The sequence below is a fragment of the Lampetra planeri genome, chromosome 6, assembly GCF_965212315.1.
Source record: "Lampetra planeri chromosome 6, kcLamPlan1.2.h2, whole genome shotgun sequence".
NCBI lineage: Eukaryota > Metazoa > Chordata > Hyperoartia > Petromyzontiformes > Petromyzontidae > Lampetra > Lampetra planeri.
In genome coordinates, this window is record NC_136112.1 from 17558488 (window position 1) to 17630576 (window position 72089).

General features: G+C 49.6%; 2 protein-coding genes across 6 annotated transcripts in view; both read left to right on the forward strand.

Moving 5' to 3' along the window:
• Positions 1–5793: 5793 nt before the first annotated feature.
• LOC144719631 (beta-1,4-galactosyltransferase galt-1-like) lies at positions 5794–57006 on the forward strand. Of its 5 annotated transcripts, none has more exons than XM_078595750.1 (2): positions 5794–5876; positions 55009–57006. In XM_078595750.1, exon 2 carries the CDS (start codon positions 55080–55082, stop codon positions 56430–56432), a length of 1353 nt encoding a protein of 450 aa, XP_078451876.1. In that variant the 5' UTR covers positions 5794–5876; positions 55009–55079; the 3' UTR covers positions 56433–57006. The 5 variants fall into 5 exon arrangements, with proteins under 5 accessions (XP_078451876.1, XP_078451872.1, XP_078451875.1 ...); XM_078595746.1 differs by having other exon boundaries at positions 5807–5908; XM_078595749.1 differs by having other exon boundaries at positions 5837–5896.
• Positions 57007–70054: 13048 nt separating this feature from the next.
• Positions 70055–72089, forward strand: part of LOC144719632 (beta-1,4-galactosyltransferase galt-1-like) — a 6081-nt gene continuing 4046 nt past the window's right edge. Inside the window, exons 1-2 of the mRNA XM_078595752.1 lie at positions 70055–70430; positions 71369–72089. The exon at positions 71369–72089 is cut by the window's right edge and continues 4046 nt beyond it. Of these exons, the coding sequence (XP_078451878.1) occupies positions 71440–72089 (650 nt within the window). The 5' untranslated portion in view covers positions 70055–70430; positions 71369–71439. The remainder of the gene's footprint in view (positions 70431–71368) is intronic.

The following is a 72089-nucleotide window of genomic DNA, read 5'->3' on the forward strand; positions in this document are numbered from 1 at the left end:
ATATTTCTAATTTCAGGCCACAGAATAGCAGTGGCAGCTATGGTTGTACGACTCCTCGAGAGCATTTTTGAGTTACCGTCTTGTTGGTAACAATCAAAGCTGGAGTTTATTTGCGATAGCATTCCAGACCCTGGGGGCATCTATAGCAAAAGCCCTGTCTCCAGTATTTGTACGGCAAATAGGAATGCGAAGCTGGTAAATGAGCGAAGATCTTAGCTCAGATTTATTTTCCGAAATAATAAGGAGATCCATGAGGTAATCTGCGGATTTTTCTGTAAGTACATCGTAAATAAATAATATCTGATGCATAAGACGTCGATCATTAAGAGATGGGAAGTTTGACCCAATGTAGAGATCGCAGTGGTGGGTCCTATATGGGCAGTTCAATGCAAATCTTAAGGCCGAGTAATAAATTGAGTCAAGCTTCTTCAGAACAGTACTGGGTGCTGAATTATAAACGATGTCATAGTAATCAAGTAGAGGCATTATTGGTAGCTTTTATCAATCGCCATGGGCGGTGCAGTTTTTGCGATGTACACAGCAGCACCTGTGGGCAATGCAGCCATACCTTATCCCCAATTGTCCAAGGAAGCACGTTTGCACAACGCCATATTTTCCTCTCGTTAGCGGCCTGCGCCCTGGTGACATTTACCTTTTCCGCCACACGTGCTTGCCTCACCCGCTTGAGCGTAACCTGCAGTGGCACGGGTACGTCCCGTCGTTTTTCGGGGGCTTTCCTCAGTTGAGCTTCTATGGGGGGCTCTTGCTCCCACCCGTACATCAGAAAAAAGGGGAGAACCCCATAAGCCGCCACAACCCCTGGGACATGTTGATCCCAATCCGTTTGCGCCTCATTTACTGCTTGATAGAGCATGGATGATATCATTCTGTTCAATCGTTCCACCATTCCACATGTCTGGTCAGTGAGGAGCTGTTCTGGCGCACACTTGTACATAATGTAACCATGAAGGAACCCATCTGTGATGGACGCAGCTGATTGGTCAGGCAACGGCCAAGCCATTGGCCATCTGGTGGAATATTCGACGCCCACGAGGAGAAACCTGTTCTCCCTTTGCAAACATGGAAAGGGACCCAGAATATACAGCGTTAACAATTAATTTATCTTGGGCACTGTGATGGACTGTAATGGGGGGTGTGACACTTTTCAACGGAGGTTTCCGGCGTGCACACTCCGTGCAACCCGCGATTAAGTGATGTACATCAGCCGACATTCCTGGCCAGCAGAAATCGCGTTGCAAAGTCCACATCGTCTTACAACGACCCATGTGCAGCAGCTTCGTCTCATGCACCGCACGCGGTGGCTACCCCTCAGGGGTGTGGGAACGACCAGGCATCGTCGCTGAGTGATCCCATCCCACCGCTTCAAAAGTCCCCCATGGTTAACAAATGGAGAGACTCCCAAGGATCAGGGGTATCCCGGTTCGCTTGTGCGCAATGTCGCAGGGTTAACAGACTGGTATCATTCATTTGCAACTGGCCCCATTCTCTACATGTGTAAGCCCCAGTGTGCTGTCTTTGCGCACTTCTGCCATGGTGGGTTCTTCACTTTGAAGTGAAGCCATGATTGCTGCCGACATGGATGCAGCCGGTGTACACTGGCCAGCGCCTGACGCGCACGCGCATGGTTACTCGCGAGGCAACCGAGACAGCGCTTCCGCGTTACTGTGCCTTGCACCCTTCCTATATACAACTTGGAAGGAGTACTCCTGCTGTATTTACATCCAGCGTGACAGCTGGCCGGAAGGTGGGTCTATGCGCAGAAGTACTGCAGGGCTGCATGGTCAGTACGAACCACGAATTCCCTGTCATAAAGGTAGGGCTGTACTGCTGCATGAAGTAAACCATTGCTCGCAGCTCCTGCTGGGTAACACAATAGTACTGCTCTGCCGGTGACAAGACGCGACTACCATAGGCAATAACTACGTCGACACTGTTCTTCACCTGAGACAGGACAGCCCCTATACTCAGGTCACTGGTGTCCGTATCTAAGATGAAGGACAAGGAGAAGTCAGGGTAAGCCAAAGGGGGCGCGTTTGAGAGTCGGTCACGTAGTATGACAAAAACGACCTTCTCCTCACCCCATTAGAATTTCTGAGTGGCTTCCACCTCTGGGACCTCCACCGCGCTCTCCGCTGCTCCTGCTCTCGCCACAACCATAGCGAGATGCACGGTGAGCTGCAAGACGTCCCTCCACTTTCTCCTATTTTTCTGCTTCATGCTGCTGCTGGCTGGCCTCCGCCATATATATAGCAACCAGAGCAGTCGATCACGCTTGTACCAGGCTGAGTGCATCTTGAGGCCACGTGAAACGTCGAAGGTTCGCTGGCAGGAAACTAAGCCAGTTGCTGATTACTTATACGTATATACATGCATAGAGGTACACACATAAAAGCGACGGTCGCACGGGCCCTTCCTACTCAACGAAACAGGGTGGAATACTCCTGTGTGAGCTCGCGAGGTGCAGTGGTTTCCCAGTGGTGGTGTGGAATAATGAGCCTGCGACGGACACCGGCGCTCTCGGAAGGGGAGGAGGAGTACCCCTCAAGAGGGCTGGGCTCGGGGCAAGTGTCGCTTGGGGCTGCCTCTCCGCCCCCAGTCCATCTCTCCCCATGCTTTGCTCCAGGACTCGGATGTGGAGTAGACCGAGCCATCCGGTGCGGAGAGCCAGCTCGCGGAAGGCCGGAGGCGAGGGAGGGGGCGGGGAGGGGGAACTACCCCACCTGGGCGAGGGCGAGCAGCTGCTAGTTGGCCCACGGCCACCAAGCTAGAGGCCCCTGCGTGCTCGGGGTAAGGGCTCTCCCTACCTATGAGTGGAGGATGACAGCGAGGAAGAGAGCAAAACTTGCCAGAGCAGGGCAACCACCAAGCCCCCAGCCCGGCTCGGCGGCATGGTAGAGGGCTGCGAAACACACCCCGTCCGAGTTGCTAGCAGAGAGTAGTGATGATGGCGCACGTGGGCCTGAAGGAGATGGGGAGCTAACCCAGGCTGGCACTCGCCGTGCCGCAAAGCCTCGGGTGGCACCTCCGCCCCCCCTCAATTCCCACACACTGCTTGCATAGACTTTGCATCGCGGGACAGCTCCGAACAGAATAATCTTTTCATCCATATTACAGGTTTTTTGGGTTAGATCGAGTAAATATATAAATGTGTCATTAAACCCGCCACCACCCGACACAGCCAACTTGTAAGGGTTGTCACGTAAACAGAACGTGCCAATTCGTCACTAGTACAGCACACCAGTGTATTGGAGAGCCAAGCCAAAACATGTACAATCTGAGTACGACGTTTCGCCAGTAATTTCAACCAGATTCATCAGGCGACAGCCAGATTTGTGGAGGTCTACCTGTTTCACGACGTTTCGATCGCAACACGAGCAATCGTATTCAGGTGAAAAAATACAGCAGGCGAGCTGCTAAGGCAGGAGAAATATAGCGGGAGAGCTGTATAACCTCCTGCTGCAGCAGCTCTCCCGCTATAGTTCTCCTGCCTCAGCAGCTCGCCTGCTGTATTTTTAAATCCTTTATATTAAGTTCGCTTGCTTGCGTGCTTGCTTGCTTACGACCGTGTAAATCTTTCGGTCGTTTTTTAACCCACTTCCCATGATCCAATCGAGTTGACATTTTCCACACAGACTCGTTGTGCGTGACAATTAATGTTCGTGAAAAAAAATTCCCAAAAATTTACACTTTTTAGGCAAAAAAAATTTATTTTACATATATTCAAATATGACTCATTCTTGGCTTTGGCTGAACGTCACAGTATAAGAGCCCAGAGCGTAACCCCTCCACAGGCCGTGGCGGAGTAGCGCAGTTGGTAGCGCCCTCGCTTCCCATGCCAAAGGTCGCGGGATCGATCCCCGCGTCCTCCACAGGCAAATATATTTTAAATCCTTTATATTAAGTTCACTTGCTTGCTTAGGACCGTGCAAATCTTTCGCTCGTTTTTTAACCCACTTCCCTTGATCCAATCGAGCTGACATTTTCCACACAGACTCGTTGTGCGAGACAATTAATGTTCGTGAAAAGATTTTTCCAAAATTTTACACTGTTTAGGGAAAACAAATTAAATATTTAATTACCAATTGCTTAATGGTGGCAGACAATCATCTGACCCATAGGTGGCAGCCATCTCAAGCCAGAGGACGAGAGGACTCTAGCCGCCACGCATATAAAGGATTTATAGTGAAAAACTTTGTTTTTACGGGTTATACTTATTAAATCCTTTATATTAAGTTCGCTTGCGTGCTTGCTTGCTTACGACCGTGCAAATCTTTCGGTCGTGTTTTAACCCACTTCCCGTGATCCAATCGAGCTGACATTTTGCACACAGACTCGTTGTGCGAGACAATGAATGTTCGTGAAAATATTTTTCCAAAATTTTACACTGTTTAGGGAAAACAAATTAAATATTTAATTACCAATTGCTTAATACTGGCAGACAATCATCTGACCCATAGGTGGCAGCATTCTCAAGCCAGAGGACGAGAGGACTCTAGCCGCCACGCATATAAAGGATTTAGAGTGAAAAACTGTGTTTTTACGGGTTATACTTATTTCACCTGAAGACGATCTAAACGTCGTGATTTTTTTTTCTTTTTCTATCTACGTGACTTTACCGAAAGACCCAAAGAGTATGAATTCCTGCAGTCACAAAAGCTTTAAGTCAAGATTCCACCTGTTTCGTTCCTTAAATAGAGGCGTAGATGTGATGACAACTCTTGTTGGCTCTTCTTGCGCAAAGTTGGGGAGGATTACTGAGTCAACGTCCACTATGCATGCGCATTATGCGGCCCATTGATCTTGTAGTTCCTGTCCATTGTGTGTACTAAAATAGCCGTGCCAACAGTAATCCCTATTGAAGTATGGTGGCCTGTATATCGGCATCCTATCCGACCGGTTAACATTATTTTTATTTATCTCAATTTAGATAGATTTTATAATTATTCTTGGCCAGGAGTCACTAGTTTTGCACACAACTTCAACATTATCAAAATTAATTGAGTGTCCTTGTTGGCACGCGTGTTCTGCGGTACGAGAGTATATAGCGCTGAGTGGACTTGCCAATGATTGCTACCAGCAGTGTCAAGATCGGCCTCTCTGGAGGAGGCTCGTGAAGGACGTTACTGGGCAGCTGGAGGCAGTCGCCCTCCAGCAACAACGGAGGGCAAAGAAGCGACGCTCACAACAACGAGCGGAGCGCCGGGCGACTAAAACACAGTTCGTTGGCCCAGTAGGGGTCTCAGGTGGGTATGTCCCATGACCTCCTGCCAGCGGGCGTTTGAGACTTCACGTGGCCTTAAAGTGCACATAGCATGGCACAAGCGCCATGGTGACGTCCGCACCGCTTAGTTGCGAATGGCGATTGTTGATGCGGTAGTGTAGTGGTTAGCGCACTATGCTATGAACCCATGAGACCCAAGTTTCATTCGTGCTCACGTCCAACACGAGTGACGATTATTTGAATCGGTCCTGGGCCTCTCCGAGGTCGACTCAGCATAAATGAGCACATGGCGTGGTGTGTAAATATCGCCACTCGGGAGACAAAGGCGGTCGGGAGAGGTACTGGCTAAGCACCCCCTCGTGTACCGTGGTGGCCTTCAAATGTGCTGCTCACGAACAGCACAGGCCCCAGAAGCCTGTTTTGGATTTACGGGCGTCTTTGTTTTTGGTGACGTGAGTGGTGCAGAAGGAGGAGGCTTCTTTCCTCCATGGCAAACTTTCACCCACCCCCGGAGCCCCCCCTACAGCGCGGTGAGAGAGGACGGGGGGTGGGGTGGCTGGGCGTGGGATCACGGTCACCGCCACCTCCACCAGCGCACGCAATGAGACCATAGGACCTGCAGATTCACCGAAGGGTGAGCGACTGAGCGTGTGGGTGAGTGATCGGGTAAGTACGTGACAGAGAGAGTGACTGAGTAATCACTGACTGAGTGTGAGTGACTGAGTGGATCAGTGACTGAGTGGGTGAGTGAGTGGTGCAGTGAGTAATCGAGTGACTCGGTGAGTGAGTGACTGAGTGGGTGAGTGACTGGGTGAGTGGTGCATGCAGCACGCTGAGCGTGCAAGTACTTGGGGCAAGAAAGAACTGTGTCTATACATCACTCACACTGCGCTGTGTCTACACATAACACTCACTGCGCTGTGTCTACACATCATTCACACTGGGCTGTGTCTATATATCACTCACACTGGGCAGTGTCTACACATCACACTTACTGGGCAGTGTCTACACACCACACTCACTGGGCTGTGTCTACACACCACACTCACTGGGCTGTGTCTACACATCACACTCACTGGGCAGTGTCTACACATCACTCACTGGGCTGTGTCTACACATCACACTCACACTGGACAGTGTCTACACATCACACTCACTGGGCAGTGTCTACACATCACACTCACATTGGGCAGTGTCTACACATCACACTCACTGGGCAGTGTATACACATCACACTCACTGGGCAGTGTCTACACGTCACTCACACTGGGCAGTGTCTACACGTAACTCTCACTGGGCAGTGTCTACACGTCACTCACACTGGGCAGTGTCTACACGTAAGTCACACTGGGCAGTGCCTACACATCACTCACACTGGGCAGTGTCTACACATCACTCACACTGGGCAGTGTCTACACATCACACTCACTGGGCAGTGTCTACACATCACACACACTGCGCATTGTCTACACATCACACTCACTGCGCATTGTCTACACATCACTCACACTGGGCAGTGTCTACACATCACTCACACTGGGCAGTGTCTACATGTCACTCTAACTGGGCAGTGTCTACACATCACTCACACTGGGCAGTGTCTACACATCACACTCACTGGGCAGTGTCTACACATCACACTCACTGGGCAGTGTCTACACATAACTCACTGGGCAGTGTCTACACATCACTCACTGGGCAGTGTCTACACATCACTCACACTGGGCAGTGTCTACACATCACACTCACTGGGCAGTGTCTACACATCACTCACTAGGCAGTGTCTACACATCACACTCACTGGGCAGTGTCTACACATCACTCACACTGGGCAGTGTCTACACATCACACTCACTGGGCAGTGTCTACACATCACTCACACTGGGCAGTGTCTACACATAACACTCACTGGGCTGTGTCTACACATCACTCTCACTGGGCAGTGTCTACACATCACTCACACTGGGCTGTGTCTACACATCACACTCACTGGGCAGTGTCTACACATCACTCACAGTGGGCAGTGTCTACACATCACTCACACTGGGCAGTGTCTACACATCACACTCACTGGGCAGTGTCTACACATCACTCACACTGGGCAGTGTCTACACATCACTCACACTGGGCAGTGTCTACACATCACTCACTAGGCAGTGTCTACACATCACACTCACTGGGCAGTGTCTACACATCACTCACACTGGGCAGTGTCTACACATCACACTCACTGGGCAGTGTATACACATCACTCACTAGGCAGTGTCTACACATCACACTCACTGGGCAGTGTCTACACATCACACACACTGGGCAGTGTATACACATCACTCACTAGGCAGTGTCTACACATCACACTCACTGGGCAGTGTCTACACATCACACTCACTGGGCAGTGTCTACACATCACTCACTAGGCAGTGTCTACACATCACACTCACTGGGCAGTGTCTACACATCACTCACACTGGGCAGTGTCTACACATCACACACACTGGGCAGTGTATACACATCACACTCACTGGGCAGTGTCTACACATCACACTCACTGGGCAGTGTATACACATCACACTCACTGGGCAGTGTCTACACATCACACTCACATTGGGCAGTGTCTACACATCACACTCACTGGGCAGTGTATACACATCACACTCACTGGGCAGTGTCTACACATCACACTCACATTGGGCAGTGTATACACATCACACTCACTGGGCAGTGTCTACACGTAACTCTCACTGGGCAGTGTCTACACGTCACTCACACTGGGCAGTGTCTACACGTAAGTCACACTGGGCAGTGCCTACACATCACTCACACTGGGCAGTGTCTACACATCACACTCACTGGGCTGTGTCTACACATCACACTCACTGGGCTGTGTCTACACATCACACTCACTGGGCAGTGTCTACACATCACACACACTGCGCATTGTCTACACATCACACTCACTGCGCATTGTCTACACATCACTCACACTGGGCAGTGTCTACACATCACTCACACTGGGCAGTGTCTACATGTCACTCTAACTGGGCAGTGTCTACACATCACTCACACTGGGCAGTGTCTACACATCACACTCACTGGGCAGTGTCTACACATCACACTCACTGGGCAGTGTCTACACATCACTCACTGGGCAGTGTCTACACATCACTCACTGGGCAGTGTCTACACATCACTCACACTGGGCAGTGTCTACACATCACACTCACTGGGCAGTGTCTACACATCACTCACTAGGCAGTGTCTACACATCACACTCACATTGGGCAGTGTCTACACATCACACTCACTGGGCAGTGTATACACATCACACTCACTGGGCAGTGTCTACACGTCACTCACACTGGGCAGTGTCTACACGTAACTCTCACTGGGCAGTGTCTACACGTCACTCACACTGGGCAGTGTCTACACGTAAGTCACACTGGGCAGTGCCTACACATCACTCACACTGGGCAGTGTCTACACATCACTCACACTGGGCAGTGTCTACACATCACACTCACTGGGCAGTGTCTACACATCACACACACTGGGCAGTGTCTACACATCACTCACACTGGGCAGTGTCTACATGTCACTCTAACTGGGCAGTGTCTACACATCACACACACTGCGCATTGTCTACACATCACACTCACTGCGCATTGTCTACACATCACTCACACTGGGCAGTGTCTACACATCACTCACACTGGGCAGTGTCTACATGTCACTCTAACTGGGCAGTGTCTACACATCACACTCACTGGGCAGTGTCTACACATCACACTCACTGGGCAGTGTCTACACATAACTCACTGGGCAGTGTCTACACATCACTCACTGGGCAGTGTCTACACATCACTCACACTGGGCAGTGTCTACACATCACACTCACTGGGCAGTGTCTACACATCACTCACTAGGCAGTGTCTACACATCACACTCACTGGGCAGTGTCTACACATCACTCACACTGGGCAGTGTCTACACATCACACTCACTGGGCAGTGTCTACACATCACTCACACTGGGCAGTGTCTACACATAACACTCACTGGGCTGTGTCTACACATCACTCTCACTGGGCAGTGTCTACACATCACTCACACTGGGCTGTGTCTACACATCACACTCACTGGGCAGTGTCTACACATCACTCACAGTGGGCAGTGTCTACACATCACTCACACTGGGCAGTGTCTACACATCACACTCACTGGGCAGTGTCTACACATCACTCACACTGGGCAGTGTCTACACATCACTCACACTGGGCAGTGTCTACACATCACTCACTAGGCAGTGTCTACACATCACACTCACTGGGCAGTGTCTACACATCACTCACACTGGGCAGTGTCTACACATCACACTCACTGGGCAGTGTATACACATCACTCACTAGGCAGTGTCTACACATCACACTCACTGGGCAGTGTCTACACATCACACACACTGGGCAGTGTATACACATCACTCACTAGGCAGTGTCTACACATCACACTCACTGGGCAGTGTCTACACATCACACTCACTGGGCAGTGTCTACACATCACTCACTAGGCAGTGTCTACACATCACTCACACTGGGCAGTGTCTACACATCACACTCACTGGGCAGTGTCTACACATCACACTCACTGGGCAGTGTCTACACATCACTCACTAGGCAGTGTATACACATCACTCACTAGGCAGTGTCTACACATCACACTCACTGGGCAGTGTCTACACATCACACTCACTGGGCAGTGTCTACACATCACTCACTGGGCAGTGTCTACACATCACTCACACTGGGCAGTGTCTACACATCACACACACTGGGCAGTGTATACACATCACACTCACTGGGCAGTGTCTACACATCACACTCACTGGGCAGTGTCTACACATCACACTCACTGGGCAGTGTCTACACATCACACTCACTGGGCAGTGTCTACACATCACACTCACTGGGCAGTGTCTACACATCACACACACTGCGCATTGTCTACACATCACACTCACTGCGCATTGTCTACACATCACTCACACTGGGCAGTGTCTACATATCACTCACACTGGGCAGTGTCTACACATCACACACACTGCGCATTGTCTACACATCACTCACACTGGGCAGTGTCTACACATCACTCACACTGGGCAGTGTCTACATGTCACTCTAACTGGGCAGTGTCTACACATCACTCACACTGGGCAGTGTCTACACATCACACTCACTGGGCAGTGTCTACACATCACACTCACTGGGCAGTGTCTACACATCACACTCACTGGGCAGTGTCTACACATCACTCACTGGGCAGTGTCTACACATCACTCACACTGGGCAGTGTCTACACATCACACTCACTGGGCAGTGTCTACACATCACTCACTAGACAGTGTCTACACATCACACTCACTGGGCAGTGTCTACACATCACTCACACTGGGCAGTGTCTACACATCACACTCACTGGGCAGTGTCTACACATCACTCACACTGGGCAGTGTCTACACATCACACTCACTGGGCAGTGTCTACACATCACTCACTAGACAGTGTCTACACATCACACTCACTGGGCAGTGTCTACACATCACTCACACTGGGCAGTGTCTACACATCACACTCACTGGGCAGTGTCTACACATCACTCTCACTGGGCAGTGTCTACACATCACTCACACTGGGCAGTGTCTACACATCACACTCACTGGGCTGTGTCTACACATCACACTCACTGGGCAGTGTCTACACATCACTCACACTGGGCAGTGTCTACACATCACTCACACTGGGCTGTGTCTACACATCACACTCACTGCGCAGTGTCTACACATCACTCTCACTGGGCAGTGTCTACACATCACTCACACTGGGCAGTGTCTACACATCACTCACACTGGGCAGTGTCTACACATCACACTCACTGCGCAGTGTCTACACATCACTCTCACTGGGCAGTGTCTACACATCACTCACACTGGGCAGTGTCTACACATCACACTCACTGGGCAGTGTCTACACATCACACTCACTGCGCAGTGTCTACACATCACTCTCACTGGGCAGTGTCTACACATCACTCACACTGGGCAGTGTCTACACATCACTCACACTGGGCAGTGTCTACACATCACACTCACACTGCGCAGTGTCTACACATCACTCACACTGGGCTGTGTCTACACATCACACTCACTGGGCAGTGTCTACACATCACACTCACTGGGCAGTGTCTACACATAACACTCACTGGGCAGTGTCTACACATCACACACACTGGGCAGTGTCTACACATCACACTCACTGGGCAGTGTCTACACATCACTCACACTGGGCAGTGTCTACACATCACACTCACTGGGCAGTGTCTACACATCACTCACACTGGGCAGTGTCTACACATCACACTCACACTGGGCAGTGTCTACACATCACTCACACTGGGCAGTGTCTACACATCACACTCACTGGGCAGTGTCTACACATCACTCACACTGGGCAGTGTCTACACATCACTCACACTGGGCTGTGTCTACACATCACACTCACTGGGCAGTGTCTACACATCACTCACACTGGGCAGTGTCTACACATCACTCACACTGGGCAGTGTCTACACATCACTCACTAGGCAGTGTCTACACATCACACTCACTGGGCTGTGTCTACACATCACACTCACTGGGCAGTGTCTACACATCACACTCACACTGCGCAGTGTCTACACATCACTCACACTGGGCAGTGTCTACACATCACACTCACTGGGCTGTGTCTACACATCACACTCACTGGGCAGTGTCTACACGTCACACTCACTGGGCAGTGTCTACACATTACACTCACTGCGCATTGTCTACACATCACACTCACTGCGCATTGTCTACACATCACTCACACTGGGCAGTGTCTACACATAACTCACACTGGGCTGTGTCTACACATCACACTCACTGGGCAGTGTCTACACATCACTCATTGGGCAGTGTCTACACATCACTCACACTGGGCAGTGTCTACACATCACACTCACTGGGCAGTGTCTACACATCACTCACACTGGGCTGTGTCTACACATCACTCACTAGGCAGTGTCTACACGTCACACTCACTGAGCAGTGTCTACACATCACTCACTAGGCAGTGTCTACACATCACACTCACTGCGCAGTGTCTACACATCACTCTCACTGGGCAGTGTCTACACATCACTCACACTGGGCAGTGTCTACACATCACTCTCACTGGGCAGTGTCTACACATCACACTCACTGGGCTGTGTCTACACATCACACTCACACTGGGCAGTGTTTACACATCACACTCACTGGGCTGTGTCTACACATCACACTCACACTGGGCAGTGTCTACACATCACACTCACTGGGCTGTGTCTACACATCACACTCACTGGGCTGTGTCTACACATCACACACACTGGGCAGTGTCTACACATCACACTCACTGGGCAGTGTCTACACATCACACTCACTGGGCTGTGTCTACACATCACTCACTGGGCTGTGTCTACACATCACACACACTGGGCAGTGTCTACACATCACACTCACTGGGCTGTGTCTACACATCACTCACTGGGCAGTGTCTACACATCACACTCACTGGGCTGTGTCTACACATCACTCACTGGGCTGTGTCTACACATCACACACACTGGGCAGTGTCTACACATCACACTCACTGGGCAGTGTCTACACATCACACTCACTGGGCAGTGTCTACACATCACACTCACTGGGCTGTGTCTACACATCACACTCACTGGGCAGTGTCTACACATCACTCACTGGGCAGTGTCTACACATCACACTCACTGGGCAGTGTCTACACATCACTCACACTGGGCAGTGTCTACACATCACACTCACTGGGCAGTGTCTACACATCACACTCACTGGGCAGTGTCTACACATCACACTCACTGGGCAGTGTCTACACATCACACTCACTGGGCAGTGTCTACACATCACACTCACTGGGCAGTGTCTACACATCACACTCACTGGGCAGTGTCTACACATCACTCACAATGGGCAGTGTCTACACATCACTCACTGGGCAGTGTCTACACATCACACTCACTGGGCAGTGTCTACACATCACACTCACTGGGCAGTGTCTACACATCACACTCACTGGGCAGTGTCTACACATCACACTCACTGGGCAGTGTCTAAACGTCACTCACACTGGGCAGTGTCTACACATCACACTCAAACTGGGCAGTGTCTACACATCACTCACACTGGGCAGTGCCTACACATCACTCACACTGGGCAGTGTCTACACATCACACTCACTGGGGAGGGTCTACACATCACTCACTCACAGTTCGGCTGACCTTCATAACCTTTGTTTTCTTTTTATTAATTCGTAAGCCCCATATTTGACTCTCTGTGGCAACCTCGTCAAAGATTTGTTGTAGGTCTTGTTCCGAATCGGCCAGCAGTGCAGTGTCGTCGGCATACCTGATGTTGTTAATGTATTGTCCATTGACTATAATACCAATGTTTTTATCTGCTAGTGTTCGATCAAAATCTGCTCCGAGTAGATGTTGAAAAGACTGGGTGAAAGTGGGCAGCCTTGTCTTACACCTTTTTGTATTGGTGTTGGGTCTGTCAATTCGTTGTAATATCGGAGTTGGGCTGTTTGCTTCCAATAAAGAGCAATGATGAAGTTGATGTCGTTTATATCTAGTCCCAGTTGTTTAAATAGAGCTGCTAGTCGGTCGTTGTCTACTGAGTCAAAAGGCTTTCTCGTAATCTATGAAGCAGATGTACACTTATTTCTGATGTTCGTAGCATCGCTGTAGTAGTATCTGTAGACAGAAGATTGCTTCTATTGTGCCTAGTCCTTTGCAGAAGCCAAACTGTGTGTTCTTCAATGCATTTTCGCATGTGGAGCGTATGCGCTGTTGGATCACCTTCAGGAAGACTTTCAGCACGTGGCTCATCAAGCTTATCAGTCTGTAGTCCTCGCATTTCCGGGTTGTTGCTTTCTTTGGTATGGCCACAAAGATGGATTGTAGCCAGTCGGATGGAATTTTATTGCCATTGTATATATGATTGTACCAATTAGTCAGTTGTCGTATGTTGTTACTGTCTAATAGTTTGAGCAATTCTACATGGATTGTGTCGGGCCCGCACGCTTTGCCTGACATAGCTGTTTTGATTGCATGTTCTACTTCTGATGTTAACATGTGTAGAGCGTCTTTCGACATTTGTTGGTCTTTTTCTGCAGGTGTTCTCGCGGCGCCATAGAGCTTGTGTATATAGTTTGACCAGGTGTCCATTTTTTCTTGTTTATTTAGGATTGGTTGGTTGTTGTCCGCATACAAGGTAGTTGTTGGGGCTGGTCTGTAGATGTTACCAGCTTCTTTGAGCTTCTTGTGCAGAGTAAAATTGTCATGGTTTTTAATTAGTTCTTCAATCTCGGCGCATTGTTCTTCCATCCACTTTTATTTTGCCTGTCGGATTGCTTCTCTGATCTTCTGTTGCATTTGTTTGTACTTCTCCAAGTTGTTATTTTTGTACATTCTTCGTTTGCTCATTAGATCGAGAATACAATGTGTCATCCATCGTTGTTTCTTTTTCAGTGGCTGATGTCCCAGCATGACTTCTGTTGTTTCTGTGATGCATTGTTTGAACGAGCGCCAGTACTCCTGAACATCTGCTGTTTCTGTTGTTATTGAGCGGATGCTATCGTTGAGATGTTTCTGTACTTGTCTTTTATCGGCGCTGTTCTTCAGTTTCTCCAGGTCTGCTCGTCTCGTCTTTGTACATTGTATTGATCGCAATTTGAGTCTTATTGTAGCTGTTACTGGGTTATAATCTGACGATATATCGGCTCCAGGGTAGGTTTTTGCTGTAATCACACTGGACTTAAACCTGATGTTAATTAGGATATCATTGATTTGGTTCCTGACGATGTTGTTGTCGGAGTCTTGCGGCGAGGTCCACGTGTACAGTCGTCGAGGTGGTAATTGGAACCACGTGTTAGCAATACTGAAACGTTTTTCTTGGCAGAATTGAACCAGTCTGTCGCCTTGTCCATTCCTTGTTCCTCGTCCGTGTTCTCCGACAATGTTCTGCATTCGACCGTGGCCAACCTTGGCGTTGAAGTCGCCGAGGATTATAGTGATGTCTTGTTTCTTCAGCGGCTTCAGCGTGTTGGTTAGTTGCTCATAGAACGATTCGATTTCATGATCTTGTTTATCTGCTGTTAGAGCATAAACCTGTAGAATGTTCACATTGACTTTGTTGCCTGCTAATTGTAGTAGTGCTATTCGTTCTGATACTGGGGTAAAGTTGTTGACTTTATTCGCTAATTTCTTGTGTACTATAAAGGCGACACCGTATGTTTGTTTGGTGTTTTCTTCTCCTCCGGAGCAGAAGATGTGGTGTTCGCTCGATATAAACTTTTTTGTTCCAGGCCATTTAGTTTCGCTTAGACCGATTATGTTGGTTTTAAGTCGATCCATTTCTTGTATGACATTGGCTAGTTTTCCTGCTTCAAGTAAACTTCTAACGTTCCAAGTTGCTACTTTGAAAGGGTTCTTTGACACAAGCTCGGAGATTCTTAGCACCCCTGTCCTATTTAAAGGACGCCGATACTCAGGGCCTTTGTTGATTTTGCTTGTCATCATTGAAGTTTTCAAGGGAGAAATAATCCAAGTAGTTTCCCGTTGCTTTCTTGGATCACAATTTATTTGAAAAGGTCATGTGAGGACCTTTCGAAACGGGTTTTGTCTGACGTCTCCACTGAAGTCTTCCCGCCTTGGGTGACCCTTCTGAGAGCACTAGGCTCTCGACGGTATAGCGATCAGCTTCTCAGACGTACACAAACTCTCTCGCCGCGTTAAGGCACCGTTTCTCGAAAGAGAGTTATATAATAGATTAGTAATAAGTTCATTCGTATGCGTATCCTCTATGAGGAATTGTAATTGTAAGATGTATTACGCAATATTACGCTTCCAGGCCGCACTAAGCCTGTAGCTGTCAGAGCGGTTAAAATTGGTTGTATTTCTCTCAATTTCAATGGATTCTCGAATTTGTCTTGCCCAGTAATAATTAAATTTCGATTTAAAGCTTTCGTGACTGCAGGGATTAATCTTCTTGGTTCTTTCGGTAAAGTCACGTAGAATGGAAATAATAAAAAAAAATCTCACGACGTTTCGATTGCAACACAAGCAATCGTCATCAGGTGAAAATTATCGCTGAGAATATAAATATATTGTGGGAGCTCTGCTCTAAGGCAGGGAGTTATGAAGGTCTGAGATGAGTGGAGCCCGAGGGTCAGTGGGCGGGGCTAGAGATGAAATCTGCATGTTAATGTAAGATCAGAAAACCATCTCGATTTGATGTTTTCGTGACTGCAAGGATCCATACTCTTTGGTTCTTTCGGCAACGCGACGATGACGACCGCTTGTGTTACGATCGAAACGTCGTGATTTTGTTAATTTCATTTCTAACTACGTGAGTTTACCGAAAGAGCCAGAGAGGGTCAGAAAAGAATGATGTTTGTTCTGGATTTGAAGTTTTCGTGACTGCAAGGATCCATACTCTTTGGTTCCTTCAGCAAAGTTACGCAGGTAGAAAATAAAATAAATCATAACTAAATCACGACGTTTCGGAGGCAACACGGAAGCTTGTGTTGCCTCCGAAACCTCGTGATTCAGCTATTCTCCATTTTCATTTTCCACCCACGCGACCCTATTTAGCATATTAATATGAATATGCTAAATTCCTCTTGATATCCAAATTATTTTGTCAAGGCGCTCTTACCCCCCTCCATTCCAGCTTAAATAGACGATCCAAGCCTGGGGTGTGTCATTCAAACTCTGTCTTCTCGACAGACCTGTTCTCCACCTGAGGACGGCTGCTTGCGTTGTGGCCGAAACGTCGTGAGAATTATTTTATTATGTTTTATTTTTATTATTTTATTATTTCCATTCTACGTGACTTTACTGAAAGAACCAAGAAGGAGCATTCATACTCTTTGGTTCTTTCGGTAGGGTCGCGTGGGTGGAAAATGAAAATTGAGTATAGCTGAATCACGACGTTTCAGAGGCAACACAGGCTTCCGTGTTGCCTCCGAAACGTCGTGATTTGGTTATGATTTATTGTATTTTCTACCTGCGTGACTTTGCCGAAGGAACCAAAGAGTATGGATCCTTGCAGTCACGAAAACTTCAAATCCAGAACAAACATCATTCTTTTCTGACCCTCTCTGGCTCTTTCGGTAAACTCACGTAGTTAGAAATGAAAAAAAACAAAATCACGACGTTTCGATCGTAACACAAGCGGTCGTCATCGTCGCTTTGCCGAAAGAACCAAAGAGTATGGATCCTTGCAGTCACGAAAACATCAAATCGAGATGGTTTTCTGATCTTACATTAACATGCAGATTTCATCTCTCGCCCTGCCCACTGACCCTCGGGCTCCACCCATCTCAGACCTTCATAACTCCCTGCCTTAGAGCAGAGCTCCCACAATATATTTATATTCTCAGTGCTATTTTTCACCTGATGATGATTGCGTGTGTTGCGATCGAAACGTCGTGAAAATTATTTTATTATGTTTTATTTTTATTATTGTATTATTTCCATTTTACGTGACTTTACCGAAAAAACCAAGAAGACAGTAATAATTAGTTTTGCACAACACTTCAATGTCATCAAAATCAATTGAGTGTCCTTGTTGGCAAGCATGTTCTGCAACTGGCGACAGTTGTGTTTGTACGTATTTAATATTAATTTGGTGTTCTTTTAGTCTCACGCGAATGTTACGTCCCGTCTATACAATATAGCATCTGCCACATAAGCAAATGTGATGTCGTCACTTGTGAGCTAATCAGGTAAGAGGACGAGAGGGGGTGGGGTGGTTAATGTATGCATATCAATTACAACGGATATCTGTTATTGGTTTGGCTTTTCACAGGGTCATATTGGTCGTAAAAGCCTATTTGTTAAATTGCGGCTATTTTCTCACCCAGTAACTCTGCTGTTTTTTTTACCCCGTTGTCATTCAAACCATAAAACTCAATGCCACTGTAATGTCATCTATCACACAACACACCCCTGGATTTTCTCACATAATGGCACATCCCGTGCTATGCCCATTCCGTTCTGCAAAGCCTATAATCCAGTAAGCACTCTGCTATCTGGGAGAGTTACATTCTTTGTGGTTACGTTGCTGGTACGAGTAAACATATGAAGGATATGGTAAATTGTTAATAACAATGACTACAATAAGTAAGGCATTAAAAAGAATAATGATGATGATTTGACGACTATGGAGGTGATACCGAGGAATTCACGAGGATGACTCCGTTGGGGGAGATGCAGTTGTTTAATAACAACGCCGCACAGCACTCTGGGGAGCACACCAGCCGCAACACTTTCCTCGATTGCATTCGCCTTCTCTTTAATGAACCTCGCATTCGCCTTCTCTTTAATGAACCTCACATTCGACTCGATAATAGCAAAACGTCGACCTACCACAGACGCACACTCGCACCGATATCTAGCCTAACTCTTTCACCTTTTAACTCAAACTCATCATCACCTTTTTTCAGTCTAAAGGACTCTATGAGTCTCCATGTATATCCATGTAAAAAGATAGCCGGGTTACTGGTTACTGAACGTGACCTAAATCCGAGTAAACCCACCAATCCCACAAACTCGAGATGTCATGATGGAGGGTTCAGGAGGAATGTTATTCCCAGCCTAGCCACACAGGAACAGTATCACCTCGCTTGCACCGACCCACCCAGCCACCCACGCAGCCACGCACCGAGTCACATACTCACCCATCCAACTATTCATCCGCCCAGCCATCCATCCACTCAGCCACCACCCACTCATCCAACCATTCACCCACCCAACCATTCACCCACCCAGCCACCCACCCAGCCACCCACCCAGCCACCCACCCAGCCACCCACCCAGCCACCCACCCAGCCATCCACCAGCTCAACCATTCACCCACCCAGCCGTCCACCAACCCCCAGGAGGAGGTCACAGGACAGACCCAGGTGCCGTGAGTTGTAATGCTGTGCTAGGCTAGGTGCACGAAGATATCACGGGACAGGCCCAGGTGCCATGGGTTGTACTGCTGTGGCAGGCCAGGTGCCCGAGAAGGTCACGGAACAGGTCCATCTCTTCTCTAGCCCATATTAATCAATCATTACGACATCAATTCATCCACTCACCGACTCACCCATCAGCCCATCTCTAAACTAGTCCATGCCACTCTATAACTCACACACTTACTCACCCACTGACTCACCCATCAGCCTATCTCTTCGGTAGCCCACAACTCTCTTACACACTCACTCACCAATCAGCCCATATGTTTTATAGCCAATGCCATTCACTCACTGTCACACTTACTCACCACTCACTCACCCATCATCTGATTCCTTCTCTGGCTCACGCCACTCACTCACACAGATACAAAAATCCCGCGTATAGACTGGTGGGGTCGTCGTGATTGTAGAGCAGCGGGCTAACCGCGACACTAACGCTCCCCACACACACATGCACACAATCACACACACAGGCACACCCATTGAAACAACATTCCCTCTCTTCTATAGCCTATGCTATTCATACACTCACTCACACACCCACCCACCAACTCACTCGACCACTCACTCACCCACCCACCCACCCATTCACACACCCACTCACCCACCCCCTCAGGATACACTCAACCACTCACTCAACCACTCACTCAACAACAACCGCCATTCGCCGCTAAGTGGCGGTGACGTCACCAGGACACTTGTGCCAGGCTATGTGAATGTTAAGGCCACGTGAAGTGTCGAACGCTCGCTGGCAGAAGGTCACGGGCAGACCCAGGTGCCACGGGTAGACTGACTGAGATGACTGGCTGATGCACCACCTGTGCATGACAATGACCCAAAACACACGGCCAAGGCAACAAAAAGTGGCTCAAGAAGAAGCAGATTAAGGTCCTGGAGTGGGCTAGCCAGTCTCCAGACCTTAATCCCATAGAAAATCTGTGGAGGGAGCTCAAGGTTCGAGTTGCCAAACGTCAGCCTCAAAACCTTAATGACTTTGACAAGATCTGCAAAGACGAATGGGACAAAATCCCTCCTGAGATTTGTGCAAACCTGGTGGCCAACTACAAGAAACGTCTGACCTCTGTGATTGCCAACAAGGGTTTTGCCACCAAGTACTAGTCATGTTTTGCAGAGGGGTAAAATACTTATTTCCCTCATTAAAATGCAAATACATTTATAACATTTTTGACATACGTTTTTCTGGATTTTGTTGTTGTTATTCTATCTCTCACTGTTCAAATAAACCTACCATTAAAATTATAGACTGATCATTTCTTTGTCAGTGGGCAAACGTACAAAATCAGCAGGGGATCAAATACTTTTCTCTCACTGTATATGTGTGTGTGGGTGTAGGAGTAGTATTAATGTGCGTGTGTTTTTATCATGATCAATAGGTGTGCGTGTAGTTACGTGTATTATTATTGGCCCCTTCCATTGTCTAGGGGGTGTATTGTGTCTGTGGTTATTTGTAATTGATGTGCGTGTGTGATGTGATGCTTGGCTTCGTTGTCTTGGGGGTGTATTATGTGTGTGTGTGACGGTGTGTGATTAAATGTGCGTGTGTATGTGTGATGCTTAGCATCGTTGTCTAGGGGTGTATTACCATTGGTGATAATACAATGATTAACGCTTTAACTTTTACTGATTATGATTCTCGCTTAAACATTGACTGATTATGATTTTAGCGTAATTATGTCCGGTCTCCGGATTCAGATCTTGCTGCAGGATACAGTTCTTATGATTAAGATAAGTATGCATGAACTTAGGAATGAACCACTCAGACTCTTCTGTGTTAAGCAACTTTAATATCTAAAAACACTTTAATATGCGACCCCTTATGATCAGAACTGCCACAACAGTAATCCTGAAAATATCATACTCATCGATCCGTCCAAGTCTTATGGTTACTTTGTTAAAAGGTAAATATAACAATATATCAATAGGCTAACGTCTCATAGTAACACGATAATACACAACGATAGGAAAGTCCTTAAAATGACAATATTCATACGGAAACGTGCTAAAGAAACATGTGCCCAATGGCAAAAGCGGGCATCAACGAATTCATTGGTAATATTATGCGATAAAATAAATATCCCAAAACAATAGAATGCATGCGAGTGTATAGATTGGAAAAATAGATGCTTATAAAGTAACTATTAGGACATCAATGAATTCGTTTGTGAGATTATGTCATTAAAAGAAAACAAACGACTAAAATACTTCTAAACGACCGTATTCATGCAACTTACGAGACAGAACAATGCTTCTCCATGACCAGTTAATAATTAACACAACACCTTGGAATGGCAACTCTATGCGAAACAAAACACCGCGGAACAACCTTATTTGTACCGATATGGGCGTTGTGTGTGTGTATGTGTTGGAGGGCAGTCACCAAGACGTCCAATAATTTTAGCGGGAAATATTATTTGAGTTTGTCCACGTACTATCTTTGCACATGCATCTATTACCAGCTGTGCCTCTGGACCCAGATGGCGTCGAACATCTTGTGCCAGCGTGTTTCCTCGTACCGAAAATACCTCAGGTCCCCAGCATGGGCGTTGGGTCGGCGGGTGTGTGTCGGCACACGGCGTGTTGTTCACTCGGCTGCATGCCCGTCAGGTTCCGTCCACAGCTGGAGTGGTTGTCGAGTCGTCACGCTGCTTCCACTGGCTGCGGCGCCCATGCTGGCAAGTGTAGATGGGTCAGGTTCAGCCTGCAGTGGTGTGCAAGGTGGCCATGTCACCAGATAGCATTCGCAGCTCGTCTGCTGGGCGGCAGCGCGTCACCCCCCTTGGCACCAGGCATGGTTGATTGTGCCTCAATCTTGACCTTTGCTGGAAGGTGATAGGGGCTTCCGAGTCAGCACGCTCGTGGTTAGTCGTTAGCTGTTTCGCTACACGTTGCTCCTGTGGTGCCATGGCGCGGAGCAAATCTGCAAGCGCCGCGACTCCCCCTTGCCCCCCACCCTGAGCACACACACACACGTAGTGTCCCGGCAGGGGATCGCCTGCCACAACGGGTTTTCATCCAAAGGGCCCCTAGGTGGGAAGTCCCGCGGTTTCCCGGTGCCAGGAGATTGGATCTCAGCACCACAGACCAAGTACACACTAGCCGGGTGTGTATTCGTTCAGCAAGTCGCCCTTCCAAATTAAACAAGCCGAGTCAGGAATTAATGAGTACGGGTGCACAGACAATAGATAGAAACGTAACCATCGCAACACTCCATGTAAGATTGTAAGGCAAGAAAAACGCTTGAAAATCACAGGTAGGCGCACGATTGGCTGCGCAGGATGACATGACCCTGGATTTTAAAAGTCAAGGGGCATAAAAAGGGGAGCCAAAAACGGGTCATGTCAGATCTGATCTGCAACAGCTTGGTCGCCGTCCGGCCTCCTCGAGCCGCTCGCAGCATCCGTGTGATGCCAGCGAGTGCTGCTACGAGGCAGTGATAGGCAAGGTTTTTTGTCATCCTCCCTCCGACTCTCACAGCGTCCGTGCAACACCGTGAGTAGAGCTGCGAGGTACGTGATAGGGCGTGTGAGTGTTTGGGAACTTGGATAGCGGTTGGCGAGGCTTTGCTTGCAGAATATTCCCTCCGGGCAGTGCAGGGTTTTGCGCCGTGAATAAAGATTTGCACAGAGCCTCGGTGTAGTGTCTGTTATGTGGGTGTGCGTGGAGCGACTGCCCGCAGGCGTGGGCATGTTCGCGCAGCCGCTTTAGCGTCAGCTGTAGTGCAGGCGTGGGTTCGAATATAATCACCCGCGGGCGTGCGCGCATTCGCACAGCCGCCTTAGCATTAGTCATAGTGGGTGTGCAGGTTAGAATATAACTGCCCGCAGGCGCACGCGTGTTCACGCAGATGCTTTAGCATCAGCTGTAGTGCAGGCGTGTATTGGAATATAATCGCCAGCAGGAGCGCGCGCGTTCGCGCAGCCACTTTCGCGTTAGCCGTGGTGTGTGGTCGTAGGGTGTAATCGCCTGCAGGTGCGCGCGCGTGCTTGCCGCCACATTAGCATTAGGGTGGTGTATACGAGTGAGGGCTAACTCTGCACGTCGGTAAGCCAGTAGTTCAGCAATGTCTCTCCGAGAGGGCGCTAGCGCGGGAGAGCCGATCACCCGATCATCGGAATATCAGTCACTTGGTCAACATAACTATTCCACCTTATAGCTTGGACAACATTTAATGCATTCTCGATATTAGTGTACTGTATTACTCAAATTTCCACTTAACTTAGCTGATCACAATATTATTCGAAAAATGCCTTCGCACACCTCTTAGCTTCTCACAACTCTTAACTGATCACAGTATTAGATAAGAATGTATTCACACACCTCGTATCTTCTCACAATTCGTATAGCTTAGTACAGTACAACTACTCGCAGTCCTTGATTCTGCAAGCGACTCAAAACATAAGGAAAAACGTAGAATAAAACTTTCAGCGATACTCAGAGTCTGTCAGAGCAAAAATTAACACTTAGCAACACAGAGCCGTTTGCCTCTGCAAGACTCGACACTGGTTTGATTCCGAGGACCACACCCCGAAGTAAGACCGTTGCAAGACTGGTTTTGCGTGGATTTGGCTTCATCGTTATATCTGATATTTCCTCCGCCTTATGCTTCCATCTCACAAAGGCTCGGATTTTCTTTGGTTTCACTCGTTGGCTCGTCATTGTTCAGTTTTGGCCTTTAATTTTCTCTCACAAAGAAGCAGCTGTGGCCTTTGAAGCCGTGAATTTTGTGTCCGGGTGTACGTGTTGCACCCGATTCAAGAGCCGAATGGCTCATCGGGCTATACTAAATAAATGAAATAAATGAAGCTGTGTCTTCACCACCGCCGTGTTTGGTTCACGTTTTGAGCAGCGTTTTCAGCACTCCCGTCGCGGTTCGAACTCTCGCATGGTACTTGCTATATCAAAGGGAGGCACCCCCCCGCATGACGTAATTTCCTGCAGCAGTGCTATGCTAGCTACTGGGAAGACAAAGGCGGTTGGTCAGGCTCTGGTTATGCCCCAGGAATGCATGCCATTTGGTCATCGAGCATTGACATAGTTCGTATTGTATATCTTTTGAATGATCTTAGGTCTAATACTCCCATAATGCTTAATCAAGATTTGTGGGTGTAAATAAACATGCCACTAGTCGTTTTCCAAACCTCCTGAGATACATTATCATATAACAATACATTCTATCAGGTTAACATTTAATTCTATAATGTTTGAAATTATTCCAATGAGGTGTTGGTCAATCCAACTTTCCCAAGCCAAGCCTGTGAATAATTAACCTCTAGATGTCTTAATCTTAATTTTTGGAGCTTTCGTGACTACAGGAATTATTCTTTGGTTCTTTCGGTTAAGTCACGTCTAAAGATAAAATAATAAATTAAAATAATAGCGACGTTTCGATTGCAACACAAGCAATCATCATCAGGCATAAGAGAAATAGCAACAAAAATCTAACTAGAAAACTATAGACAGACATACAAGCAGACAGACATCACAAGGACACACAGAGAGAGGACACATATCGGCACAGAGAGAGGGGTCTAGATGTCTTGTCTGTGGGAGCGATGCAGGGGTGGGGGGTACTCCTTTGGCCTTTGTTGTCTCGAGGGATGAGTTCACAGGCATCTTTAACGGCGTTTTTTTTTAACTCGCTAAATCCAGATATATGAAAAAAAGTACTATTACATAAAAAATTAGGCAATATCACTCTTAATATAATTTTTTGGAAAAGGCAAATTAACCTTATGGTGGGACCCCGGGGTCCTGAATAAACGGAAGTCAAAATCATAATTAATTACTTTACTTTTGGCGACTCCATCCCACCGCGCACATAAATGCCGCGACCAACCTGGAGCGGATCATTCTGTTGTCATGCGCAGGAGAGCTGAACAAGCGAATGCAGTCCATGCTCGGTTATGGGTAGGATCATAAGTCTTATCCAAAGCTGCTCAAACTGCCTACACGACTTAAGTCATTTTTTGTCACAACGGTATGCATAATACAGTTAAACTCCTCTCTTATATTAATTATTATTTGTGACCTACCAATGTCTGCAGCCAGGATCAATCTCATCTGTTAAATAATACTTATCTTGTCTGTATGCATCTGTGCAGATAGGTTTTTTTTGCGCTTAAGCCACAGTCCCCACATACCGCTCGTATCAATGCGGATAAGAGGTGCGGCGACCCAATACTCTGTAGAGTAAGATTGGTATAAACGCTTGTTACAATATCAATAGCGCAGTAAAAACGCATACTATATTATGTGTAGTGACATAAATTGTGTCACTATAGTGTAGCGGCAGTACCGAGTGAAGAGTGGTACTGTATGTGCGGAGCCTCTCTCGAGCACCAGAGTGAGTATGCCATGAAAGGGCTCAATAGAAGGCACAGTCCCGATGGCATTGAGAGAAAGAGAGGTCGGGTGAGAACATAACAGTCTGGGTGAACCCGAGAGGGCACGTGAATAGACGAGGTAGCAGACGAGGTAGCAGACGAGGTAGCAGACGAGGTAGCAGACGAGGTAGCAGACGAGGTAGCAGACGAGGTAGCAGACGAGGGCCAAAGACGAGGTGTGAGGGACACGTGATGTGGGCCCAGAGTCTCGGAGAAGGATCTGGAAAGGGGCGTGGCCAAGTGCGGAGCCTGGCCACGCTGCAGCCCATAAAGGCCGAGTCCCGAGAGTGATCGTGGATGTTCATCTCTGGGAAGAAATCCTCCATCTTCGATCCTAGGTCCTCGGTCTCCGGTCTTCACGCATGTGGACCAGGCAGCGTGTTCGCTGTTCTGGTCCGATTCAGCAGCTATGCCGTCCAGTGTGTACATAGTCAGCTGGGGTAGTCACCACCCTAAGTCATTACCCTGTTAATGTTAATAGACACCCTCTTGTATAAGTTACTAAACGTGTTGACTCCAAGATCAAGTGTGCACCTCAATTGAACGCACTACATATGTACGGCCTTTCACTGGAAAAAACACCTCTGCGGTACTAAACTCTACTGACCTGGTATCGACAATCAAGGGGATTGCCCTGTCACCAACGTTCCTGTACCTGACACCATCGCAATCATTGAAGACTTGGTTCATCAAGGACTGAATGCTGGGGTACCCCCCTGGTGAGACACTGCTTAACCAATACATACTTCACCTGGAATGGAACTTTCTACACGCAAACTGAGGGCACCCCAATGGGCTCCCCCCTATCTCCGGTTGTAGCCAACATCTTCATGGAGAAATTTGAGACTGACGCCATCCAGACTGCCACTCTACGCCCGACCTTATGGAAGAGGTACGAAGACGACACTTTTGTCATCTGGCCACATGGCAGGCCTACTCTAGACCAATTTCTCGACCACATCAATTCCATACACCCAGCCATCAGATTCACCATGGAAGTCGAAAAAGATGGCAAGCTACCCTTTTTGGATGTCCTAATCAAAAGGAGACCTGATGGTTCAATGAGCCACTCTGTCTACAGGAAAGCCACCCATACGGATGCTTACCTAAAACCGGATTCCCACCACCATCCATCCCAGAAGAATTCCCTCATCAAGACTCTATATCATAGAGCCCAATGCATCTCCGACCAGGAACACATTGCCAGTGAACTCAAACACGTACGCCAAGCTCTTAAGGCTAATGGTTACTCCGACTACACAATCCACAAAGCCATCACTCCAACCATCAAGAAGGATCCTGTTGAGGAGCCTTTCAAGACCATCACCTTACCCTACATTGCTGGGGTCACAAAAAAGATCTCCAAAATCCTGATTAAACACAAGATCCAGGTCTGATTCAACACAGTACATAAAAGTCGTGATCTGGTACCGTCTGTAAAAGATGTGGTTCCAGACATACAGTACCCTGGCGTCTACAAACTAAGTTGCCTCTGTGGTAGCAGTTACATTGGGGAAACCAAACGACATGTCTCGGACCGCATCCGTGAACATAAAGCAGACCTGAAACACGGTAGGACAAACACCTCAGCCGTGGCAGATCACTGTTACAACTCAGTGGGGTCACATGACATTGACTTCTCCAAGACAGAGGTTCTCTGCAAGCCATCTGGCTATCATGAGAGATTCGTTCATGAGGCGATCCACATATACAAACACGGAGACAATTTTAACCGAGAATATGGATTCTGGCTTAGCAATCATTGGAAGGACGTAATAAACCATTTCGGATCTTAACTGATTGTGTTCACGTTTACGGTGACTTTCAGACCGCGTTCCACTCACTGGCATTGTATTCTCCGCAACGAATGGATTCTTTGCTCCGCTGCAAGTTTTCCCCCCACGACTCACCCATTGACACGACGGTCAATGGTACAGCGTATAATAACAAATTGTATAACATTTATATGCTTCTTCTTGGTTCTTTCGGTAAAGTCACGTAGAAGGGAAGTAATAAAATAATAAAAATAAAACATAATAAAATAATTCTCACGACGTTTCGGCTACAACGCAAGCAGCCGTCTTCAGGTGAAGAATGAGACACTACCAAGCTAGGAACTTATATATAAGCTAGGTTGGAAGTGGAAGAGCGCCTTAACAAAAAGAATGTGCATATGAAGAGGAATTTAGCATATTCATGGGAAATGCGTAGGAGGTGGGCGGGGGGGTTTCAAAGTCATATTATGCCCATGCATTATGCAGGATCAGCAGCACCAAGGGGGGTGCAGGGAGAAGCATTAACAAAGGAAAGGAATGTTAATGATATGTAGCTGCAGTTACTAAACAACCACGTAGAAAACTAAAGTATATACTACATAAAAAATCTAAAGTATAAACTGCATAGCACCATCAGTATACTTACTATACTCTACAATAAGCTGAGTTACTAACAGCATAGTAAGTATACTGATGGTGCTATGTAGTTTATACTTTAGTTTTCTACGTGGTTGTTTAGTAACTGCAGCTACATATCATTAACATTCCTTTCCTTTGTTAATGCTACTCCCTGCACCCCCCCTTGGTGCTGCTGATCCTGCATAATGCATGGGCATAATATGACTTTGAAACCCCCCCGCCCACCTCCTACGCATTTCCCATGAATATGCTAAATTCCTCTTCATATGCACATTCTTTTTGTTAAGGCGCTCTTCCACCTCCAACCTAGCTTATATATAAGCTCCTAGCTTGGTAGTGTCTCATTCTTCACCTGAAGACGGCTGCTTGCGTTGTAGCCGAAACGTCGTGAGAATTATTTTATTTTATTATGTTTTATTTTTATTATTTTATTACTTCCCTTCTACGTGACTTTACCGAAAGAACCAAGAAGATGAATCCCTGCAGTCACGAAAGCTTTAAATCGAAATGTATTTGCTTAATACAATGTACAAAGTAATATATAGTATCGTAATTGTATAGTAAACATATAGCAGTGTGATACACATTAGGGTGAGTAGAATAATACATAGTGTTATATTAAAATGTATAAGGTATAGGGTGGTTTATAGCAATACAGTATGCAATTTAATGTTGGGTTTATCTATGGCAGTATATAGTACGGTGTATGCTCGTGTGATGTAAAAGAATAAAGTTTAGATGGAAGCATATTATATAATTTTTACGACGTAGAATTGTAATGTATTACTTGCTGTTAGTAACTCAGCTTATTGTAGAGTATAGTAAATATACTGATGGTGCTATGCAGTTTATACTTTAGTTTTTTTATGTAGTTTATACTTTAGTTTTCTACGTGGTTGTTTAGTAACTGCAGCTACATACTATTAACATTCCTTTCCTTTGTTAATGCTACTCCCTGCACCCCCCCCCCCCCCCCCTTGGTGCTGTTGATCCTGCATAATGCATGGGCATAATATGACTATGAAACCCACCCACCCACCTCCTACGCATTTCCCATGAATATGCTAAATTCCTCTTCATATGCACATTCTTTTTGTTAAGGCGCTCTTCCACCTCCAATCCAGCTTATATATAAGCTCCTAGCTTGGTAGTGTCTCATTCTTCACCTGAAGACGGCTGCTTGCGTTGTAGCCGAAACGTCGTGAGAATTATTTTATTTTATTATGTTTTATTTTTATTATTGTATTACTTCCCTTCTACGTGACTTTACCGAAAGAACCAAGAAGATACATATGTACTGTTTACAAAGAGTGTTCACAAATCCACACTGAGAAACACGATGATTGACAGAGGGGTGTATATTATTTTTTCGATAGTGTATTTAAATAGAGGTACTGCAGGTAAGTAGTTTTCAGTTTCAAAGGCAAACAAGACAACACTTGCCACCATCCATCAAACCCATTGGTGAAAAAGAGCAAAGTTTTTGTTTACATTATGATGAAAAATTTACGCAAGAGCTGGGGTCTTATGGGACCCCGGGGAACTACCATAAGGTTCATATATACAACACACTCACCCACTCATCCACAAACTCAACCACTCACTCAACCACTCACTCAACCACTCACTCAACCACTCACTCAACCACTCACTCAACCACCAACCCACCCAATGACACATCCACCGACTCACCCACCCACTCACTCACTCACTCACCCAATTACTCAACCACCTACTCCCACACACACCCGCCCACCCACCCACTTACCAACTCACTCACCCACCCACTCACTCACCCAACCACGGACTCACCCACTCACCGACCCACCCACTCACCGACCCACCCACTCAACCACTTACCTACGCATTAACCCACACAATCACCTACCCAACCACGCACCCAACCAACAACCCACTCACCCACCGACTCACCCACCCACTCACACAACAACCCACCCACTCACGCACTCAACCACCCACTCACCGATCCACCCACTCACCCATGCACCCACTCACTCACCCACTCACCCACGCACCTACCGACCAACTCACCCATCCACCCACTCACCCACCCTTTCACTCGCCCGCCCACTCAGTCACACACCCACCCAACCACCCACCAACTCACCTACCCACCCACTCACTCAACCACTCACCGACCCACCCACTCATCTACCTAACCACACACTCACTCATTCACCCACCTTCTCAAATGCCCACCCACCCACTCAGCCACCCACTCACTCTCCCATTCATGCACGCACTAATCCACCCAACCCACTCACCCACACACCCACCCACCCACTAAGCCGACCACTGACTATACCACCCGCTCACTCAACCACTGACTCACCCAACAACTCACCACTCACCCATTCATTTACTCACCCTCCCACCCACACACTCACTCACTCACCCACTCACTCACTCAAACACCCACTCACACACCCACTCAATCACTCACCCTCCCACTCACCCACCCAATCACCTAACCACCCACCCACTCACCCACGCACTCACCAACCGACCCACACACCATGCACCCACTCACCCATCCACCCACTCACCCACCCACCAACTCACCTTTACACCCACTCACTCAACCACTCACCAACCCACAAACTCACCCACCTACCCACACACTCACCCATTCACCAACCTTCTCAAATGCCAACCCACCCACTCTCCCACCCACTCTCCCACCCACTCATATATCTGCCAACCCACACATTCACCAACGCACTAATCCAACCACCCACCCACTCATCCACCAAGCCGCCCACTCACTATCCCACCTGTTCACTCAACCACTGACTCACCCACTCTCGAACCAACCCAAAAACTCACCACTCACTCACCACACTCATTCACTCACCCTCCAACCCACTCACTCACTCACCCACTCACTCACCCACCCACCTACCCACTCAAACTCCCCCATCCAATCTCCCAATCACCCACTCAATCAATCACCCTCCCACTCACCCACCCAATCACCTAACCACCCACCCACTCACCCACACACTCACGCACTCACCCACCAATCCACTTACACACCCACCCACCTACTCACCCACCCACTGACCCACCCACTCACCCACGCACCCACTCACCCACTCACCCACTCACCCACTCACCCACGCACCCACGCACCCACGCGCCCACTCACCCACTCACCCACCCACCTACCCACTCAAACTCCCCCATCCAATCTCCCAATCACCCACTCAATCAATCACCCTCCCACTCACCCACCCAATCACCTAACCACCCACCCACTCACCCACACACTCACTCACGCATCCACTCACCCACCTACTTAACCAACCACTTAACCAATCATCCACTCACCCAACCACCCACTCATTACACCCACTCACCCACCCACTCACTCATTCACCCACTTACCCCATCACCCACCAACTCACCTACCCACCCACTTACCCAAACACTCACCAACCCACCAACACACCCATGCACCCACTCACCCATCCACCCACTCACCCACTCACCCATCCACCCACTCACCCACCCACTCACCCGCTCACCGACTCACTCACCCACTCACCAACCCACCCACTCACTCACACACTCACCCACTCACACACCCACCCAATCACCCACTTAACCAACCAGCTATTCACCCCGCCCACTCATACACCCACCCATCCACTCACTCACCCACCAACTCACCGATCCACCCACTCAACCATCCACCCACTCACCTACTCACCCACCAACGCACTCACAAACCCACACGTTCACCCAAACCACTCACCCACCCTCTTACATGCCCACCAACCCACCCACTCACCCACCTTCCCACTCACCCACCTTCCCACTCACCCACTCACCCACCTTTTCACTCACCCACTCACCCACCTTCACACTCACCCACTCACCCACCTTCCCAATCACCCACTCACCCACCCACTCACCCACTCACCCACCCACTCATCCATTCACCCACCCACCCACCCACTCATCCATTCACCTACCCACCCACCCACTCATCCATTCACCCACCCACTCATCCATTCACCCACCCACCCACGCACCCACTCACCAACGCACCCATCCACCCACTCAACCACCCATTCAACAACCCACTCACTCTCCCACCGACTCACCTATCCACAAACCCACCAACCAACCCACACACCTACCCACCCACTCACCCACCCACTCATCCGCCCACCCACTCACACACCCACCTACTCACCCATCCACCCAGCCACCCACCGGCTCACCCTCTCAACCACCCACAAACTCTTACACCCACTCATTGACCCACTCATTGACCCACTCACTCACTCACACACTCACCCACTCATCCACACACCCACTCATCCACACACCCACTCATGCACCCACCCACCCACTCACCCACCCACTCACCCACCCACTTAACCAACCAACCACCCACTCATACACCCACTCACTCATTCACCCACCCAATCACCCACCAACTCACCTACCCATCCACTTACTCAACTACTCACCGACCCAGCCACCCACTCACACACTTACCCACGCACTCACCAACCCACCCACTCACCCATGCATCCACGCACCAATCAATCCACCCACTCACCCGCTCACCGACTCACTCACCGAACTCACCCATCCACCCACTCACCGACTCACCCACCAACGCACTCACAAACCCACACGCTCACCCACCCACCTACCCACTCAAACTCCCCCATCCAATCTCCCAATCACCCACTCAATCAATCACCCTCCCACTCACCCACCCAATCACCTAACCACCCACCCACTCACCCACACACTCACGCACTCACCCACCAATCCACTCACACACCCACCCACCTACTCACCCACCCACTGACCCACCCACTCACCCACTCACCCACTCACCCACTCACCCACTCACCCACTCACCCACGCACCCACGCACCCACGCGCCCACTCACCCACTCACCCACCCACCTACCCACTCAAACTCCCCCATCCAATCTCCCAATCACCCACTCAATCAATCACCCTCCCACTCACCCACCCAATCACCTAACCACCCACCCACTCACCCACACACTCACTCACGCATCCACTCACCCACCTACTTAACCAACCACTTAACCAATCATCCACTCACCCAACCACCCACTCATTACACCCACTCACCCACCCACTCACTCATTCACCCACTTACCCCATCACCCACCAACTCACCTACCCACCCACTTACCCAAACACTCACCAACCCACCAACACACCCATGCACCCACTCACCCATCCACCCACTCACCCACTCACCCATCCACCCACTCACCCACCCACTCACCCGCTCACCGACTCACTCACCCACTCACCAACCCACCCACTCACTCACACACTCACCCACTCACACACCCACCCACCCAATCACCCACTTAACCAACCACCTATTCACCCGCCCACTCATACACCCACCCATCCACTCACTCACCCACCAACTCACCGATCCACCCACTCAACCATCCACCCACTCACCTACTCACCCACCAACGCACTCACAAACCCACACGTTCACCCAAACCACTCACCCACCCTCTTACATGCCCACCAACCCACCCACTCACCCACCTTCCCACTCACCCACCTTCCCACTCACCCACTCACCCACCTTTTCACTCACCCACTCACCCACCTTCACACTCACCCACTCACCCACCTTCCCAATCACCCACTCACCCACCCACTCACCCACTCACCCACCCACTCATCCATTCACCCACCCACCCACCCACTCATCCATTCACCTACCCACCCACCCACTCATCCATTCACCCACCCACTCATCCATTCACCCACCCACCCACGCACCCACTCACCAACGCACCCATCCACCCACTCAACCACCCATTCAACAACCCACTCACTCTCCCACCGACTCACCTATCCACAAACCCACCAACCAACCCACACACCTACCCACCCACTCACCCACCCACTCATCCGCCCACCCACTCACACACCCACCTACTCACCCATCCACCCAGCCACCCACCGGCTCACCCTCTCAACCACCCACAAACTCTTACACCCACTCATTGACCCACTCATTGACCCACTCACTCACTCACACACTCACCCACTCATCCACACACCCACTCATCCACACACCCACTCATGCACCCACCCACCCACTCACCCACCCACTCACCCACCCACTTAACCAACCAACCACCCACTCATACACCCACTCACTCATTCACCCACCCAATCACCCACCAACTCACCTACCCATCCACTTACTCAACTACTCACCGACCCAGCCACCCACTCACACACTTACCCACGCACTCACCAACCCACCCACTCACCCATGCATCCACGCACCAATCAATCCACCCACTCACCCGCTCACCGACTCACTCACCGAACTCACCCATCCACCCACTCACCGACTCACCCACCAACGCACTCACAAACCCACACGCTCACCCAAACCACTCACCCACCCTCTCACATGCTCACCCACTCACCCACTCACCCTCCCACCCATTCAACCTATCACCCAGCCACTCACCCACTCACCCACCCACCCACCCACCCACACACACTCACCCACCTACTCACCCACTCACCCACCCACTCACCCACCCACACACTCACCCACTCACCCACTCACCCATCCACTCACACACCCACTCATCCACTCACCCACCGACTCACCCACCCTCTCACATGCGCAAACACTCAACCTCCCACAAATTCAACCTATCACCCAGCCACTCACTCACCCACCCACCCACCCACACACTCACCCACTCACCCACCCTCTCACATGCCCACCCAGTCACCCACCCACCCACTCACCCACTCACCCACCCACTCACCCACTCACCCACTCACCCACCCACTCATCCACTCACCCACTCATCCACTCACCCACCCATCCACTCACCCACCCATCCACTCACCCACCCACCCACTCACTCATCCACTCACCACCCACTCATCCGCTAACCAACCCACTCATTAGCTAACCAACCCACTCATCCGCTAACCAACCCACTCATCCACTCACTCATCCACACATCCACTCACCCACCCACCCACCGACCCACCCAACCAATCACACACCCACCCACCCATCCACCCATTCACCCACCCACCCACTCCCCCACCCACCCACCCACTCCCCCACCCAACCATCCACCCATTCACCCAACCATCCACCCATTCACCCACCCACACAACCAATCAACAACCCACTAACTCTCCCACTCACCCACCCACGCACCCACACAACCAATCACACACCCACTCACCCACCCATTCACCCACCCATCCACCCACTCACCCAGCAATTCACCCACTCACCCATTCACCCAACTACCCACTTACCCACCCATTCACCCACTCACCCACTCGCCCATCCATCCATTCACCCACCCACTCACCCACCCACCAACTCACTCATTGACCCACCCACTCACACACTCACACACCCACCCACTCACCCACCCACTTAACCAACCACCCATTCATCCACCCACTCATCAACCCACCCACTCACCCACCCACACACTCACCCACTCACCCACTCACCCACCCACTCATCCACTCACACACCCACTCATCCACTCACCCACCGACTCACCCACCCTCTCACATGCTCAAACACTCAACCTCCCACAAATTCAACCTATCACCCAGCCACTCACTCACCCACCCACCCACACACTCACCCACCTACTCACCCACTCACCCACCCTCTCACATGCCCACCCAGTCACCCACCCACCCACTCACCCACTCACCCACCCACTCACCCACTCACCCACTCATCCACCCACTCATCCACTCACCCACTCATCCACTCACCCACCCATCCACTCACCCACCCATCCACTCACCCACCCACTCACTCATCCACTCACCACCCACTCATCCGCTAACCAACCCACTCATTAGCTAACCAACCCACTCATCCGCTAACCAACCCACTCATCCACTCACTCATCCACACATCCACTCACCCACCAGCCCACCGACCCACCCAACCAATCACACACCCACCCACCCATCCACCCATTCACCCATCCACCCACTCACTCCCCCACCCAACCATCCACCCATTCACCCAACCATCCACCCATTCACCCACCCACCCAACCAATCAACAACCCACTAACTCTCCCACTCACCCACCCACGCACCCACACAACCAATCACACACCCACTCACCCACCCATTCACCCACCCATCCACCCACTCACCCAGCAATTCACCCACTCACCCATTCACCCAACTACCCACTTACCCACCCATTCACCCACTCACCCACTCGCCCATCCATCCATTCACCCACCCACTCACCCACCCACCAACTCACTCATTGACCCACCCACTCACACACTCACACACCCACCCAATCACCCACCCACTTAACCAACCACCCATTCATCCACCCACTCATCAACCCACCCGCTCACCCACACCACTCACCCACCCACCCACTCACCCACCCACACACTCACCCACTCACCCACTCACCCACCCACGCACCCACGCACCCACCCACCAACGCACCCACCCACTCAACCATCCATTCAACCACCCACTCACTCTCCCACCCACTCACCTATCCACCAACCCACCCACTAACCCACCCACTCATCCGCCCACCCGCCCACCCACTCACACACCCACCTACTCACCCATCCACCCAGCCACCCACTTACCCACCGGCTCACCCTCTCAACCACCCACAAACTCTTACACCCACTCATTGACCCACTCACTCACACACTCACCCACTCACACACCCACCCATTCACTCACCCACCCACTCACCCGCCCACTTAACCAACCACCCACCCACTCATCCACCCACCCACCCACTCATCCACCCACCCACTCACTCACTCACCCACCCACTCACCGATCCACCCACTCAACCATCCACCCACCCACTCACCCACCCGCTTAACCAACCACCCACTCATCCACACACCCACTCATGCACCCACCCACTCATACACCCACCCACTCACCCACCAACTTAACCAACCAACCACCCACTCATACACCCACTCACTTATTCACCCACCCAATCACCCACCAACTCACCTACCCATCCACTTACTCAACCACTCACCGACCCACCCACCCACTCACCCACTTACCCACGCACTCACCAACCCACCCACTCACCCATGCATTCACTCACCCATCCACCCACTCACCGGCTCACCGAATCACTCACCCACTCACCTATCCACCAACCCACCCACTCACCCACCCACCCACTCACACACTCACACACCCACCCACCCACCCACCCATTCCCTCACCCACCAACTCACCGATCCACCCACTCAACCATCCACCCACTCAACCATCCATCCACTCAACCATCCACCCACTCACCCACCAACCCACTCAACAACCCACCCACACACACCCACCTACTCACCCACCCTCTCACATGCCCACCCACTCACCCACTCACCCACCCACCCACTCACCCAGCCACTCACCCACTCACCCACCCACACATTCACCCACCATCTCACATGCCCACCCACTCACCCACCGACCCACTCACACACCCACTCATTCACTCATCCACCCACTCACCCACTTACTCACCCACTCACCCACCCTTTCACATGCTCACCCACTCACCCACTCACCCTCCCACCCATTCAACCTATCACCCAGCCACTCACCCACTCACCCACCCACCCACACACTCACCCACCTACTAACCCACTCACCCACCCTATCACATGCCCACCCACTCACCCACTCACTCACCCACCCACTCATTCACTCACCCACCCACTCACCCGCCCACTTAACCAACCACCCACCCACTCACTCACCCACCCACTCACCAATCCACACACTCAACCATCCACCCACCCACTCACCCACCCACTTAATCAACCACCCACTCATCCACACATCCACTCATGCACCCACCCACCCACTCACCCACCCACTCACCCACCCACTCACCCACCCACTTAACCAACCAACCACCCACTCATACACCCACTCACTTATTCACCCACCCAATCACCCACCAACTCACCTACCCATCCACTTACTCAACCACTCACCGACCAACCCACCCACTCACCCACTTACCCACGCACTCACCAACCCACCCACTCACCCATGCATTCACTCACCCATCCACGCACTCACCCGCTCACCGAATCACTCACCCACTCACCTATCCACCAACCCACCCACTCACCCACCCACCCACCCACTCACACACTCACACACCCACCCACCCACCCACTCACCCACCCACTTGACCAACCACCCATTCACCCACCCACTCATACACCCACCCACCCATTCCCTCACCCACCAACTCACCGATCCACCCACTCAACCATCCACCCACTCACCTACTCACCCACCAACGCACTCACAAACCCACACGTTCACCCAAACCACTCACCCACCCTCTTACATGCCCACCAACCCACCCACTCACCCACCTTCCCACTCACCCACTCACCCACCTTTTCACTCACCCACTCACCCACCTTCACACTCACCCACTCACCCACCTTCCCAATCACCCACTCACCCACCCACTCACCCACTCACCCACCCACTCATCCATTCACCCACCCACCCACCCACTCATCCATTCACCCACCCACCCACCCACTCATCCATTCACCCACCCACTCATCCATTCACCCACCCACCCACGCACCCACTCACCAACGCACCCATCCACCCACTCAACCACCCATTCAACAACCCACTCACTCTCCCACCGACTCACCTATCCACAAACCCACCACCCAACCCACACACCTACCCACCCACTCACCCACCCACTCATCCGCCCACCCGCCCACCCACTCACACACCCACCTACTCACCCATCCACCCAGCCACCCACTTACCCACCGGCTCACCCTCTCAACCACCCACAAACTCTTACACCCACTCATTGACCCACTCACTCACACACTCACCCACTCACACACCCACCCATTCACTCACCCACCCACTCACCCGCCCACTTAACCAACCACCCACCCACTCATCCACCCACCCACTCATCCACCCACCCACCCACTCACTCACTCACCCACCCACTCACCGATCCACCCACTCAACCATCCACCCACCCACTCACCCACCCGCTTAACCAACCACCCACTCATCCACACACCCACTCATGCACCCACCCACTCATGCACCCACCCACTCACCCACCAACTTAACCAACCAACCACCCACTCATACACCCACTCACTTATTCACCCACCCAATCACCCACCAACTCACCTACCCATCCACTTACTCAACCACTCACCGACCCACCCACCCACTCACCCACTTACCCACGCACTCACCAACCCACCCACTCACCCATGCATTCACTCACCCATCCACCCACTCACCGGCTCACCGAATCACTCACCCACTCACCTATCCACCAACCCACCCACTCACCCACCCACCCCACTCACACACTCACACACCCACCCACCCACCCACTCACCCACCCACTTGACCAACCACCCATTCACCCACCCACTCATACACCCACCCACCCATTCCCTCACCCACCAACTCACCGATCCACCCACTCAACCATCCACCCACTCAACCATCCATCCACTCAACCATCCACCCACTCACCCACCAACCCACTCACCAACCCACCCACACACACCCACCTACTCACCCACCCTCTCACATGCCCACCCACTCACCCACTCACCCACCCACCCACTCACCCACTCACCCAGCCACTCACCCACTCACCCACCCACACACTCACCTACCTACTCACCCACTCATTCACTCATCCACCCACTCACCCACTTACTCACCCACTCACCCACCCTTTCACATGCTCACCCACTCACCCACTCACCCTCCCACCCATTCAACCTATCACCCAGCCACTCACCCACTCACCCACCCACCCACACACTCACCCACCTACTAACCCACTCACCCACCCTATCACATGCCCACCCACTCACCCACTCACCCACTCACTCACCCACCCACTCATTCACTCACCCACCCACTCACCCGCCCACTTAACCAACCACCCACCCACTCACTCACCCACCCACTCACCAATCCACACACTCAACCATCCACCCACCCACTCACCCACCCACTTAATCAACCACCCACTCATCCACACACCCACTCATGCACCCACCCACCCACTCACCCACCCACTCACCCACCCACTTAACCAACCAACCACCCACTCATACACCCACTCACTTATTCACCCACCCAATCACCCACCAACTCACCTACCCATCCACTTACTCAACCACTCACCGACCAACCCACCCACTCACCCACTTACCCACGCACTCACCAACCCACCCACTCACCCATGCATTCACTCACCCATCCACCCACTCACCCGCTCACCGAATCACTCACCCACTCACCTATCCACCAACCCACCCACTCACCCACCCACCCACTCACACACTCACACACCCACCCACCCACCCACTCACCCACCCACTTGACCAACCACCCATTCACCCACCCACTCATACACCCACCCACCCATTCCCTCACCCACCAACTCACCGATCCACCCACTCAACCATCCACCCACTCAACCATCCATCCACTCAACCATCCACCCACTCACCCACCAACCCACTCACCAACCCACCCACACACACCCACCTACTCACCCACCCTCTCACATGCCCACCCACTCACCCACTCACCCACCCACCCACTCACCCACTCACCCAGCCACTCACCCACTCACCCACCCACACACTCACCTACCTACTCACCCACTCATTCACTCATCCACCCACTCACCCACTTACTCACCCACTCACCCACCCTTTCACATGCTCACCCACTCACCCACTCACCCTCCCACCCATTCAACCTATCACCCAGCCACTCACCCACTCACCCACCCACCCACACACTCACCCACCTACTAACCCACTCACCCACCCTATCACATGCCCACCCACTCACCCACTCACTCACCCACCCACTCATTCACTCACCCACCCACTCACCCGCCCACTTAACCAACCACCCACCCACTCACTCACCCACCCACTCACCAATCCACACACTCAACCATCCACCCACCCACTCACCCACCCACTTAATCAACCACCCACTCATCCACACACCCACTCATGCACCCACCCACCCACTCACCCACCCACTCACCCACCCACTTAACCAACCAACCACCCACTCATACACCCACTCACTTATTCACCCACCCAATCACCCACCAACTCACCTACCCATCCACTTACTCAACCACTCACCGACCAACCCACCCACTCACCCACTTACCCACGCACTCACCAACCCACCCACTCACCCATGCATTCACTCACCCATCCACCCACTCACCCGCTCACCGAATCACTCACCCACTCACCTATCCACCAACCCACCCACTCACCCACCCACCCACCCACCCACTCACACACTCACACACCCACCCACCCACCCACCCACCCACTCACCCACCCACTTGACCAACCACCCATTCACCCACCCACTCATACACCCACCCACCCATTCCCTCACCCACCAACTCACCGATCCACCCACTCAACCATCCACCCACTCAACCATCCATCCACTCAAACATCCACCCACTCACCCACCAACCCACTCACCAACCCACCCACCCACACACACCCACCTACTCACCCACCCTCTCAAATGCCCACCCACTCACCCACCCACACACTCACCCACTCACCCAGCCACTCACCCACTCACCCACCCACACACTCACCCACCTACTCACCCACTCACCCACCATCTCACATGCCCACCCACTCACCCACCGACCCACTCACACACCCACTCATCCACTCACCCACTCATTCACTCATCCACCCACTCACCCACTTACTCACCCACTCACCCACTCACCCTCCCACCAATTCAACCTATCACCCAGCCACTCACCCACTCACCCACCCACCCACACACTCACCCACCTACTAACCCACTCACCCACCCTATCACATGCCCACCCACTCACCCACTCACCCACCCACTCATCCACTCACCCACCCACTCACCCACCCACTCATCCACTCACCCACCCACTCATCCACTCACCCACCCACTCATCCACTCACCCACCCACTCATTCACTCACCCACCCACTCATCCACTCACCCACCCACCCACCGACCCACCCACCCAACCAATCACACACCCACTCACCCACCCATTCACCCACCCACCCATTCACCCACCCACTCACCCATCCATTCACCCACCCACCCACTCACGCACCCAACCACTCTCCCACCCACTCACCCACTCACTCACCCACACACTCACCCACCCATTCACCCACCCATCCACCCACTCACCCACCCACTCACCCACCCATTCACCCGCTCACCCACTCATCCACCCATTCACCCACTGACCCACTCACCGACCCACTCACCCATCCATCCATTCACCCACTCACTCACTCACTCAACCACCCATTCACCCACCCACACACTCACCCACTCACCCACCCACACACTCACCCACCTACTCACCCACTCACCCACCATCTCACATGCCCACCCACCGACCCACTCACACACCCACTCATCCACTCACCCACTCATTCACTCATCCACCCACTCACCCACTTACTCACCCACTCACCCACTCACCCACTCACCCTCCCACCAATTCAACCTATCACCCAGCCACTCACCCACTCACCCACCCACCCACACACTCACCCACCTACTAACCCACTCACCCACCCTATCACATGCCCACCCACTCACCCACTCACCCACCCACTCATCCACTCACCCACCCACTCACCCACTCACCCACCCACTCATCCACTCACCCACCCACTCATCCACTCACCCACCCACTCATCCACTCACCCACCCACTCATCCACTCACCCACCCACCCACCGACCCACCCACCCAACCAATCACACACCCACTCACCCACCCATTCACCCACCCACCCATTCACCCACCCACTCACCCATCCATTCACCCACCCACCCACTCACGCACCCAACCACTCTCCCACCCACTCACCCACTCACTCACCCACACACTCACCCACCCATTCACCCACCCATCCACCCACTCACCCACCCACTCACCCGCTCACCCACTCATCCACCCATTCACCCACTCACCCACTCACCCACCCACTCACCCATCCATCCATTCACCCACTCACTCACTCAACCACCCATTCACCCACCCACTCACCAACCCACCCGCTCACCCAAACCACTCACCCACTCACTCATACACTCACCCACACACTTATTCACTCGCCCACCCAACCACCCACCAACTCACCTACCCACCCACTCACTCAACCACTCACTGACCCACCCACTCACCAACCTACCCACACACTCACCCACCCACTCGCCCACCCACCCACCCACGCACCCACCCACCCACGCACCCACCCACTCACCCACCCACCCACTCGCCCACCCACCCACTCGCTCACCCACCCACTCGCTCACCCACCCACTCACCCACTCTCCCACCCACCTATCCACTCACCCACCCACCCACCTATCCACTCACCCACCCACCCACTCACCCACTCACCCACCCACTAACCCACCCACCCACCTACTCATACATCAGCCGATTTCTTCTCTGGCCCCATTCATTCGGCACACGAGGGGGTGGGTGGCCAGCACTACGCCTGGCCTTTGATCCCCTGTTGCGATGTTTACACACCGCACCAGGCACTCATTCGCGGCTGAGTCGACTTAGGGGAGAACCATGGCCGATGCAGATAATCGTCACTGGTGTTGGCTGTGATTGGGAATCTAACTCGCGTCGTTCTAACCACTGCACTACTGCTCTCTACCCACTCATACACAACATTCCATCTCTTCACTAGTCCATGCCACTCACCCACTCACTCACCCACTCACACTCAACCACTGACTCACCCATCAGCCCATCTCTTTACGAGCCCATATCACTAACTCACACACACACCTATTCACTCACCCACTGACTCACTCATCAGCCCATCTCTTTACGAGCCCATATCACTAACTCACACACACACCTATTCACTCACCCACTCACTCACCTATCAGCCCATCTCGTATCTTGTCTAAGCCACTGACTCACTCACAAAAATACAAAGACAAAAATCCCCGTATAGCCTTAACAGACTGTTGGGACAAACGCTGTTACCGAGAACCTTTCAAGGCCGGCACGGCATACACGTGGGTGGGTGGCCAACAATACGCCCGACCGCCTTTGTCTTGCCAGTGTTGATGTTTACACTCCGCTCCAGCTACTCATTTGAGGCTGAGTCGACCCAGGGGAAGCCCATAACTGGTTCAGATAATCGTCACTGGTATTGGCCATAAGCGGGAAATCGAAATCGGGTCACAGCGCGCTAACCGCTACACTACCGCTCCCCACGCAGACACCCCCATTCACGCAGACACACCCATTCACGCAGACACACCCATTCACACAGACACACCCATTCACGCACACCAAATGATACAACATTCCGTCTCTTATGTAGCCCATTTCATTCACCCACTCACTCACCCCTCAGTCAATCTATTTTGTCGCACATGCTGCGCCCGTTTAACAGATGCTGTTAAACACACACGCCAACTTACACACCCAAAACCCACCCACACACACCCCTGTACATCATAACGCACCCACCCACAGACCCACAGCCAGGGAGATGAGCAGTAGGCCGATCTCAAGGCGTTAAACACAACGGCAAAGACCGAGGAAGGTCACCACGTCGCCAGGTTAGTTCCCCTTCCACTGACACCACGCTCGCGGAGTTGATTGAAGTTAAAACAGTCGTGATTTTGTTTGTTGTTGTTGTATTGAGATTTCTCCTTTCGTCAAAGCATCGACATCATCCTCGTCAGCAGTAGTCATATGACAAACAATCCACTGCTGGGTGATTTCACGGAAGTTAACAATTCGCCCTCAGGCCAAAACAAGATCTAATAACGCTCAATACCATCGTTAGATCTCACCGTTGGATGTCATCATTATATTACATCATTATATTCCATCGTTGAATTTAATCGTCAGATCTCATCATTGGAGCCCATCCGTCTGCCGCTCATCCATCCGCGCAGTGATCAGTGTTAGGTATGGGGCCCCTTCTACTGTGACTTTTAGAGCAATATTCATAAAAACACGACGAACCTTTCCCAACGCGGCTTCATCCAACGCGTTTTTCAGCTCTACACGGTTTACTTAGTGAGGTCTGTTGTCTGGAACACGGAGGTGATGATTCGGCTCTGCACTGTTTACATAGTGAGGTGTGTTATTTGGGACATGGATGTGATGATTCGACACTGCATTGATTACCTAGTGAGGTCTGTTATTTGGAACATGGATGTGATGATTCGACTCCACACTGTTTACTTAGCGAGGTCTGTTATTTCGAACACGGATGTGATGATTCGGCTCCACAGTTTACCTCGTGAGGTCTGTTATTTGGAACACGGATGTGATAATTCGGCTTTGCACTGTTTACCTAGTGAGGTCTGTTATTTCGAACACGGATGTGATGATTCGGCTCCACACTGTTTAACCAGTGAGGTTTGTTGTCTGGAACACGCAGGTGATGCTTCGGCTCTACGCAGTTTGACACGGCTAAGATTCTCATCTCAGCCCCCCCCCACACCCCTTCTTCCCTTTCATTTCCCTCCCCTGCAAGCACATTTCGTTCTCCTATAACACCGCCTGTTTTCAGAACAAGTGTTGGATATAACGCGATGCGAATTGGCTACAAAACAATCGAGTGAATGGAACTACGTCACGCGAGTAGGAATAAGTGCGAGTACGGCTGCCTCAGCGTAGCGTCGTAACGCAAGTCATTTGGATGCTGCTGGATGCTTCTTAATGCTACCCACGTGCCTCAGTCTTTGTTCAACCTGCGTATGCATCTCCCGCGTTATCTCGGACTGTGTTTTACCCCCTATATAACATATTATTTATTATAACGCGATTTTTCCATAACGCGTTGTACCGCAGCAACGCAACAATCACAGACGTGTACGCTACTCACGATCGTCGTCCAAATGATGGTCGGGCTGTAAGAAGTCCCAAATGCTTCCAGCAGGTCCCCTTTTTGAGCGGCTCTCGCCCCGAATTGTTCCGCGTTCACGACCTGTGTTTCCCTCGCGGATGTTTGTATGTTGGGTTCTTAAACAATTAAAAATAAATCTCATCACCACGTCGACAAAGTAGTACTGTGAGCGTTCTGCGTCCGTTGTAAGGTGTGAATGAATCGACCGTGAGAACGATTTAATGAACGTGAACTTTTTTTTCGGTGTGATACTCTAACACACTCAATGCGCCACAACAACGCAAATGTTCACACATCCACCGCATGCATCTTCGCCATCCGGTCGTTGAGGACATCAGGCATACGGATGCCTAGATGGCGGATCGTTAATGCTCAAGTGACAGTGTTAGAGGAGCTCGCCCGGGGCTGGGAATTCAGTGTTGAGGTGAAATTGAAAAATAGTATACACACGCACACGCAATTGCTCGAAAAATAATAAGGAACGGAAAGACAGAAATACTCATAATAATGGCTTGACGAAGACATTAGAAGAGATTGGTGCCAGAAATATGTGGCCACTTCTTGAGAATATTCTCACAACACGGAGGAAAGTGGATACATGTGACGAATGTGCAGTGGACACCTACTACGGTCTATCTGCCCATATATCGTGATGATGATGCATGGCACTATACACTACACTATACACTACATACTACTGTACACTAAACAATTATAAGCTACGCTATACACTAAACTGTTAAATACATAACTATGATGCGTACTCTTGGTTCTTTCGGTAAAGTCACATAGGTAAAGAAAATAAAAAATAAAAGATAAAAAAATCACGACGTTTCGATTTCAACACAAACAATCATCATCAGGTCTGACAACCACAGCAATAAATTTTACTGAAGTGGGAGAGAAGCCGGAATCAAGGGGGTTTATACTGGGCATGGTGGGCGGGGATGTAGGTGCGCGAGGAGGGGGATAGTGGGGATAGACCGATTGCTGCCAAAACGGATGGCACTCACAACAAAATAGCCACACTGCTGAGTGCTGAGTATGTAATTAACTCGGTGAAATAGACTTGTATCCGGTAAATAAGATGGAACAACTATGAACTGTTAAATTTTACTTGGTTAATAACATGTTTCCAATGATTGCTCAATTTGTATCCGTCCTCTCGGTTGAAGTTATGTCTATGTTTGTATATCTGGATGGCTTCATGAACAAATCTTTGATGGTAGCCAGACGGCTTGCAGAGCACTTTGGTCTCATGAGAGCCCACAGCGTTGTAGCAGTGATCAGCCACGGCGGAAGAGTTAGTGTGGCTATTTTGTTGTGAGTGCCACCATCCGTTTTGGCGGCAATCAATTACATCCTCAGCACTCAGCAGTTTGGCTATTTTGTTGTGATTGCCATCAGATTTGGCGGCAATCGGTCTATCCCCACTATCCCCCTCCTCGCGCACCTACAGCCCCGCCCACTTCCCCCCCCCCCACCACCATGCCCAGTATAAACCCCTTGACTCCGGCTTCTCTCCCACTTCAGTAAAATTTCTTGCTGTGGTTGCTAAACCTGATGATGATTGCTTATATTGCAATCGAAACGTCGTGATTTAATTTATTTATTTTTAATTTTTTATTTTCTTTACCTACGTGACTTTACCGAAAGAACCAAGAGTATGGATCCTTGCAGTCACGAAAACTTCAAATCTAGAAACAACTATGATGTGCCACTACTTGAGCATATTGGCACTCCAAGACAGAGGACACTGAAAACAACACATGACGAAATATGCATTGAACATCGACTACGGGGCTATCTGATGGTGGCCACCATCAGAGATTTGTTCATGAAGCCATCCAGATATACAAACACAGACAAAACTTTAATCGAGAAGATGGATTCAGATTTATCAATCATTGTAAGGATGTGATAAAGTTTTAACTGCTATAATTTTCACTCACCCACCCATGTGTCTTGTTGTCCATTTACTTGCTAATTTCTCCAGCCCCACCCATCCATGCACGCCACAAACCCTCCTCTCCCCTGTGAACTCCTACAGCCAAACTCCTTCCCCTCCCTTCCTTGGGTGTGTATATAAACACCTATATATACACCTGCATATACAAACATACAGTATGCACAGGTGTTTATATATATACAGGTTTATATATATATATACACACACAAGTGTTTATGTATAGGTGTGTGTATATATACAGGTGTGTGTGTATATGGATATATACAGGTGTGTGTATATGGATATATACAGGTGTGTGTATATATGTGTAGTGACGTTAAGGGTGTCACTATGGTGTTAGCGCCAGGCACTGTCATAAGAGTGCTACTGTGCGTCTGGAACCTCTCTCTGGGGCCAGAGTGAATACGGCATGCGAACGGGCCCGAGGGGGCATAGTCCTGGTGACGGCCTGAGAGAGGACAAGTCAGGACATGGTAGTCTGGGTGAACCCGAGAGGGCACGTGACTGGGACAGCATAGGGAGAGGGGCCCATTGGGGGCTTGAGGGACACGTGATGCTCGGTCGACATTCTTCGCGACAGGTCTCGAAGGGGGCATGGTCGAAGACGGAGCGAGGCCATGTTCAGGAGCATAAAGGAGCAGTCCCGAGAGCATTCTTGGCTGTTCTCTGGAATCAACCCTTGGCGCTATGTCTCTCCGATCTTCGGTCTTCGCTCTGCATCGTGGGTCAGTCAGCACGTTACTGACCTCTGCCTCTGCCAACCATCGAGAGAGAGGCGCCAATCCTCCGCAGTCACGCGCCGAGGATGGGTGGCGCGAGGTGGCCAGCCGCCTCGACCTGCTCCTCATCACCATTGGCCAGCTGGTCGCACAACTCTCCGCGTCCTCGCCTGTCGTCCCTGAGACGGCTCGACAGAGCAGCCACCTGCGGCGGCAGTTCCCCCGGCGGGGACCACGCGATCGTCGCCTGCCATTTCACCTGCAGACGGTGCGGCGTGAACGACGGCCACCATTTGAGTGGGGCGCGGGATGACTCAAAAGACGCACCGTGTACGGCAGTGCTGGAAGGAGCCGCATGCTGACACCGACGACTGCCTCCCATCTGGGAATTTGTGGCGGCGGGAGGCGATTGGACAGCGTTTCGTCATCACTTTGAGGCGGCTTGGTTGTCCGTCGGGTGGATGAAAGAGGAGGCCCTTCTGACAGCCCTCGACGACGATGCATTGCCGGTGTTCTGGGCCATCCCGGAAAGTGATCAGTCGACCATCCAGTAGGCATTCACTCAGATGGCGGCCATCTTCAACCCTCCATACAGCGCCTGCAGAATATTTTTGCAGCGGAAGCAAGGGGAGGCCGAGACGCCTCTCGCTTTTCACAGCGCACTGCTGGCATTAGGACAAGAGGCATATCCCCACATGGACCGGGCGGCACTTGACGCCTTGGAGGTGGAAAGGCTGCTATCATTGGTGCAGGAGTTGGGAGTCGTGCAGACGATCGATCACCGAGAACAATGAGTTGACATCCTGAAGGGTGGCCTGGTGGATTCAAGCACATGAGAAAATGAAGCAATGGCCCAAGGTGGCGGCTTGGATGGGGGACCCCGAAAGGGCAGAAGGGCCCACGTTGTAGGATATGGAGCTGGTGTTGGCGTTGTACGGCCGGGGCCCGTGCGGGAGAGGCGTCAGGGGATGGCCGCCGGATTGGGGTTGGCGAGAGGAGGAGCCCCCTCCACCCTCGAGACCAACAGCCACCTGCTGCAGGTGTGGCCGGCCAGGCCACGTCGCAAGAGAATGCCGAGGTGTCGGCGACACCACCGACTGCTCCCCAAGCCCCACAGGATCCGAGCCTCTGTTGCCGGGAAAATATTTAGAGGTTGCCTCATGTGAGGGATCAGAGGCTGGAGCCTGGGCCCTATCTGGAAGCCCCTGGAACCTGCTAGTGGGTTCGAGAAGGGAGGTGCGGCCAGGGCGGAGCCAGGCCGTGCTAGGAGCATAAAAGGGGCTGAGAGCGGGGAGCTCGAGGCTGCCAGTTCTGGGATTGGATCGTCTCGTCATTGCTGTCGTCTCGTCACCATCGTCGCTGCCGTCTTCGCTCGATATTGTGCTGCTAGATGGTTGTTGGCTGTCTTCGTTGGCGCCGTCAATGTTAGACGTCTAGTGTTGTGTATAGGCTAGTGCCTGTAGAGGGTGCAGGCGAGATCATGAGTGTTCAATAAAGAAGGTGCCTCTACAAACCTCATCTCCGACGCACTCACACTACAAATATACAGGTGTGTGATTATATACAGTTGTTCATCTGGCAACAAAACTGACACCTTTTTTACAAGGAGTCATGTTTGCATTGACCACAATACCTGCGGTCGGAATGCAAACAAAAACACAACTCTGATATAATGTATGCACTGTCCTTGAAAATGATTGGTCCACACCCGAGACAGCTTTTCTTAGAGCCTAGTCTCACATGGTGTTGGACCAGATGACGCCAAAAGGCGTGGGGGGTGGGAGGAGTGAGGCTGGGTGGGGAGGGGCTGGTCACCCCGTGGTGCCCTTATAAAACTCAACGATTAACCTACTCACGCCTCACAGTCGGCCATATTTGCGGAATACACCACGTCGCCATTGACCCTGGCCATTGACCGAGCAACCCATCGTTCCTACCAGCTCCCTCCGCAGGAATGTGTTAAATATGTATGTAAATTAAAGCTCTAAGAGAGCTCAGAAAGAGCTATCGCCACATGGAGGTGGAAGAGGATGGCAAGAATATAATATATACACAGGTGTTTATATATAAGTAATGCGAGCGTATGCTGGGCTTCGCCGCCCCAGCCCCTAAGCCAACCAGGCGCCACGAACCATCGGGGGCAGGGTTTAAGGGCGGAGCCCGCGGGCGTTAGGGGGTGGTATTATCTGGAAAGTTCTTAAGGGGTGTGGCGAAGGGCGGAGTCTGGGTGACGTGGGAAGAGGATATAAGGGGAGCCGGAAGGGGCTCGTGGTTTCAATTGGTGGAAGCTGCAAGCTGGGCCACGTCAGGGGTCTCCGCGAGCCATCGGCCACGTGGCGACGCGGAGACGGCTCCCAGCGCGCCGTCTGCCAGCTGTGCGCAGGAGCAGAGAAGCGAGAGAGCGGCGCGAGAGCGGGACGTCAGCTCCCGCGACGTGCCGCGGAACGACCAGGAGAGCGGAACGCGAGCTGTCCAAATAACGAAGAAATAAAGAGACGGAGACACAGTCGCTTGTCGTCGACCTGTTTTATTACATATATATGCTGGTGTTTGTATAAATACAGGTATTTGGATATATACAGGTGTTTGTATATTTCCATGTATTTATATATGTAGTTCCTGAAAGTACGCGTCACGCGCGGAGGTCGGTGTGCGCGCACGCGGCGTACAGTGGGAGCAAATAAGGACGCAGTGCGCTGATTGGCCGAGAGGGTGTTGTTGTCGCGGAGTGGCGCCGCATTGTCTGGAAAAACATGTCAAGTGGCAGCGGGGGGCTGGGGGCGAGTGGCGTCGCGGGGGATGCCCCTGATTAATTGGGGATTAATTGGCTCTGGGATAAAGACAGGAGTTTTTGGAGGAGACGGGAGTTCGCGCCTGGGAGGAGACAGAGGATGGAAGAGTTGGAGCAGCAGAGCTAATAACAGTATAGGGTAGCAGTGGAGAAGCGTAGGGTAGCAGTGGAGAAGTGTAGGGTAGCAATGGAGAAGTGTAGAGTAACAGTGAGACGACGAAGCCAGTAGGAAGCGGCTGGAGTGTGGGAAGAGAAGCTAATGTCGTTACGACAGAGTGGGACGGCGGAGCTGATAAAGAGCAGCCGAACTGTGGCGGAGAGAGTGGAGAGGAGAGTCGACGGAGAAGTGATGGGGAGCGAGTGAGGCCGGCAGAACGCGGCGAGCGAGTGGAGAGCGCGGAGGAGAACTGTGGATTGGTGTTACAAGAGGAACGTTGAGCGATGTTGGATGGAGGAGTGTTGATCGAAATACGTGAAATAAAGGAAAGAGGAAAGACAGAAGCTGTCGTGTCGGTTCGAGCACTACATATACATGGGTGTATATATATATAGATGTGTGTATGTATAGGTGTGTAAAGCAGGGTGTTTTAAAAAGATAGACCCGATTTAAAAGCAGTACTGCTTTGAAATTGGGTCTTTTTAAAACACCCTGTAGAAACACAAAGGTTTGTGTAAATATGTATATATGTGGGGAGCAGTGGCATAGGGATTAGTGCGCTAAGCTACACTACAAATCCGGCCGCACGAGTTCGATTCCCGCTCATGGCCAACACCAGTGACCGGTCCAGGGCCTCCCCTAGGTCGACTCAGCCTCAAATTAGTACCTGTGTGGTTTGAAGTAAACATCGCGGCCACGTGTGGTGGTGGCCACCCACCCCCCAGTGTGTGCTGGCTAACAATACTTGCCCCAACAGTCCGTTAAAGGCTATACGGGTGATCTTTGTCCTTGTTTATATGTGTGTGTTTTTTACCGTATAGGGAGGGACGTGTCCAACACTAACCTATTGACTGTTCTCAAAAATGTTGTTACCTTTAGCCATTGTCTACTGTAAGTCGCGCGTCCATATTTACGTCTCATTGTCTTTACAATCCGGCAACTCCCCGCCACTGAGTTGATTCTATAGTGCAGTGTTCAGACTGTGGCGCAGTGTTGATTCTATCGGGCAGTGTTGAGTGTATGGGGCGTTGTCGAGTCTATGGGTAGCAGTGTTGAGTCAGGGGTGCAGTGTAGCATCTGTGGTTTCGTGTGAGTCTGTGGACAGTGTTGAGTCTATGGGCAGCGTTTATTATATAGGTCTCTATGTCAGTCTATGGGTCTGTGTGAGTCTATAAATATCTATGCAATTATATGACCCATTGTGTCAGTCATCGTTTAACCGGACAGATGTCATCATACGTTGATTAATCACGTATCTTCATCTGTGCCAAATAAAAATTATACTGCCTCTGTATGCCACGTGTCAGATATTAACCACACACTTTAAATTCTGCACCATTTGCAGCTCTTTAGTCATGTCTGGTGGTGTCACGTTACGCCGTGTAATGCAATTCACATTCATGACGCCGCTATGTAAAATTAAAGCGCTATTATTAACAAAAAATGTTACTGCTTAAACACGTGGCACCTTTATGCCATACATCTCCCACTCCTCAAAGCGTCATAATCATATTCAGACTGCACCTATAGACAATTATATACGACAGTCGGCGGGTGATTGAGTGGGTGATTGGCTGGGTGGGTGATTGATTGGGTGGGTGGGTGATTGATTGGGTGGGCGGGTGATGGATTGGGTGGGCGGGTGATTGATTGAGAGGGTGGGTGATTGTTTGGGTGGGTGGGTGGTTGATTGGGCGGGTGGGTGATTGATTGGGTGGGAGGGAGGGTGGGTGATTGATTGGGTGGGTGATTGAATGGGTGGGTAGGTGGGTAATTGATTGGGTGGGTGGGTGATTGATTGAGTCAGAAAGTTACAACAACAAACAAGATAAAAAAACACGATAGGAGTAAGTAAATAACCCAAACACATTTTTGTAACCAGATAAAGCCCACTGAGCTATTAGCTTTTTCAGAAGAAACCTGGCTATTACAAATGAAATGGGAGCGGCCAAATGACCTAAGTAATTGAAGCGCATGTTTCTTCATGCGAGGGGAATAACCGGAGGACCTGGAGAGAAAATGATATGCGACTACGGAGAGAACACATGGTTGTTGGTGGTTGGAGGAGTGTTTGAATTATTTAGCAAAGTGATCAGTTGTTTTGCTTCGATCCCTACGAGGTTAATGATGTAAAATGTGAAGGAGCCAGGTTGGGTGCATTGCCTTGTATCGGCAGGGATGTAAGTACTCCAACAGGGAATGTATGTACTCGTGCAATTTGCACTCATATATTGTATCTATATTTACGTATTTGTTTTTAGTGCCTTGCTTAACTTTTCTCTTTCTTGCACTCCTATCGGTGTTTTGTGTAATTATTTTCGTTGTTGTAACTTGACACTCAGAGATAGATCGAGACGCATAGAGATAGAAAGTAACCCACAGTGATACATCGAGAGACAGGCTCATATAAATATAACTTGCTGAGCTGGTGCCCCTACTGGGAAACGTATAAAATAGCTTTATAGCTCATCGGATTCCTCCTCCAGTCTAAATAAAAAATCGGATACTGTATTGTTAATTATATATTGATATCGTATCATACTGGATGAGATAGTGATGGGCTTTGTAAAACCTTATTTCAAGTGTCTATTGACTATTGCTGCTGCTCCTGCTGATGATGTGGTATGTGTAGTGATAGGGCTCGTGATGGGGTAGTGGTACGGGTAGTGGTAGGTGTAGTGGTAAGGGTGGTGATAGTGGTAATGATGGGGTAGTGATGGGTAGTGGTCGGTGTAGTGATCGGTGTAGTGATATTGCAGTAATGCGGTAGTGGAACATGTAGTGATAGGGGTAGTATTAGGTGTTGTGGTTTGGGGTCGTGATACGGGTCGTGATGGGGTACTGGTACATGCCTTGATAGGCTTAAGTAATAGGGGTTGGGGTAGACCTGGTCGTAGCTGGGTGTAGGGGTCAGGGAGTATCAGGATGATGATGCTGGGCTAGGAAGAAGAGATGGAAGTTTTCTAATGGAGGAACGGATGCTGATGAATTTATTTTCCACCATATATAGCCAACCGTGCTAATCAGACATGAGTTGATGACGATGATGATGATAACGATGGTTAATTATTTGGGCAACATTTAATTACATGTCATTTTTCCCCCTTCCCATTTAGATAACAAGCGCGCAGGTCCACACCTGGTACAGCTGTGTCCTATCGGCTACAAAGCGGAAAGACATTAAACAATGTTTTCGCTCGGTTTGCTCAAAAAGACAGTCGTCGCACTCACATTGCTGGTCATGTTACTTTATGTTCTGGACATCCTCCGTCAAGTACATAACAACTCGAAGCTCGTCATAACGTCGATGAACGATGTCCTACAACAGTTGAGCACAGGAATCGATGCTGGTCCTGACCCAGTTTTCCACAAAGTGGGGCAGACCCAGGCGCTTGCCTTCTCCGCGTATCTGGACGTCCGCGACGAGGGACGTCCATTCGTCCGGGTTTTTGTCCTGGCCCCGAGAGATATAAACTACAACCACTTCACCTGCCAACTTTTCTACCGGGACCCACCCACTGTAATGAACGTTTCTGCCAAGGAAGATCGCATCAGCAGCCACTTTGGCTTCAGGTACGGCGTCTACAATTTCCTTTGCAACGTCCCTGATCGCACGCCTTACCCGAGCCACGTGAGCCTCACGGACAAGGCCTCGGACTCGGCGGAACCTTTTCTCCCATCGATCCCCGTGGTGGCGCCCGGCGATTCGGTGGCGAGGTACGACTTTGCCGTGTGCCTTCCGACCCTATTCGGGGCGTTCAACAACTCCCTCATCCTCGTGCAGAACCTGGAGATGTACCGCATCCTAGGAGCAGGCATCGTAACTGTCTACAACACCAGCGTGAGCCCAACCGTGAACCGAATACTCACGCATTACAGCCGTGTCGGTTTTCTCGAGGTCGTGCAGTGGCCCATTGAGAATTACCTCAATCCATCCAAAGGCTGGAGGCCCGACATTCACCCAGGCGAGCTTCACTACTACGGGCAGATAGCCACGATGAACGACTGCTTATATAGGAACATGTACAGGGCCAAATACATCTCCTTCGCCGACGCTGATGAAGTCATCCTGCCGAGGCAGTGGTCAAACTGGGCAGATATGATGAGAGCGATAGATGTCCACCAGTCCACCTCAGCTTTCTACTTCACCCTCCACACGTTTCCGATAACGAACGAGGCCACGTGGACATCGCCCCTGGGTGGGCAGGCCAGCGGGACGGACATCCTGAATCAAACCGCAAAGCAGATTCCACCCTCCGACACAAAGGACGCCACCACGAAGATACTGGGGTGTCCCAAGGGGCTGGTCTACGTCTCGGTCAACACCGTCCTCGTGAGTCGCCCGGGCTACAGAGTTCACACTGTCCCAGATGCGGAGGGCACTCTGCAGCATTACAAGAGGTGGAAGAAGGAGTGGCAGCTGCCGGACAGTTCTGTTTTGATGCGTGACTTTCACGTGCAGAATATATTTGGCAGCTTGCTCAGGGATAGGGTTCTCAAGAGCCTGGATGAATTGCGTGAATCCTCAGCCAGCGAATGATTATGAATTCACTTTTGATGACCGGTCCCGAAGATCAGCAATTAAGTTAAGCCTCAACACGATGAAAAGGCTGTGTTACCCTTTCTGGCAAAAATACAGGATGGGTTAAGATGTTTATATACCAAATATACATGTATTGGAAGGCATAAAGTTGGCATAAATCACACATCATCCTTGTGGTAAACCATGCAGACAAACACTGCTTTGAAAATAATGTACACATTCTCCTTGAAACTTATTGGCTTCATCAGAGACAGTGTTCATCGCGTGAATACTGTCTATTAACGAGGTGTTTCGGTTGGGGGAGGGTCTATGACACATGTTACTTAATGCTGCAATCTGACCCAAAGTAAAATCCATTGTAAATCAAATTTATTTAGTTTGATGGGTAATTAATAGCACTTTCGCGGTGGCAAGATGTTAACTCCCTCGCCTGGTATACAGGAGTTCGTGGGTTCGATCCCGACCCTGACTCCTGTATATTTGGAGTGTGCATGTTCTCCCCGTGGTCGCGTGTATTTTTCTCCGGGTCCTTTGATGTTTATCTTCCACGTTAATAAACATGCGTTTCAAATATTTGGCTGCTGTACATTTCCACATGATAAGCTACTTTGTTGAGCTATAATTTGTGGCCAGGTCGCTTCAGAAAAAGAGCTAAAATAAAAACGGTAAAACGTTAAACAGTTTAAATCTCTGCTGGGGATGAGCCATGCGAGTGCTGCGTTGCTTGTTGTTATCCTATCCTGCGGAGTTTGTGGCAGCTCTGTGCCAGTGGAATATGCTGCCGAACGTCCTCTGCCACCTCGGCCAAACACACCTCCACGCAATGCGAGAGTCGAGTGCGAGCGGCTCCCAGCATCAAACGGGCACCGTGACGGCACTGAGCCACGAGTGGAAATTCTCCATTGGTCGCCTTGGAAGGCGCCATCCAAATAAATGGGCCTTGCCTGCTAAAATTAAAAACAAATTTTAGTTTATAGTTTAGTTTTAACTGCTGTAAGTGCTTTAATCGGCAATGCATTGTTATTGCATTGGTAATACGTAATTTGTGTTCTTGGTTCTTTCGGTAAAGTCACGTAGAAGGGAAATAATAAAATAACAAAAATAAAACATAATAAAATAATTCTCACGACGTTTCGGCCACAATTTCAGACGCTGTCTTTCCGACAGACCTGTTCTTCACCTGAGGACGGCTGCTTGCGTTGTGTCCGAAATGTCGTGAGAATTATTTTATTATGTTGAATTTTTATTATTTTATTATTTCGCGTCTACGTGACTCTACCGAAAGAACCAAGAAGATGAATCCCTGCAGTGACGAAAGCTTTAAATCGAAAAGTAATTTGTGGTTAATTGTTGATATTGTATACACTCAAAATAAACAACAAACAAAATTGTAATCGTGATTTATTTGTGAGTAGCTGATTATTTCTTGTATATAATTCATTGTTTATTTTCCATCAATGTGCTGATGCTACACAATTGTACACCTCAGTAAAGTCAAATTACGACGTGTAGAGCCTCGGTAACCCCGACGATTACACGCGAGTGGTGCACGTGTGGTTTGCACGAAACGAAATAATGCTTAATCCAGGACAAAATTAAATATATTTAAGAAAAACTTGTTTAAAAACACGCTTTTATGAAATGTAATAAAAAGTTTAAAATAAATATTTTCTGTTCAAGTACTTTGCATTATATATGTTTCATATACAGTACTCTTGTTGTAACCGACTCTAAATAAAAGCGTGGGGCGCGTGTACTATTTTAGAGCAAATATGTCTGTATTCACAATGAGAAGTAAGTGTTCATATCTTGTTAATGTTGTAAATTGAACATAAAGGTTTTAAGCCGTTTATTTTTGGGAATGTCTGCATTGAGAATGCAAAGTAACTGTTCATATGTAGTGAATATCTTATTATTGTATTGTACAGTTTTTCATGCGTTGATGTTTGTGAATATGCCTCGGTTGACAATCGCATGTAACTAGTGATATGTTGGTCATATGTTGTCATGGAAACTTGTAAGTTTTTAAGCCTTTTTATTTTTGTGAATGTCTGCATTAACAATAGAAAGTAACTTGTCATATGTTGGTTATATGTTTTAATTTAAACGTCAATTTTTTACGGCGTTGATTTATGTAAAGATGTCTGCATTGGCAATGGGAAGTAACTATCATATCATAATATGTTATAATTTGAAAGTTTAGTATTTCAGCCGTTTATTTTAGTGAATGTCTGCACTGGCAATGGAAAGTAACTGGTCATATTTAGATAATATGTTGAAATGTAAACGTTAAGTGTTTATGGCGTTGATTTGTGTCAATGTCTGCATTGGAAATGGAATGTAACTGTCCATATGTTGTAAATATGTTGTAATTCAAACTGTAAGTTTGTATGGCGTTTTTCTTTGCAAATATGTCTGGATTATCAATGGAAAGTAACTGCTCATATGTTGGTTATATGTTGTAATTTACATGTGTATTTTTTGTAGCGTTTATTTATGTGAATGTCTGGATTGACAATATAAAGTAACTGCTCATATATTGTGAATGTTCTAATTGAAATGTATACATTTGCAGCGGTGTATTTGAGTGATTATGTCTGCATTGGCAATGGAAAGTAACTGGCCACATGTTGGTAATATGTTCAAATGTAATCGTTAGGTTTTTATGCCGTTTATTTTTATTAATGTCTCAATTGGCAATGTAAAGTAACTGCCCATATGTAGTTAATATGTTGTAATCCTAATTGTAAGTTTGTATGGCGTTTTGGTTTGCTAATGTCAGGATTGGCAATGGAAAGTAACTGGTCATATGCAGTAAATATGTTGTATAATTAGACGTGATGTGTTTAGGCCGTTTATTTTTGTGAATGTCTGCATTGGCAATGGAAAGTAACTGGTTAAATGTTGTTAATAGGTTGTAATTGAGACGTTAAGTTTGTAAGCCATATATATTTGTTAATATGTAATATGTCTGAATTGGCAATGTAAAGTAACTGCGCATATGTTGTTAATATGTTCTAATTACAGGGTTAAGTTTTTTAAGGCGGTTTGTTTAGTAAATATGTGTGGATTGACAATGGGAAGAAACTGCTCATATGTTGTAATTGTTACCGAACGTTTTAAAGGCGTTAATATCAGCGCCCCACATATATAATGCAAAGTATATTTATTTTAAACTTTTTAGTACATTTCATGAAAGCGTGTTTAAAAAAAGATATTTTTTATATATTTTATTTAGTACTTTTTGGTGGCATCAAATATTGTTACCAAATAATATTTCATGAATTATGGACAAAAGTTAAAACATTTATAAATATTAAAGCACTTTGATGAAGGCTAATTGTTCTCTTGATCGGGGTCGTACTTTCTCATTTGTCCCATTTCTTCAAGGGCAGCAGTGTTGCACGGCTTCTTTCATGGAGTAAGTGCGGTGAGCGAGCATCTATGAAAGCTGACAATGCACACGAGGGTGTGGGTAGCCAGCACCACGACCTTTGTCTCCCCAGTGGCGATGTTTACACACAGCACCAGGCACTCATTTGAGGCTGAGTCGACCGAGGGGAAGCCCAGGACCGCTTCAGATAATCGTCATTGGTGTCGGCCGTGAGCAGGAATCGAAATCGGGTCGCCGGGTTTGAAGCACAGCGCGCTAACCAACAACACGACCACCACCATCATCACCATCAAAGACAAAGATCTCCCGTATAGCCTTAACAGACTGTAGGAGCAAGTACTGTTAGCGAGTAGCACCTATGAAGGCCGGCACGGCATGACCACCATCAACACCACCACGACTGTCGTCAAAACTAAATAAAACAGAAGCACCACCCTCGTTATCATTCAATATTGGTCATCAGAGACATCATTTTAGGGGTTATATACAATAGGTAATAGCACTTGTCAGGAAATCACCGAGCATCACCGAGCACAGCACCCAGTACAGTACCCAGCACATCACCCAACACCACCCAGTACAACACCCAGCACATCACCACCCAGCACATCACCCAACACCACCCAGTACAACACCCAGCACATCACCACCCAGCACATCACCCAACACCACCCAGTACAACACCCAGCACATCACCACCCAGAACAACACTTAACACAGCACCACCCAGTACAACACCCAGCACTGCCGAGCTGTCATCCCATGAATCCCCGCATCTCCCCCTCCCCGGCCAACTCCGAGCTGCCCCTCCAAACCGTGCTCCTTTCCCCCATCGCCCTTCCCCTCCGTTCACAACCCCCGCCACTCAGCGGGCCACGCTTGGCTCCGCACGAGCCACTCCGCTGGCCTCGTGTCTCCGCCACGCCATTAAAAACACAATAAGTAACATTAACATTTTTTTTTTAAACACGCTTTAATGAAATGTACGAGTAATGGCAGAACTCCGCGACTCCAGGAAATGGCCCCGAGACTTGCCATAACGTAAGGGACCATGGTGATTTACAGCCAACGTGAGTTGAGCGTGGACAATTAGACCCAAGCTGAAAAATAACATAAGAATGAATGTTTAAAAATACTTTTAAAAAAATTGATATAATATAGTATTGGCATCAGCATGACATAAGTATACCAAGTTTGCAGTCAATACCACATTGGAAAGTGGGTTAAAATTGAGTTACAAGATTTGAGGATACGACAACAACAGAGTGAGTTAAATAAAATCGTGTAAAATGTTTAAATATATATATTTGGATTGTTTTATGATATAATATAGTATTGTCATCAGTATGACATAAGCATACCAAGTTTGCAGTCGATCGCACATTGGGAAGTGGGTAAAAAATGAGTTACAAGATTTGTTTAATGATACGACAACAGACGGAGTGAGTTAAATAAAAGCGTGTAATAATAACACATTCCTCATGCGGAGGGAGCTGGTTGGAACGTTGGGTTGCTCGGTCAATAGCCAGGGTCAACGGCGAATCGGTGTATTCCGCAAATATGCTCGACTATGAGGGCGGGCACAATCCGGCGTGAGTAGGTTAAACGTTGAGTTTATAAGGGCACCAAGGGGTGACCAGCCCCTCCCCACCCTCCCTTCCCCACCCAGCCCCTCCCCACCCTCCCCTCTCCACCCAGCCCGACCCCTCCCATTTTTGGATGCACGACGGACGGACGGACACAATAATCCCCTGTGGGCTGGTGGAACCAGGTGGTTCCTACCAGTAAAAATTTGCTTTTGCTGGTTTGCCTATGTGGGAGGATCGGGTGTGGCAGTCGCAGACTCCAGGATTCAGTGTTCTACTCATCTCAAGAGCCTTGGCACAATAGTCAACCAGAAAATGTTGTTTGATCTCCACGTGCAAAATATAGTCGGGTCCTACAATTGCTTTCAATTATCAGGGCTCTATGACACATTCAACCACTCAACAAAGTGGCTTATCATGTGGAAATTTATAGTATCCAAATAATCTAAGCATAAATAATGTATATAAGTACAAATTGTATAAATACGTAAATTCCTCCCGATTTTCAAAACTAAATGCAAGTTTGGGGCGAGGCAGCAAAACAACAAAAACAACAGTCCTAGACCACACCAAGACAACAACACAGTCCCTCAATAACACTGGACATTGACATGACAGAAGAATATTATTTGCCAGGTAAAGCGCACTGAGCTCTTGGCTCTTTTTTCAGAAGCGACCTGGCCATCATAAATGCGAGCTCAATGAAGTAGCTTATTATCATCATCATCATCATGTGCAAATTTATAGCAGCTAAATAATCTAAACGCGTGACGTTGCTTCAAAATGTGGAGGGAAAACCCGGAGAAAATTTCACACGACCAAGGGGACAGAGAGACAAGCAAATTCCAAATCTGCAGCAGGCGTCAGGATCGGGATCGACGTCTTGCATACTTAGCGAGGGAAAAAACATCTCGTCACCACAGCGCTCCAGTAGGTGACCACCACCACGTACACACACACAGAGCTGTTGCCACTGGGCTACAGAGCTACACAGGGCAGAGCAGCAACAGCCGTTAGCTGTACTGCCCTGCTATGCCCCCACCTCGACGATCCCCCACACTACCCAAAGTCCGACATATGAATAGCGCTCACGGCACACATAGCCTGCACAGGCCCTCACCCAGTAGTGTATTTGCACATCCGATTAGCACGGTTAGCTACAGTCGTTGCGAAATAATTTCAGGATACATACACACATTACATGTTGTTTTTAACTATGACTTCAGTAATATTTTGATACTAACAATATACAACCAACTACAGGTGATAACATAAGTCTCTAGTCGGCCTATTGCAATATATACGTATAATTTAGGGATGTTTCTGTTTTGCTTTAGCAGCTTGGTTTGGTGCACTGTACTTCTCACGAAAAGTAACTCGGGGAACATTGCGGTGTTGTGCGGTAGATGTCTGATAACGCCGTCGAATGTATTCCCATGCAGCGATGCAGTTTTCACACCGCACGGCACGCACACGTGGATTTGCAATTTGTTTTCTTCAAAACCTTAAACGTTGGAAATCATAAATAAACAAAACCATCACTCGCATTCATACTCGTTGGTTCTTTCGGTAAAGTCACGTAGGTATAAAATAAAATAAATCACGACGTTCCGATCGCAACAACAAGCGGTCGTCCTCACGTGGAAAAAATATAATCCAGCTGTGGAACTGCTGAACTAGCAGTTCATGTTAATAATATTTTCTACTCGCTTTTACAAACGTTTTTTTATTCTTGAGCAAAATATTTACTATTTATTTTTTACCAGGTAAGGCCCACTGAGCTATATTTATAGTTTTCAGAATCAGAATCGGAATATATATTTTTACTGGATGAATCCGATGAGAATATAAAGCTCTTTTTCACAGATGTCCAGAAGCGACCTGGCAAACAAATGATCGCTCAACGAAGTGGCTTATCGTGTGGGAATTTGTTACAGCCAAATATTCTAAACGCGTGATGTTCATTCTAAATGTGGTGAGAAAACCGCAAGACTCGGAGAAAAATCCACCCGAATATGGCGACAACCTAAAAACTCCAAATACAGGCGTCAGGGGCGGGATCGAACCCATGCGATCCTGTATACATACGTAGTAAACTGTGGTAATGAGAGGTGTGGTAAAAGGACACCAAAATAGACACAAATAGCTGTTCTACAGAAATGAGTTTTCACTCTAGATCTAAAGTGCAGTCCCCGTCACGACACGTGCCTGAATAGTCACTGGAACAACAGTGTCCCGGATATAGTTTGAGAACCAATGATTATACTATTTTTTATTGTATTATTTTAAATACTATATATGTTGTTTGTCTCTTAATTGTGATTCTTAAATATCTTATTTTAGTTTTAATGTTATGTTACAAACACTTAGTCTATGTGCTCTCCAGTTGCCAGGGTGAAAAGTGGGCTAAGTTTTTCCCAATCCTGGCCAGCTTGGGAGGATCGGGTGTGGCAGTCGCAGACTCCAGGATTCAGTGTTCTAGTCATCTCAAGAGCCTTTGCACAATACTCGACCAGAAAATGTTGTTAGATCACCACGTGCAAAATATAGTCGGGTCCTGCAATTTATTTTGTATTATCAGGGCCCTTCGACACATTAAACCACTATTGAGTCGTGACATAGCAAACACGGAGGCGTTAAGCATTGTATCGACAAGGTTAAATTGTTGCAACTCACCACCCTACAGGATGTTTGGCAAAACATTAATACGCTGTGGCGTGTAAAAAAATAATTGGCACGTGTCATGATTGGTACTGCAAGATCCGACCATGTCCATTCAGCTGCATTAGCTTCTGTTTGCCGAACAAATACATTATTAGGTCGCACTCATTACCCACAAAGTGCTTGCCACAAATGATGTTCTCGTCAACGAGCATAAACCGCCATCTCCAAATTCCAGTCATCCTCACAGCAGCTTTTGGCTAGCCATTGAACAAAGACAGAGGACACTGAAAACAACACATGACGAAATATGCATTGAACATCGACTACGGGGCTATCTGATGGTGGCCACCATCAGAGATTTGTTCATGAAGCCATCCAGATATACAAACACAGACAAAACTTTAATCGAGAAGATGGATTCAGATGTATCAATCATTGTAAGGATGTGATAAAGTTTTAACTGCTATAATTTTCACTCACCCACCCATGTGTCTTGTTGTCCATTTACTTGCTAATTTCTCCAGCCCCACCCATCCATGCACGCCACAAACCCTCCTCTCCCCTGTGAACTCCTACAGCCAAACTCCTTCCCCTCCCTTCCTTGGGTGTGTATATAAACACCTATATATACACCTGCATATACAAACATACAGTATGCACAGGTGTTTATATATATACAGGTTTATATATATATATACACACACAAGTGTTTATGTATAGGTGTGTGTATATATACAGGTGTGTGTGTATATGGATATATACAGGTGTGTGTATATGGATATATACAGGTGTGTGTATATATGTGTAGTGACGTTAAGGGTGTCACTATGGTGTTAGCGCCAGGCACTGTCATAAGAGTGCTACTGTGCGTCTGGAACCTCTCTCTGGGGCCAGAGTGAATACGGCATGCGAACGGGCCCGAGGGGGCATAGTCCTGGTGACGGCCTGAGAGAGGACAAGTCAGGACATGGTAGTCTGGGTGAACCCGAGAGGGCACGTGACTGGGACAGCATAGGGAGAGGGGCCCATTGGGGGCTTGAGGGACACGTGATGCTCGGTCGACATTCTTCGCGACAGGTCTCGAAGGGGGCATGGTCGAAGACGGAGCGAGGCCATGTTCAGGAGCATAAAGGAGCAGTCCCGAGAGCATTCTTGGCTGTTCTCTGGAATCAACCCTTGGCGCTATGTCTCTCCGATCTTCGGTCTTCGCTCTGCATCGTGGGTCAGTCAGCACGTTACTGACCTCTGCCTCTGCCAACCATCGAGAGAGAGGCGCCAATCCTCCGCAGTCACGCGCCGAGGATGGGTGGCGCGAGGTGGCCAGCCGCCTCGACCTGCTCCTCATCACCATTGGCCAGCTGGTCGCACAACTCTCCGCGTCCTCGCCTGTCGTCCCTGAGACGGCTCGACAGAGCAGCCACCTGCGGCGGCAGTTCCCCCGGCGGGGACCACGCGATCGTCGCCTGCCATTTCACCTGCAGACGGTGCGGCGTGAACGACGGCCACCATTTGAGTGGGGCGCGGGATGACTCAAAAGACGCACCGTGTACGGCAGTGCTGGAAGGAGCCGCATGCTGACACCGACGACTGCCTCCCATCTGGGAATTTGTGGCGGCGGGAGGCGATTGGACAGCGTTTCGTCATCACTTTGAGGCGGCTTGGTTGTCCGTCGGGTGGATGAAAGAGGAGGCCCTTCTGACAGCCCTCGACGACGATGCATTGCCGGTGTTCTGGGCCATCCCGGAAAGTGATCAGTCGACCATCCAGTAGGCATTCACTCAGATGGCGGCCATCTTCAACCCTCCATACAGCGCCTGCAGAATATTTTTGCAGCGGAAGCAAGGGGAGGCCGAGACGCCTCTCGCTTTTCACAGCGCACTGCTGGCATTAGGACAAGAGGCATATCCCCACATGGACCGGGCGGCACTTGACGCCTTGGAGGTGGAAAGGCTGCTATCATTGGTGCAGGAGTTGGGAGTCGTGCAGACGATCGATCACCGAGAACAATGAGTTGACATCCTGAAGGGTGGCCTGGTGGATTCAAGCACATGAGAAAATGAAGCAATGGCCCAAGGTGGCGGCTTGGATGGGGGACCCCGAAAGGGCAGAAGGGCCCACGTTGTAGGATATGGAGCTGGTGTTGGCGTTGTACGGCCGGGGCCCGTGCGGGAGAGGCGTCAGGGGATGGCCGCCGGATTGGGGTTGGCGAGAGGAGGAGCCCCCTCCACCCTCGAGACCAACAGCCACCTGCTGCAGGTGTGGCCGGCCAGGCCACGTCGCAAGAGAATGCCGAGGTGTCGGCGACACCACCGACTGCTCCCCAAGCCCCACAGGATCCGAGCCTCTGTTGCCGGGAAAATATTTAGAGGTTGCCTCATGTGAGGGATCAGAGGCTGGAGCCTGGGCCCTATCTGGAAGCCCCTGGAACCTGCTAGTGGGTTCGAGAAGGGAGGTGCGGCCAGGGCGGAGCCAGGCCGTGCTAGGAGCATAAAAGGGGCTGAGAGCGGGGAGCTCGAGGCTGCCAGTTCTGGGATTGGATCGTCTCGTCATTGCTGTCGTCTCGTCACCATCGTCGCTGCCGTCTTCGCTCGATATTGTGCTGCTAGATGGTTGTTGGCTGTCTTCGTTGGCGCCGTCAATGTTAGACGTCTAGTGTTGTGTATAGGCTAGTGCCTGTAGAGGGTGCAGGCGAGATCATGAGTGTTCAATAAAGAAGGTGCCTCTACAAACCTCATCTCCGACGCACTCACACTACAAATATACAGGTGTGTGATTATATACAGTTGTTCATCTGGCAACAAAACTGACACCTTTTTTACAAGGAGTCATGTTTGCATTGATCACAATACCTGCGGTCGGAATGCAAACAAAAACACAACTCTGATATAATGTATGCACTGTCCTTGAAAATGATTGGTCCACACCCGAGACAGCTTTTCTTAGAGCCTAGTCTCACATGGTGTTGGACCAGATGACGCCAAAAGGCGTGGGGGGTGGGAGGGGTGGGGCTGGGTGGGGAGGGGCTGGTCACCCCGTGGTGCCCTTATAAAACTCAACGATTAACCTACTCACGCCTCACAGTCGGCCATATTTGCGGAATACACCACGTCGCCATTGACCCTGGCCATTGACCGAGCAACCCATCGTTCCTACCAGCTCCCTCCGCAGGAATGTGTTAAATATGTATGTAAATTAAAGCTCTAAGAGAGCTCAGAAAGAGCTATCGCCACATGGAGGTGGAAGAGGATGGCAAGAATATAATATATACACAGGTGTTTATATATAAGTAATGCGAGCGTATGCTGGGCTTCGCCGCCCCAGCCCCTAAGCCAACCAGGCGCCACGAACCATCGGGGGCAGGGTTTAAGGGCGGAGCCCGCGGGCGTTAGGGGGTGGTATTATCTGGAAAGTTCTTAAGGGGTGTGGCGAAGGGCGGAGTCTGGGTGACGTGGGAAGAGGATATAAGGGGAGCCGGAAGGGGCTCGTGGTTTCAATTGGTGGAAGCTGCAAGCTGGGCCACGTCAGGGGTCTCCGCGAGCCATCGGCCACGTGGCGACGCGGAGACGGCTCCCAGCGCGCCGTCTGCCAGCTGTGCGCAGGAGCAGAGAAGCGAGAGAGCGGCGCGAGAGCGGGACGTCAGCTCCCGCGACGTGCCGCGGAACGACCGGGAGAGCGGAACGCGAGCTGTCCAAATAACGAAGAAATAAAGAGACGGAGACACAGTCGCTTGTCGTCGACCTGTTTTATTACATATATATGCTGGTGTTTGTATAAATACAGGTATTTGGATATATACAGGTGTTTGTATATTTCCATGTATTTATATATGTAGTTCCTGAAAGTACGCGTCACGCGCGGAGGTCGGTGTGCACGCACGCGGCGTACAGTGGGAGCAAATAAGGACGCAGTGCGCTGATTGGCCGAGAGGGTGTTGTTGTCGCGGAGTGGCGCCGCATTGTCTGGAAAAACATGTCAAGTGGCAGCGGGGGGCTGGGGGCGAGTGGCGTCGCGGGGGATGCCCCTGATTAATTGGGGATTAATTGGCTCTGGGATAAAGACAGGGGTTTTTGGAGGAGACGGGAGTTCGCGCCTGGGAGGAGACAGAGGATGGAAGAGTTGGAGCAGCAGAGCTAATAACAGTATAGGGTAGCAGTGGAGAAGCGTAGGTAGCAGTGGAGAAGTGTAGGGTAGCAGTGGAGAAGTGTAGAGTAACAGTGAGACGACGAAGCCAGTAGGAAGCGGCTGGAGTGTGGGAAGAGAAGCTAATGTCGTTACGACAGAGTGGGACGGCGGAGCTGATAAAGAGCAGCCGAACTGTGGCGGAGAGAGTGGAGAGGAGAGTCGACGGAGAAGTGATGGGGAGCGAGTGAGGCCGGCAGAACGCGGCGAGCGAGTGGAGAGCGCGGAGGAGAACTGTGGATTGGTGTTACAAGAGGAACGTTGAGCGATGTTGGATGGAGGAGTGTTGATCGAAATACGTGAAATAAAGGAAAGAGGAAAGACAGAAGCTGTCGTGTCGGTTCGAGCACTACATATACATGGGTGTATATATAGATGTATATATAGATGTGTGTATGTATAGGTGTGTAAAGCAGGGTGTTTTAAAAAGATAGACCCGATTTAAAAGCAGTACTGCTTTGAAATTGGGTCTTTTTAAAACACCCTGTAGAAACACAAAGGTTTGTGTAAATATGTATATATGTGGGGAGCAGTGGCATAGGGATTAGTGCGCTAAGCTACACTACAAATCCGGCCGCACGAGTTCGATTCCCGCTCATGGCCAACACCAGTGACCGGTCCAGGGCCTCCCCTAGGTCGACTCAGCCTCAAATTAGTACCTGTGTGGTTTGAAGTAAACATCGCGGCCACGTGTGGTGGTGGCCACCCACCCCCCAGTGTGTGCTGGCTAACAACACTTGCCCCAACAGTCCGTTAAAGGCTATACGGGTGATCTTTGTCCTTGTTTATATGTGTGTGTTTTTTACCGTATAGGGAGGGACGTGTCCAACACTAACCTATTGACTGTTCTCAAAAATGTTGTTACCTTTAGCCATTGTCTACTGTAAGTCGCGCGTCCATATTTACGTCTCATTGTCTTTACAATCCGGCAACTCCCCGCCACTGAGTTGATTCTATAGTGCAGTGTTCAGACTGTGGCGCAGTGTTGATTCTATCGGGCAGTGTTGAGTGTATGGGGCGTTGTCGAGTCTATGGGTAGCAGTGTTGAGTCAGGGGTGCAGTGTAGCATCTGTGGTTTCGTGTGAGTCTGTGGACAGTGTTGAGTCTATGGGCAGCGTTTATTATATAGGTCTCTATGTCAGTCTATGGGTCTGTGTGAGTCTATAAATATCTATGCAATTATATGACCCATTGTGTCAGTCATCGTTTAACCGGACAGATGTCATCATACGTTGATTAATCACGTATCTTCATCTGTGCCAAATAAAAATTATACTGCCTCTGTATGCCACGTGTCAGATATTAACCACACACTTTAAATTCTGCACCATTTGCAGCTCTTTAGTCATGTCTGGTGGTGTCACGTTACGCCGTGTAATGCAATTCACATTCATGACGCCGCTATGTAAAATTAAAGCGCTATTATTAACAAAAAATTTTACTGCTTAAACACGTGGCACCTTTATGCCATACATCTCCCACTCCTCAAAGCGTCATAATCATATTCAGACTGCACCTATAGACAATTATATACGACAGTCGGCGGGTGATTGAGTGGGTGATTGGCTGGGTGGGTGATTGATTGGGTGGGTGGGTGATTGATTGGGTGGGCGGGTGATGGATTGGGTGGGCGGGTGATTGATTGAGAGGGTGGGTGATTGTTTGGGTGGGTGGGTGGTTGATTGGGCGGGTGGGTGATTGATTGGGTGGGAGGGAGGGTGGGTGATTGATTGGGTGGGTGATTGAATGGGTGGGTAGGTGGGTAATTGATTGGGTGGGTGGGTGATTGATTGAGTCAGAAAGTTACAACAACAAACAAGATAAAAAAACACGATAGGAGTAAGTAAATAACCCAAACACATTTTTGTAACCAGATAAAGCCCACTGAGCTATTAGCTTTTTCAGAAGAAACCTGGCTATTACAAATGAAATGGGAGCGGCCAAATGACCTAAGTAATTGAAGCGCATGTTTCTTCATGCGAGGGGAATAACCAGAGGACCTGGAGAGAAAATGATATGCGACTACGGAGAGAACACATGGTTGTTGGTGGTTGGAGGAGTGTTTGAATTATTTAGCAAAGTGATCAGTTGTTTTGCTTCGATCCCTACGAGGTTAATGATGTAAAATGTGAAGGAGCCAGGTTGGGTGCATTGCCTTGTATCGGCAGGGATGTAAGTACTCCAACAGGGAATGTATGTACTCGTGCAATTTGCACTCATATATTGTATCTATATTTACGTATTTGTTTTTAGTGCCTTGCTTAACTTTTCTCTTTCTTGCACTCCTATCGGTGTTTTGTGTAATTATTTTCGTTGTTGTAACTTGACACTCTCAGAGATAGATCGAGACGCATAGAGATAGAAAGTAACCCACAGTGATACATCGAGAGACAGGCTCATATAAATATAACTTGCTGAGCTGGTGCCCCTACTGGGAAACGTATAAAATAGCTTTATAGCTCATCGGATTCCTCCTCCAGTCTAAATAAAAAATCGGATACTGTATTGTTAATTATATATTGATATCGTATCATACTGGATGAGATAGTGATGGGCTTTGTAAAACCTTATTTCAAGTGTCTATTGACTATTGCTGCTGCTCCTGCTGATGATGTGGTATGTGTAGTGATAGGGCTCGTGATGGGGTAGTGGTACGGGTAGTGGTAGGTGTAGTGGTAAGGGTGGTGATAGTGGTAATGATGGGGTAGTGATGGGTAGTGGTCGGTGTAGTGATCGGTGTAGTGATATTGCAGTAATGCGGTAGTGGAACATGTAGTGATAGGGGTAGTATTAGGTGTTGTGGTTTGGGGTCGTGATACGGGTCGTGATGGGGTACTGGTACATGCCTTGATAGGCTTAAGTAATAGGGGTTGGGGTAGACCTGGTCGTAGCTGGGTGTAGGGGTCAGGGAGTATCAGGATGATGATGCTGGGCTAGGAAGAAGAGATGGAAGTTTTCTAATGGAGGAACGGAAGCTGATGAATTTATTTTCCACCATATATAGCCAACCGTGCTAATCAGACATGAGTTGATGACGATGATGATGATAACGATGGTTAATTATTTGGGCAACATTTAATTACATGTCATTTTTCCCCCTTCCCATTTAGATAACAAGCGCGCAGGTCCACACCTGGTACAGCTGTGTCCTATCGGCTACAAAGCGGAAAGACATTAAACAATGTTTTCGCTCGGTTTGCTCAAAAAGACAGTCGTCGCACTCACATTGCTGGTCATGTTACTTTATGTTCTGGACATCCTCCGTCAAGTACATAACAACTCGAAGCTCGTCATAACGTCGATGAACGATGTCCTACAACAGTTGAGCACAGGAATCGATGCTGGTCCTGACCCAGTTTTCCACAAAGTGGGGCAGACCCAGGCGCTTGCCTTCTCCGCGTATCTGGACGTCCGCGACGAGGGACGTCCATTCGTCCGGGTTTTTGTCCTGGCCCCGAGAGATATAAACTACAACCACTTCACCTGCCAACTTTTCTACCGGGACCCACCCACTGTAATGAACGTTTCTGCCAAGGAAGATCGCATCAGCAGCCACTTTGGCTTCAGGTACGGCGTCTACAATTTCCTTTGCAACGTCCCTGATCGCACGCCTTACCCGAGCCACGTGAGCCTCACGGACAAGGCCTCGGACTCGGCGGAACCTTTTCTCCCATCGATCCCCGTGGTGGCGCCCGGCGATTCGGTGGCGAGGTACGACTTTGCCGTGTGCCTTCCGACCCTATTCGGGGCGTTCAACAACTCCCTCATCCTCGTGCAGAACCTGGAGATGTACCGCATCCTAGGAGCAGGCATCGTAACTGTCTACAACAC

Bases quoted from the DNA above. Each gene is read 5' to 3' on its own strand.
- LOC144719631 (XM_078595750.1), top strand. From the start codon at position 55,080: ATGTTTTCGCTCGGTTTGCTCAAAAAGACAGTCGTCGCACTCACATTG.